The 72,089-nt window shown below is 38.4% G+C and overlaps 3 protein-coding genes across 3 annotated transcripts; all 3 read left to right on the forward strand.

Moving 5' to 3' along the window:
* The first annotated feature begins 8,301 nt into the window (after positions 1-8,301).
* On the forward strand, positions 8,302-9,261 carry LOC113248223 (olfactory receptor 56A3-like). Its single transcript, XM_026489581.4, has one exon. It carries the CDS (start codon positions 8,302-8,304, stop codon positions 9,259-9,261), a length of 960 nt encoding a protein of 319 aa, XP_026345366.3.
* A 21,748-nt stretch (positions 9,262-31,009) lies between these two features.
* On the forward strand, positions 31,010-31,960 carry LOC125282503 (olfactory receptor 56A3-like). The gene has a single exon (XM_048217437.2). It carries the CDS (start codon positions 31,010-31,012, stop codon positions 31,958-31,960), a length of 951 nt encoding a protein of 316 aa, XP_048073394.2.
* Positions 31,961-49,133: 17,173 nt separating this feature from the next.
* Positions 49,134-50,084, forward strand: LOC125282502 (olfactory receptor 56A3-like). Its single transcript, XM_048217436.2, has one exon. The coding sequence runs from the start codon at positions 49,134-49,136 to the stop codon at positions 50,082-50,084; it is 951 nt and encodes a 316-aa protein (XP_048073393.2).
* Positions 50,085-72,089: the final 22,005 nt, after the last annotated feature.

The raw sequence follows: 72,089 nt of genomic DNA on the forward strand, positions 1-72,089 counted from the left end.
TGTTTTTTTTTTTTTTTAAAGATTTACTTACTTATTTTAGAGAAAGAGCACAGGAGACAGAGTTGGGGGAGGGATGGGGAAGGGAGAAGAGAGAAAGAATCTCAAGCAGACTCCCTGCTGAGTGCAGAGCCTGACATGGGACTTGAACCCATGACCATGAGATCATGACCTGAGCTGAAATCAAGGGTTGGACGCTTAACCAACGGAGCCACCCAGGTGCCCTAAAAAGTGTTTTTCTAAAAACCAATATACTCAATGTATTTTTATTTGAGAACTCTTTTTTCACACTGGATGGAATTCACTGGGAAGCCATAGCAGGCAGTAAACACAAACAACACATAATTTTTCTACTAATGTGTGTGTACTCTGCGAGCAACTGGACACGAATTCTGACATTTATTTATACTCATAACATTGTCCTTCATAAGTTTTTGCACATTTTTCAAACAAATATTTATGGGTTTGTATTAATAGTAGCAAAATGTTTGAATGCATAGGTCTTGCTCCCACTAGCAGTGTTTGAGGATCTGATACATGAAGTGAAATTGAGTCTATACCTACATTCTCTCGTTGACTCTCCCAAGATGCTTGGAGTATGACATTATATATATTATCCCATTTCATAGCTGATGGATTTAATATTAAGAAAGAATAGGTATCTTGCTCAATATTACACAAGAAAATGAGTGACAGAATCCATATTTAAACTCAGCCTATCTGACAGTTTTCCTTTGCAAGATGGGCTGTCATCTCGATCTCTCATTCTTGCTATGGGTACTTTGTCCAGTACCTGCTGAGATCGCATAAAACTCTAACTCAGCCACTTTCTTACACTCTATTTTCTGCTGCAGTGGTAGGCTGCTTATAGATCCCAGCATAACTACTGTGCTTCCTTGACCCAGGGTTTTGCTTTACTGCTCATAATTCTGAAAGTTTCTTTTTAGCCTCCAGTCTCTTTGGCTTCTACTCATTTTTAGCTGTGGTCCAGCAACCTCCAGAAAGCCTTCCCTGGAGTAACACTTCCACCACTCTGAGGCTGACTCAGGGGCACCGAATCTGTCTAGAGTTCGCACGTATACATTATCATTGAACTCACCACATCAATTGGAGTTATAGCTTTACTTTTTGACACAACACCAATTTCCATTCATTTCTTTTTTTTTTTTTTTAAGATTTTATTTATTTATGTGACAGAGAGACAGCCAGCGAGAGAGGGAACACAAGCAGGGGGAGTGGGAGAGGAAGAAGCAGGCTCCCAGTGGAGTAGCCCGATGTGGGACTTGATCCCAGAACACCGGGATCACGCCCTGAGCCGAAGGCAGATGCTTAACAACTGCGCTACCCAGGCGCCCCTCCATTCATTTCTGTATCACCAGCACCCACCACTATGTCTGATACATATTACATACTCAAATATTTTTTTATTAAATGAATGAATGTATAACCAGAAATAGTAAAATATAGCCCAGTGCATTGTTTGAAAATTGGAATAGACATTAAAACTATTAGGACTGCCATACAGCAAAAGGTAAGGTTAGTCCAATATGTGGTGTACATATATTTCAAGAACAAGCAAGACTTACTGTTTTTGAATTCTGCTATTTGGACCTTAGATTGGTGATTCTTAACTAGTGTGGGGTCTGTAACTTTAAATTTATGGGTTTAGTTTCATAACATTTATCTTTAAAATGTATTTTAGAGAATGTCCACATGTACACATTTTATTAAAGTAAATTTAATTTAAAAAAAAAGCCTTGGGGTTCCTGGGTGGCTCACCAAACTGAAGAATTTGCACATCAGAATTCTAGAAGATAAAGAAGATGTGGTACACACACACACACACACACACACACACACACACACACACACACACAGAGGAACATTACTCAGCCATCAGAAAGGATGAATACCTACCATTCACATTGACATGGATGGAACTGGCAGGTATTATGCTGAGCGAAATAAGTCAAAGAGAGAAAGACAATTATCATATGATCTCACTCATATGTGGAATATAAGAAACAGTGTAGAGGATCATAGGGTTAGGGAGGGAAAACTGAAGGGGAAGTCATAAGAGAGCGAGAAAAACTGTGAGAGACTCCTAACTATAGGAAACAAACTGAGGGTTGCTAGAAGGGAGGTGGGTGGGGGGATGGGGTAATTGAGTGATAGGCATTAAGGAGGGGATGTGATGTTATACACAAATGATAAATTATTGAACACTACATCTGAAACTAATGATGCACTATATGTTGGCTCATTATATTTAAATTAAAAAAAAATCTAGAGGAATTTGTTAGTTGTGTGAAGGCCAGGCCCCCTCTATTGTTGAAGGGAAGTCACCAGCTCACTATTCGAGTTTGATTCAATACTGTGTCCCCAATGACAAGTCTGTGTTGGATGGGTTGTTGGCCACATGTGGAAGACAGAACTCTGGTGCTGAAATGAGTTCTGCAAAAAGCAGAATATGGAAGGGATCACTTAGCAGCCCCTTGAGCCTCACTTTCCAACATTAAGATCTCCTGTGGGGTATGGCAAGGTTAATGTATAGTTTTTATGCTGAGAATAAACTCTCAGAAGGCATTCAATGGAGCTTGTTTTTATAAGAAAGTATCATAATATGATACTTGATTAAAAAATATGGTATGATAACTGTTTGGATTACAGAAAATTTGGGGCGCCTGGGTAGCGCAGTCATTAAGCGTCTGCCTTCGGCTCAGGGCGTGATCCCGGCGTTATGGGATCGAGCCCCACATCAGGCTCCTCCGCTATGAGCCTGCTTCTTCCTCTCTCACTCCCCTGCTGTGTTCCCTCTCTCGCTGGCTGTCTCTCTGTCACATAAATAAATAAAATCTTTAAAAAAAAAGATTACAGAAAATCTGTGACTGAATTCGTATTAGAAAGAGCACGGAAGAAAAAATGGTGATTATGCAGAGGTTCTAGGGCCCCAGGTATTCATTTGTTGTCCTGAGACTGACCTTGTTAGAAAGTTACGGGCATGAAAAGTGCTCCATCTCTCAACCACCCAACATGAACCAATTCAACAAGATAAAAAGAAAGACTATGTAACTTAAATTTTATTAAATTAAGTTTATCTTGGTTACTGACCAAATGAAAACAGCTGTACAGGCTTTGGGACGTCTGACTTAAAGAAGGCGCTATCCGGCATGTACAGAATTGACTTTGGAGGGTGGTGCGTGGGAGGGTCGCCTCCAAGAGGTGGGTAGTAATACAGAAGGAATGAACGTGAGGTGAGCTACCTCTGAGGGGCATGTGACCGCTGGCCCCGGAAAAACCACGTCTAGTAAGACGCTGTGAGCAAAGAAAGTTATAGAAAGAAAATAAGCACAAAACCAACAATCGTAAATAAAGGTGCTCCAAATGTTTGAGATCAAACAACTTCTGACAGGAGCAATTCTATGTAAAAGGCTCCAAGCGAAATAGCAACAGGTATGGAATCGTTCATTGTTGACTAATGATTTTCTACACAGAGGCACCAAAAAAAATGCTGGGAAACCAAATTTTATAGTAATAGTAACAATCATAACAATTTAATAACCACCACCTGTTTTGCTAACACGATCTCATTTACTCCTCATGACAAATAACAAATTGGGAATATGAGACAGAGAATTTAAGCAGCTTGTCAGTGGCACAGCTGAGGGTTGAATTCCGTGCTGTCTAATCTCCAGCCTTGGCTCATTGGCCACAGGGATAGAGAACAGTTAGAAAAAATCATTACCACAACATCAACCATACCTTTGACCTGCCAGGCACGAATGGGGTGTATCATGAAGGAAGCAGTTAGATATAAGCAACCCTCTTGGATTTTTGTATTAAAAGCATCACTAGAAAAGGGCTCTTGAAAACGTTTCTCAGAACTACTGGTCACAGAGGACAAATTAGGGAGGGGATCTGAGTGTTTCATAGTTACTACAAAGTATCAGTATAGAAATACACATGATTGGTTTCATGTCCATTTTGTATATTTTCTAACAATACGTTTCCGAACTTGGTGCACTGACTGGTGAAAATCAGAACTTGGTGCACTGACATTTGGCCTTGACCTTTTTTGCCCTAAGGTTTTGCTTTTGTGTAATTAATCACACTTTTTATTCCTAAGGATCACATTCTACCCATTCAACTGGTGCAGGGTAATTAACTCCGAGCCTCTGCTTCTGTCTTCAGGGGCAGTCTTGCCTCCGGAGGATAGGGATCACAGCCTGTGAAGAGCTGAGAGAAAAGCTTTTTTTCCCTAAAGGATAAGAAAAGGCTGGGCTCCTGATTCTCCGGCTCCTGCAAGGCCAGCAAGGCAGTCTTTCCCTGGGGAAGCAGAGGAAGCTGAAGCCCAGGCATAAACTCTCCTTTTTGAAAGCCAGAGTATTAGAGATTCGGACAGAGCCAGAAACATCCTTCCAAAGAGGAGCTCACTGTCTCCATCAAGTAAGTTTGGCTCCACCAGAAACTGAAGGCACCGAGCCAGCACTGTGATATTAGACCCCTGGCCAGAGCAGGGGTTGTGGTGGGACTAAAGCTGGGCCTGCAATCTTCAAGCTACAGGGTTAAAATGTGAGGATAGGAGCTTGAAGGGAAGTGGAAGCGAGGAATGGCACAGGGCCAGATGGAGATGACTGTGCCAATGCTGAGCCAGACTTTTCTGTGTGCTCTGGGGAGAGGTTTGGACCAGACAGTGGTTCAAGGATCTGCAGCAGAGTATCATGGGGGATCAGAAATCTTGAACATCCTTCATTGAACTCTATGGAAACACAAGGCAGAACGCAGGTTTGAAAGGGAAAGAAAGTTTCCGATCACACTTCCTGGATTGCCATTACTTAGAAATCTCTGATCTGCCTTGTACTGCCTTTCTCATTTCCTAAAGTACTGCTCCTCTTTCTGCTCTGTCCTTTATTTCTTTTGCTTCCTTTGTGTTCTCCATCCAATCCCCATCCAATCTCTTCTGTTTTAATTTCACTTTTTTTCTGTTTCCATCTTCTCTCCACCATCTATTTTCTGGGCATGTATGCTTCTGTTCCCCAGACCCCCTACACTTTCTCTCAGTCTATCCTCCACCTGTATCTCACTGTACGTAGCTTCCTCCGGATCAACAGACTCCCCAAAGGAAGCAACGTTAGAGCACCATTTTCTACTCAATGGCTTTCTCTGCTCTCCTCATCATTATTTATCACTCCTTACCCCTCTCTCCTCTTGCTTCCAGGCCCTAAAAACAACTTTGGCATCAGACCCAATAATTTTCAAGATTAACACAGATTTTTTATCCACCTTCTATATACTCCAATTTAGTAACCAAAAAGATTATTTAGAAAAGTCTCTGCACAGGTGTGTCTCCTCTAGACACCAAGAACAACAATCTTACAGATTGAGTCACTGAGAAGGGTCCCTTGTGCAATGTTCCCTTAGAGGTCATAATTGCTGCCCCAAGAAGGCTGTCTGAAAACTACCTGGAGCAGTGCACAAAGTGGCATAGAGATCTTATTAACCTGGGTAAGGAAACCTAACAATTGCAGAAACGAGTGCAGAATGATATATGATGGTGGAAAATCATGATGGTGCTGTGAGAGCAAGAGCACTCTTCATAAAAGAGGCCAAGAATCCTGTGGCGACTTTGCAACACTTAACCTGGAATTCTAGCACCAGTGGCTCTGCCCACACCCATTCTTCTTCTTCTTCTTCTTCTTCTTCTTCTTCTCCTTCTCCTTCTCCTTCTCCTTCTCCTTCTCCTTCTTCTTTTTTTTAAGTAAACTCCATGCCCAGTGTGGAGCCCAGTGCCACACTCAAACTCACAACCCTGAAATCAAGACCTGAGTTGAGATCGAGAGTCACACTTAACCAACTGAGCCACCCAGGGACCTCCCCACACCCATTCTTCTGATTGTAATAGTCATAGTGATCTTTAAGATTGTGTCTTTGTCTTGGTACCTGAAGTTAGACCATGATACCTAGGTGTATATATCTAGGTATACATTTATTTTTATTTATTCCACTTTGGATTTATTGAAATGCTTGAATCTGGTTATTGATGGATTTCATCTCTACTGAAAAGTTCAGATGTCTCTGCCTCATTCTCTTTCTTCTTCAACCTGGAGCTCTGATTCTGCGTTAGACAGTCCCATTCCACCTACTATTTCTCTTACATATTCTTCAGTATTTTCCATCTGTTTTTATTTTCCTCCCATCTTCATTCTCAGTAGATTCTTCTGACCACCTTCTGACAGTTACTGACTCTCCCACTAGCTGGCCCTAATCTATTGTTTAATTCGCCGCTGAGTCCATCGTCTCTCATGGACTCTGGGAAACAAACTGAGGGCTTCAGAGGGGAGGGGGGTGGGGGAATGGGATAGACCGGTGATGGGTAGTAAGGAGGGCACGTATTGCATGGTGCACTTGGTGTTATACGCAAGTAATGAATCATCGAACTTTACATCGAAAACCAGGGATCTACTGTATGGTGACTAACATAATATAATAAAAAATATTATTATAAAAAAAATAACTCGCCACTGCATTCTTCTTGTTGATATTCTATTTTTTAAATATACCTCGTTCTTTCTCAAATCTGCTTTGTTACTCTATAGAGACTCCAGTGCCCTGAACAAAATATTAATTCTGTACTTCATCTTCTTAATTCCAGGAAAATAAAAAGATGGAGCAACTCTATCTAATCAGAGTCCCATGTCCTTGCTCCTAACTACACATTTGCATTTTCTATGTATCCATTGGCGCTTCATTCTAAAAAATTTCTCAAGTTCTATCTTCCAGCTCACTAATTATATTTCCAAGTGCGGCTAATCTACCCTTAAATCTACTTCTTGCAATGTTAATCTTCGTTACCATATTTTTTTCATTTCCAGGAGATGTGACTGATTCTTCTTTTGTGTGTGTTATTTTGTTGTGTATCTTTTCAAGCTTTTTTAACTTAAAACCTAGGAAAGGTAATGTTTTTCAATATCTTTTATCAAATAACTCCACTATTTTAAGTTTTTGTAGCTTATATTTGGCTGTCATTCATGTGGGTGTTTACTCACAATTTTCTTACTTTAAAAAATTGTCTTTTTACCACAAGCAACTCAATTTCTTCAGAAGTTTCTGCGTTGAAATTCTTTGAGGTCTGAGATGAATGTTTCTTCCTCAAGAAAGGACTTGGGTTTGTTTCTGTTATTTTCTGAAACCACTACCAATCCAGGATAACTTCAAATTCCTTTCTGAGACAAACAGTTGGTGTGAACTCAGGCTGCAAAGTCACATGAGGACTAGCCCGTTGTTCAGTATTTATGGGGAAGATTTTTCCCATATAACAAGCTTTGAGGTAATCAGTTTTATAGGTAGTCCCAGGTGGGAGTAAGGGATAAAGATGAACAAATGGGTTTATTTCTAGTGCACACATTTTATTCAGAATGATGTTTCGTAAAGCCCTATCTAAATGGGAGATCCCCTACTACACTCTCCACCTGCTTGAGCCTAGATTTATCTTCTGTCCCTGCATTTTAGATTTCGAGCTCTCCTAGGTGATGGAGATGGGTGCTTAAGTTCATGGAGTGCTACAAGTGCCCTCAGGTTGACAGCCAACACCAATATTTGATTTTAATGTTTCGATTTCATTAAATCCTTAGCCTGATTATTCTTTCTTTTTGACCTGCTCATGGGTGTCTTCAAGACATTTGAGTATAAATATAGGCATAGGAACAGGTATAAGTTAGGTATGGATTTAGATATGAATATGGAGCTAGATATTAATAAAGAGAGATTAGATGTAGACATAATCATAGAAATGAATTCTATATATTTTCAATGGGAGATTTGCTCTGAGTACCCCAGTTCATCATGCCACAGGATACTATCATCATTTACTTCCTTAGACTCTTGATAGTGGATCCCGTCTAGCTTTGGAATGCATTTCTGTACATTTTAAAATTTAAACTGAAATGTTTTCTGAGCCTTTGATTTTATGCATTTCATTTAAATAACAATGGATACTTAAATAATTTTTGATTCATTAAATATTAACCAAACAAATTGAAAAGATACATTCATGCAAGAGAAAATGTAAGATGAAATACAGATGAAACAACAAAGATGAGGAAACATTATATTATATATTTAACAAATGTCTATTAGCCACCTCTTATGTGTCAAAACAACGTGCTAGGCTCAAGGGTGGTGGGGTAGATGTTACCCTCATGGATTTTACAATCTACAGACATAGTCATCAGAGTCCATGATAGATTAACTCCTTCTCTCTTCTTCAGCTACTCAAAGACATCTGCCTCACTAAAATCACCGCCAATGCTACCTTATAACAGCAGCTCCCTCTCTACTGAAGTCTCAGACTTCATCCTGAATTGCTTTGTCAGGTCCCCCAGCTGGCAGCACTGGCTGTCCCTGCCCCTCAGCCTGCTTTTCCTCCTGGCCATGGGGGCCAACGCCACCCTGCTGATCACCATCAGGCTGGAGGCCTCTCTGCATGAGCCCGTGTACTACCTGCTCAGCCTCCTCTCCCTGCTGGACATGGTGCTCTGCCTGACCGTCATCCCCAAGGTCCTGGCCATCTTCTGGTTTGACCTCAGGTCCATCAGCTTCTCAGCCTGCTTCCTCCAGATGTTCATCATGAATAACTTCCTGCCCACGGAATCATGCACCTTCCTGGCCATGGCCTATGACCGCTATGTGGCCATCTGCAAGCCTCTGTACTACCCATCTATCATCACTGACCAGTTTGTGGCAAAGGCTATTCTCTTCATCTTGGCCCGGAACACTTTTCTTACTGCACCTATTCCCATCCTCTCTGCCTGGCTCCATTATTGTGGAAAAAATATAATTGAGAACTGCATCTGTGCCAACCTCTCTGTGTCCAAGCTCTCCTGTGATAACATTGCCCTTAACAGAATTTACCAGTTAATTGTGGCCTGGACTCTTCTGGGCTCCGACCTCATCCTCATCTTCCTCTCCTATACCTTCATCCTAAGAGCCGTTCTTAGACTCAAGGCAAAAGGGGCAGCTGCCAAAGCTCTGAGCACATGTGGCTCTCACTTCATTCTCATCCTCTTCTTCAGCACCATCCTGCTGGTTTTTGTTTTTACCCACATTGCCAAGAAGAAAGTTTCCCCCGATATCCCCATCTTACTTAATGTCCTACACCATGTAATTCCTGCAGCTCTCAACCCCATTGTCTATGGGGTACGAACCCAGGAGATTAAAGTGGGGATTAGGAAATTACTGAGGAGGGTGGGAGAGAGCAGCAACTAATCGTGTTCTAGCTTGACTTTTCTCAACCATGAACACAAATCACAGTCGAAAGGCAGGGACATGGGGATAAAATTATAGTCCTAATCCTCTCTCTGGACATGCCTGAAGATATGAACTGCATGGTTTCCCTCTTACCCACAGTCATAACACACCTTTTACCTTCCATCAATTTCAGGAAGCGACTAAGGATACAGACGTAAAATTCTCGTCATGGTAACCAGACCAGGGGCTATGAAAGTTCATGAGCCGAGCATCACACTTCATTGTCTGCCCCTGATTAAATCCCTTTTAGAGTCAGTGTGATGGAAAATCCATACTCACTTAAAGATGTGTGGCTGATGGGAAGTATCAGAACTTAAAGACAGTGCATGACTTTGGAGAAGTAAAACGAGATGAAAAAGCAACTGCTAAAAACTGTTGAAAATGACCATTGCGCTTTAATCTTTCCCTCAGGCACTCAAACATATTTATTGAAAGTTATTTTATGTCCGGCACAGAGCTAGAAAATGGGACTCTAACATACATAAATCTTGATCCCATTACTCTAAAGCCTAGGGGAAAAGCCAAAAACATGTAAAAATCAACGTAAGAAGAGTTAGATTAAAACACATAAAGAAGCCCAGAAGAGAGAGGAATTTGTTTCTGTCGGTGGGACTCCTTAACGTATCTGACCTCCTCCTTCAGTCCCTCAGTCAGAACTGCCTCCCTCACAGCTTCTCAAAAACACAAATCACATTCCTGTGTCTGGGAATTTTGGCTTGTTGTTCCTCTGGCCACATAGCTCCTTCCCTCAGGTCCATGGTGTCTCCCTGACCACAGTATTTACAAATAGTACCCAACAATATTCCCCCAAAGCACAGATGATGTCCTAACACCTTGTCTGTTTCCCTGTTGTGCACATTAATCCCTATCTACTGACTGTACATTTTGCTTTTATTTGTTTAGTCAGCCCTACCTTTACTAAAATTTAAGCAGTAGAAGGGCAAGAACTTTTGCCTGATGTGTTCACTGTTGTATTTGCAGTGCCCAAACAGTGCTAGTGGTATGGTAGAGACCACAAATGTTTAGAAATTAATGACTGAATACACGTTGAATAAATGATTGAATGTATGGTATTTTCTAGGCATATAATTCAGGCATGGTCCTTGTCCCCTGGGTTTTCATACTACTTATCAAGAGTGAGGGAGACCATATTTCATACAATATTCCATGGTCTGAGGATTGTATGGAATATTGCCAGGGGACAAATGGAGGCTTTGAGGTAAGACCAAAAGTACATTTTTAGTTACTGAGTTTGAATACGCATGAGAAACACAAGTAGAAGTGCATAGTAAGCCCTTTGCCTTACTTAGAGGTCTAGCACTCAAATAAGATGTATGCTTGGGAATTGACTACAGGTCATCTTTAAGCAATGGGAGTAGACAGAATGGCCTAATGAAATAACGAAGAATAGAAAGAGCAGGAAGCCCACCAGAAAGCCCTGAGGAGCCTCTATATCATCCTTTTTGCTAGTGTGGGGAGATTAGCATGGAGATTACAAAAAGATGTAGTGGTCAGGGGAAAGGAAGCAAAAATAGGAGAGTCACAGGAAGAAAGCACCTCAAGGGGCACCTGGGTGACTCGGTTAACCATCTGCCTTCAGCTCAGGTCATGATCTTAGGATCCTGGGATCAAGCCCTGCACTGGGTTTCCTGCTCAGCGGGGAGCCTACTTCTCCCTCTCCCCTTCCCTCTGCCCCTCCCTCTGCCCTTGTTGCTTCTCTCACTCTCTAATAAATAAATATTTTTTTTTTAAAAATCACCTCAATATGGACTGTGATCACGTAAGAGGCTCTGGTCACCTTCATTCAAGGCCTCCTGTAGATTCTGTGGGGCCCTGTCTACATAAGTAACTTAATGTTTAAAGGCATTGAAAAAATAGATGGGCCCATGTGGCCCATTATAAAACATATACTCATATAAATGAATATTATAAACAGGTGAAAAGAAATTCTTACATATATATTTATTGTCCTCTCCGTGCACATAAGGATTCTTTGTTGTGTCAAAGCATCATCTCTTGATAAAAGAGAGAACATGGAATATATTTGAAAAACTAATGGTTGCAAGTTTCCAAATCTGATAAAACTTATAAACCCAGAGTTCCAAGAAGCTCAATGAAACCCAAGAGTAAGAAACATGAAGAATACACTAAGGTCCATCATAATCCAATTGTTCAGACGTAATGCTAAAGAAAAAAATTGTAAAAGCCAGAAAAAAAGATATATTACATACAAAGGGATTAAATTAATCACAAAATCAGATTTCAGAAACAATGCAAGTGAAAAGACAGTAGGGGAATATTTGCAATAAACTGGGAAAAATGTATACAAAAACTGAAATAACTTGTCACCAGTAGGCTTACACTCAGTGTTTACAAAGATTCTTTAGAGAGAGGGAAATTATCAGATGTAACTATGATCTACACAAAGGATTAAAGAGCATCAGAATATGTTACAACATGGTAAATATGTAACTTTTTCATTGTTTGAATGTATTCTTTTTCTTATGGACGGAAAACTCTTTTTTACTAATGAGTAAATAAGCATAGAGAAATAGTGCTGAAAGAACAAAATTTAAACGAGAATAAAGATGATGCAAAATAATGGGAAATCCATTTATAGTATGTTTAAAAATTAACTTCTTAGGATTAAATACAATTGGTAAAATTTCAAAGCCATAGTTTATAAATTCTTGAAAAATAATTGCCTACACTGTAATTTTACCATCTCCTGGAAGGCAGATGAGGGAGGGGGTGAGTCAATAGGGGAGTGTACTAAAATTATTTACTCCAGTTTCAAGTTTCACTATGCTATTCTGTTGTGTTGAATTCACATTTTGAAAAGAACAATTAGAAAGAGGTTTTTTTTTTTTGTTTTTTTAATGTAGCAAACACTGGATATGAAAGTGAATATAGGCAGTTGGTTTTTATAGTAGTTTCTTTGCCTAGTCCTCTCTGCTCTAATGAGCAAGCCCATTCTTTCCTGTAGGCTTCAGGGTTTATATTTTAAAGAAGGTTCTTACAGTCTTTTTTTTTTTAATGTTCCATTAGCCAGCATATTATTAGTTGCATATAACACCCACTGCTCATCACAACACATGCCCTCCTTAACACCCATCACCTAGTTACCCCATCCCCCACTCCCTTCCCTTCTGAAACCCCCAGTCTGTTTTCCAGTATCCATAGTCTCTCATGGTTCATCTCCCTCTCTGATTTCTCCCCCTTCAGATTCCCCTCCCTTCCCCTGCTGGAGTAGTGCTGGAGCTGGGGTAATGGAAGGTTACTTTAAGGGGCTGGTTTGCCTAGGGTGTGAGAAACATGAAATATTAAAGCCCAGACCTCAATAAACTTGCCCTAGGGTGACGATCACAAAACTCACCTAGAGGATTTGCAGCCTAGACCTTGCTCTTCCTTCTTCCCTTACCCCCATGTATGTTCTCCATAGGACTAAATTGTCCCGGAACACATGCATACAGGATATAATATTTAAAAAATAGTAATACTATGGAAAAAAGACCACGAACTGAACAACCATATCATAACAAGCAGAATTAATGGGCTAGAAAGAATAACAGTTAAGGATAAATTAACAATGCTTAGCATATAAGCACAAAGTATTTATTAGATAAATAAAAGTATTAATGTGCTCAAAGACTTAATAAGAATATTGGAAATATGAAGTTGGGCATTCAGTTAATAAAAAAAAAAAAAAGAAACAAATGGTTTAAAAAATAAAACAGTTGTGGGGAGAGGAGTTAATATGTTGGAGGAGTAGAGGGACCCTAACCTTATCTCCTCCTTCAAACACAGCTAAATAGTTACCAAATCACTCAGAACACCCAAGAAATCAACCAGAGGTCAGAGAGAACAATAACTGAAAGTCTACAGTAGAAAAACACCTTTTGGAAGGTAGGAGGTGCACAGAGTTGAATTAGGGGAGATACAGCTGTGGATATGGCAGCAGGGAGGGGGCCTGCCTACAGAGCTTCCCACAAAGTATTACAAGCAGTGGGGCACAAAGTCTGATCATTTAAAAGTCCAGTACCATGAGGGATGTGCTTGGCTTAAAGGTGCTCAGGTGGTGAAGCAGGACAGTATCCCAGGAACGAAAGCATGGTCTGAGGATCCCCTGGATCACAAGAAGATCAGGGGCACCAACTTGTTGCACTGTTTCCAGGCATAGGAGCAGGAAAGCTGGCTAGTAGCAGGGGGGCTTGGTGCCAGTTTTCTGTTCCGTGTTGCCGTAAACTGTGAACCACTGTTCAGTTGTGCAACCACTTTCCTGGGACCAGCCAGCAAATTGCAAAATCACAGGGAGACCCTTCCCCAGAGGAACAGCATGGGTCCAAGCCATGGGAGTCCCTAAAATTTGGAGTTTTGAACCTCAGTCACACACCTGAGATAAAAAAGCTGAGTCACAGGCAGGGTGAACATGCAGTGTTCAGACTGAAACTGTGGACACAAGAGGGGTGACTGATTGCTCTTCTGTGAGTGCTTACTGAAGAGTTGGGGGGGTGGTGAAAACTTTCAGCTCCAGGGCTAGAGAGCAGGGTGCTGCCATATTCATCCTGCCAATCAGAGATGAAAGCCCACAGGGAGCAAAACAGCTCCACGCAGTGGAGGCCAAGCCACGTACACCAAGCCTCATCCCCCTGTACCCTGGAGGCCTATTTACACTGAAACAAGTCAACCTGAAAATCAACACACCAGGCCCCTCCACCCAAAGACCAGCACAAACAACTCACTCATAACAAGTCTACTGAACACAGTACAGCAAAGCTTCAGCTCTAGGGGAAATAGGATACAGCTTCCTTTTTACATTTATTCATTTTTTATTATTATTTTTTCATTTATTTTCTTATTTTCAATTCCTGTTTTACTTTTATTATTATTATTTTTTCACATGATCTTTCATTTTCCCCTATGGAAATTTTAATCTTATTCTTCTGATTCCCTTGGGACAGAATGACTACCACTCAGTAATAGTTCTTTCTTTTTCTTTTTTTATTATGTTCTAATGAATCATTGAACACTACATCAAAAACTAATTATGTACTATACAGCAGGTAACAACATATTATTAATTTTTTAAATTTTTATGTTTATACATTTTTATATATTTTTTGGTTTATTTTCATTATATACATATATCATTTCATTATATATATTGGTATTTTGGGATCTAGATTATTTTAACAAGCAGATGAAAACATACCCAAGACCTACTTTTTTTGTTGTTGTTTTTGGGTGTTTTTTTTGTTTTGCTTTTTTTGTTGTTTGTTTTTTAATTTCTTGTTTTCTTTTCTGGACAAAATGGCAAGACAGAGAAATTCACCCCAAAAGAAAGAATGGGAAGTAGAACTCAAGGCCAAGGAATTAATTAATACAGATATAAGTGACATGTCTCAACTAGAATTTAAAACAATTATAAGGATACAAGCTGGACTTGAAAACAGCATACAAGACACAAGAGAATCCCTTACTGCAGAGATAAAAGAACAAAAATCTAGTCAGGCCAAAATTTAAAATGCTACAACCAAGATGCAAACCCAAATGGAAGCCATAAAAACAAGGATAGATGGAGCGGAGGAGTGAATCAGTAGTATAGAAGATAAAATTATAGAAAATAATGAAGCTGAAAAGAAGAGGGAAAGAAAAGTAATGGATCATAAAGGTAGATTTAGGGAACTCAGCGACTTATAAAGATAAAATAACATTTGTATCATGGGAATCCCAGAAGATGAAGAGAGAGAAAAGGGGGCAGGTTTCTTCAAACAAACTATAGCTGAAAACTTCTCTAGTCTGGGGAAGGACACAGACATCAAAATCCAAGAAGCACAGAGAACTCCCATTAAATTCAACAAAAACCTGACCATCTCATAGTCAAATTCACAAACTACACAGAAAAGGGAATGAATCCTGAAAGCAGTAAGGGAAAAAAAAAATTCTTAACCTACAGGGGAAGACAGATTAGGCTTCCAGCAGATCTGTCCACAGACACATGGCAGGCCAAAAGGGAAGGGAGGGAAATATACAACATACCGACTGGGAAAAATACGCAGCCAAGGATTCTTTATCCACCAAGGCTATTATTCAGAATAGAAGAGATAAAGAGTTTTCCAGACAAGTAAAAACTAAAGGAGTTCATGACCACTAAACCAGCCCTGCAAGAAATTTTAAGAGGGACACTTTGAGTGGAGAAAAAAAGACAAAAAGCATGAAAGACTAAAAAAAGGACCAGAGATGGGCACCTGGGTGGCTCAGTCAGGTAAGCATCTGCCTTCGGCTCAGGTCATGATCTCAGAATCCTGCGATAGAGCCCTGCATCAGATTACCTGCTCAGCAGGGAGTCTGCTTCTCCCTCTCCCTCTGTGATCTCTTTCACTCTCACTCTCAAATAAATAAAATCTTTAAAAAAGTAAAATAAATAAAAAGGACCAGAGAACATCACCAGAAATACCAATGCTACAGGAATATAATGGAACTAAATTCATATCTTTCAATAATCACTCTAAATGCAAATGGACTAAATGCTCCAACCAAAAGACATAGGGTTTCAGAATCAGGAATAAAAAACCAATATTCATCTATATGCTACCTAGAAGAGACTCATTTTAGACCTAAAGACACTGCAGATTGAAAGTGAGGGGATGGAGAACCATCTATTATGCAAATTGATGTAAAAAAAAAAAAAAAGCCAAAGTAGCCATACTTAGACAAACTAGATTTCAAAACAAAGACTGTAGCAAGAGATGAAGAAGTACATTATCTCATAATTAAGGGGCCTATCCATCAAGAAGATCTAACAATTGTAAATGCTTATGCATCCAACATGGGAACATCCAAATACATTAAAAAATTAATAGTAAACATAACAAAGCTCAGGGATAATAATACAATAATAGTAGGGAACTTTAATACCCCTTTACATCTATGGGCAAATAATCTAAACAGAAAATCAACAAGGAAACATTAGATTTGAATGATACAATGGATGCGATGGACTTAAAAGATATATTCAGAACATTTCATCCTTAGGCAGCAAAATACACATTCTTTTTAAGTGCACATGAAACATTCTCCAGAATAGATCACATACTGGGTCACAAATCAGCCCTCAACAAGCATAAAAAGATCAAGATCATACCATGCATATTTTCGACCATAATGCTATGAAGCTTGAAGGCAACTACAAGAAAAGAATTGGGAAGACCTCAAATACATGGAGGTTAAAAAACATCCTACTAAAGAATGAATGGGTCAACCAGGAAATTAAAGAAGAATTTTAAAAATTGATAGAAACTAATGAAAATGAAAATACAACTGTTCAAAGTTTTGGGATATAGCAAAGGTGGTCCTAAGAGGGAAGTACATTGCAATACAAGCCTTTCTCAAAAATGAGAAAAATCTCAAATACACGAGCTAATCTTCCACCTAAAGGAGTTGGAGAAAGAACAGCAAATAAAACCTAAACTAAGCAGAAGAGAACTAATAAAGATTAGAGCAGAAATCAATGAAATAGAAACTAGAACAGTAGAATAAATCAACGAAACTAGAAGCTGGTTCTTTGAAATAAGATCGATAAACCCCTAGCCAGACTTCTCAAAAAGAAAAGAGAAAGGACCCACATTAATGAAATCATGAATAAAAGGAAGTGATCATGACCAACACTAAGGAAATACAGACAACTGTAAGAACATATTATGAGCAACTATATGCCAACAAAATTAGGCAATCTGGAAGAAATGGATGCATTCCTGGAAACTTATAAATTACCAAGACTGAATCAGGAAGAGGTAGAAAATCTGAACAGACCCATAACCAGCAAGGAAACTGAAGCAGTCATCAAAAACCTCCCAAAAACTAGAGTCCAGAGCCAGAAGGCTTCCCAGGGGAATTTTATCAAACACTTAAAGAAGAAATAATACCTATTCTTCTGAAGCTATTTCAAAAACAGAAATGGAAGGAAAACTTCCAAACTTGTTCTATGACACTGGAATTGCCTTAATCCCAAAACCAGACTAAGACCCCCCTCAAAAACCATAAGATAGCTAAGAAAAAAACTTAACCAAAAAGGTAAAAGATCTGTACTCTTAAAATTATGGAATACTTATGAAAGAAATTGAAGAGGACACAAAGAAATGGAAAAGCATTCCATGATCATAGATTGGAAGAACAAACATCATTAAAATGTCCATACTACCTAGAGCAATCTACACATTTAATGCAATCCTTATCAAAATACCACCAGCATTTTTCACAGAGCTAGAACAAACAAAATTTATGTGGAACCACAAAAGATCCCGAATAGCCAAAGCAATCCTGAAAAAAGAAAAGCAATGTGGGAGGCATCATGATTCTGCACTTCAAGCCATATTAAAGAAAGCTGTAGACATCGAGATACTATGGTACTGGCACAAAAACAGACAAATAGATCAATGGAACAAAATAGAGAACCCAGAGATGGAGACACAACTCTATGGTCAATTAATCTTCAGCAAAGCAGGAATGAATATCCAGTGGAAAAAAGACAGTCTCTTCAACAAATGGTGCTGTAAAACTGAACAGCAACATGCAGAAGAATGAAACTGGACCATTTTCTTACACCATACACAAAAATAAATTCAAAATGGATGAAAGACCTAAATGTGAGAAAGGAAATCATCAAAATCCTAAGGAGAACACAGGCAGAAACCTCTTTGACCTCAGTAGTAGAAAGTTCTTACTAGACATGTCTCCAAAGGGAAGGGAAACAAAAGCAAAAATGAACTATTGGGACTGCATCATGATAAAAGCTTCTGCACAGCAAAGGAAACAATCAACAAACTATATTTGCAAATGACATACCTGATAAAGGGTTAGTAACCAAAATCCATAAAGAATTTATCAAACTCAACATTCAAAAAACAAATAATCCAGTCAAGAAATGGGCAGAAGATATGAATAGACACCTTTCAAAAAAGATACCCAGATGGCTAACAGACACATGAAAAGATGTGTCTTTTCATCACTCGTCATCAGGGGAATACAAATTAAAACCATGATGAAATTCCACCTGACACCAGTCAGAATGGCTAAAATTAACAATACAAGAAACAACAGGTGTTGGCTAGGATGCAGAGAAAAAAGAATCCTCTTGCACTGTTGGGAATGCAAACTGGTGCAGCCACTCTGGAAAACAAAATGGAGGTTCCTGAAAAGGTTAAAAATAGAACTACCCTACAACCCTGCAATTGCACTACTAGGTATTTACCAAAGGACACAAAAATACTGATTTGAAGGGGTACATGCACCTCAATGTTTATAGCAGCATTATCAACAATAGCCAAATTATGGAAAGAACCCAAATGGCCATCAACTGATGAATGGATAAAGAAGATGTGGTGTATATGTATACACTGGATTGTTACTCAGCCATCAAAAAGTATGAAATCTTGCCATTTGCAACAACGTGGATGGAACTAGATGGTGTTATGCTAAGCAAAACTAGTCAGTCAAAGAAAGACAAATACCATATTATCCCACTCATATGTGGAATTTAAGAAAGAAAATAGATGAACATACGGGAAAGGAGAAATGAAAAAAGAAAAAAAAGGAGAGAGGAAAACAAACCATTAAAGACTTTTAATGATAGAGAACAAACTGAGGGTTGATGGAGGGAGGTGGCTGGGGGATGGGCTAGATGGTTGATGCATATTAAAGAGGGCACTTGCTGTGGTGAGCCCTGGGTATTGTAAGTGATGAATCACTGAATTCTACTCCAGAAACCAATACTGCGCTGTATGTTAACTAACCAAAATTTAAGTTAAAAAAATAAAATACCAAAAAAAATAAATAAATAAAACAGTTGCTATAAAGCCATCAGTGGATGAGCTGAATAGCTGAATAAATTCATCTGAGTAGCCTATTAATGAGCTGGATCAGGCCAAGGAGATTCATAGTCCTATTAGCTAATGGTCAGAAGATACAGAAAGAAGGAGGAAGAAATGGATAAGAAATCATGTGCAAGGATGTCACAATGTGAATTTGGTCTAATAAGTGCTACATGATGAAATAAATAAATAGACTGGGAACATACTTGAAGAAAGTGAAATGAAGGACTGCTCACAAATTTTTAAAATGTCAGACTAAAGTTTGAAGGTATTGTAAAGAGACACATTAGATGTTAAAAGTAAAACTTTCCAGGTATATTACGGTATCATAGAAAAACAGTCCATTCTAAAGGCTGAGTGCAGGTCACCTCCTACTCTTGGTGGGTTCCTAAACAGACTCTGAGATTCTGATGTATACAGGTGGTATTTTGAGGAGTTAAAGTAGAAAATAAAACGATGGAGTAGAAACAAAAGTAAATCAGAAATAAAGTAATTTTAGTAATAAACAAAAAATGCTTAAAAAAATGAAAATTAGCAGTTGACAGTGAAGGTTTTAATATAGCCACAGAGTCTTTAACACTCCTCGCATAAAGAAGCCAAGTCCAGTGAATCTGGGCTGCTTGCAAGGACTCTCTTATCACCAACAGAATGTGGCACAAGTATGCTGATTACAAACTCCATGTAGAAAATAATAATCCACAAAATTTTTGTAAAAAAACCCTAAAAATGTTTGGATAGATTCAAATGGGAACTCACCCTGCCATATAATAGTATGTATTACAAAGCAATACTAACACAAATAATGTGGCATTGCTGTAGTAAGGTCAAACACATGAATGATGGAACAGAAACACAGCCGTGTGTGCACGAAACTTGGTATACAATACAGCTGACATCTCAAGTCAGTGGGGAAAAGTTCAAATATTTATCTTTGTATAGAGATAGAAAGCTACAAATAAGATAGAGATAAAGATAAGATAGATAAAAATAAAATTACTTAACACTATAAGCAGGAGTGGTATTCAAAAATACTTAGTACACCCAGGGGGAGGAAAGGAGAAGGGTAGTAAGAATAGGACGACCCTAGGTTCATCCAGTCCCACAAACACAACTAGGTAACTATCAAATCATCCTAAATACCCCTGAAATCAACCTGAAGACTGACAGAACAACTCCGTAACTAAAGGGAGAGTAGAAGGCACATCAAGGAAGGTAGGAAGTGCAGAGAGATGGTTCAAGGGAGAAATGGGTCAGAGGTGCTGTGGAGGGGAGGGAGCTGTGGTCACAGAGAAGGGTGAGAAAGCGAAAAGCTCACAGGAATTACACAGAGAGATCATTCCCCCAAAGCCATTGGCTTGGAAAATGAAAGAGTCTGAATTTCATGAGTTCTTCCAACCAGTGGGGCTTAAAGCCTGGAGTTTTAAAGGTCTGCAGGCTTGGCTGGGATAGAGCCAGGAGGGCACTACATTGCTCCTGGAAAGAAGGCAGGCAAACAACCCAGGGGAAGGCAGCTTGGAAACAGCAATCTGAAAAATGTTTGGGGCACACTGAGGGGAGATTATTTGCTCTTCTCAGAATGCATCACTAGGGGGAGGAATTCACAGACTCCTCTCTGGGAACCAAGGAGCTGGCTGGCACCATTTCCCTCCCTCGCCTCTAAAAATAAACACAGAAACACCCGAGAGAAGCCCCTCAGACCCTACACTGACTGCTTAACTCCCATACACCAAGCCCTGCCCTCCCTGTGCTCTGGCGGACTGCCCTTCTCGGTCAAGCTTGCCTCAGTCCTAACACATCAGGCCCCTCCCCCAGAAGACCAGCACATACCCCTGCCCACACCACTTTTTCTGACCAGAGAGTTCTGCAGGGACAAAGTTCTGGTGGACTTGGGGTCAGGTCTCATTTAACAAGCAGACCACAGAACACCTTGTTAAAATTCTCCACATTCTAGACCTAAACACATCTGTGGATAGAAAGTGAGGAATTGGAGAAACTTCTATCACGCAAATGGATGTCAAAAGAAAGCTGGAGAAGCAATAATTATATCTGACAAACTAGACTTTAAAACAAAGACTAAAAAGAGACAAAGAGGACATTATATAATCATAAAGGAGACAATCCAACACCAAGATATAATAATTATAAATATTTATGCAGCCAAAATGGGAACACCCAATATATAAAACAATTAATTAATAACAACATACAGGATCTAAGTGATAACAATGCAACAATAGTAGGGGCTCTAACACCACACTTACATCAATGGACAATCATCTAAGCAGAAAATTAATGAACAATGGCTTTGATTAACCCACTAAACCAGATAGATTTAACAAATACATTCAGAACATTGCATCCTAAAACAGCACAATACCCACCCCTTTCATTTCCAAATGGAACATTCTCCAGAAGAGAATACATAGTAGGTCACAAAAAAGGCCTCAACAAAAATAAAAATATTGAAATCATACCATGCACCTTTTAGGACACAACACTATGAAACTAGAAGTCAACCACAAGAAAAAATTTAGAAAGACCACAAATACATAGAGGTTAAAGAACACCTTACTAAAGAATAAATGGGTTAACCAGGAAATCAAAAGAAATAAAAAAATACATGGAAACAAATGAAAATGAAAACACAACATTCCAAAACATTTGGGATGCAACAAAAGCAATCCTAAGGATGTGGATAGCAATAAAGGCCTCCCTCAAGTAGCAAGAAAACCCTCAAATTAACAACCTAACCTCACACCTAAATGAGCTAGAAAAAGAACCAACAAAGAAACTTAAAGCCAGCAAAAGGAAGGAAATAATAAAGATTAGAGCAGAAATAAATGATACAGAAACTAAAAAAAAAAAAAAAAAAAAAAAGAACAGATCAGTAAAACCAGGAGTTCTTTGAAAAAAATCAATAAAATTGATAATCCTCTAGCCAGACTTATCAAAAAGAAAAGAGAAAGAACCCAAATAAACAAAATCACAAATGAGAGAAGAGAAATAACAACCAATACCACAGAAATACAAAACATTATGAGAGAATATTATGAAAAACTATATGCCAACAAACTGAAAGAAATAGATAAATTCAAGTAACATATAAACTAACAAAAAAGGAGAAAGAGAAAACTTGAACAGACTGATAACCAGCAAAGAAACTGAAATAAATAGGGGCGCCTGGGTGGCACAGCAGTTAAGCGTCTGCCTTCGGCTCAGGGCGTGATCCCGGCGTTCTGGGATCGAGTCCCACATCAGGCTCCTCTGATATGAGCCTGCTTCTTCCTCTCCCACTCCCCCTGCTTGTGTTCCCTCTCTCGCTGGCTGTCTCTATCTCTGTCGAATAAATAAATAAAATCTTTAAAAAAAAAAAAGAAATTGAAATAAATAATCAAAGAATAGAAACAATAATCAAAAAACTTCCAACAAACAAAAGTCCAGGGCCAAATGGCTTCACAGGTGAATACTACCAAACTCTTTAAAGAAGAGTTGATATCTATTCTTCTCAAAGTATTCAAAAAAATATAAAGAAAAGGAAAACATCCAAATTCATTCTATGAGCCAGCATTATCCTAACACCAAAACCAGATAAAGTCACCACTAAAAAAGAGAAATACAGGCTGGTATATCTCATTAACATAGATGCAAAAATCCTCAATAAAGTACTAGCAAATCGAATCTAACAATGCGTCTTGAAAAAACATTCACAACTATCAAGTAGGATTTATTCATGGGCTGAATGGCTGTTTCAATACCGGCAAACCAATCAATGTGATACACCATATTAATAAAAGCAAAGACATTTTTCCTTCCCTCCCTCTATGTTCATCTGTTTTGTTTCAAGGGAGGCAAACCATAAGAGACTCTTAAATATAGAGAACAAACTGAAGGTTGCTGAATGGGAGAGGGGCTAAAAGGGTGATGGGCATTAAGGAGAGCACTTGTTGGGATGAGCAATGGGTGTTATACCTAAGTGATGAATCACTACATTCTAGTCCTGAAACCAATACTACACTGTATGTTAACTAACTTGAATTTGAATAAAATTCACATTTGAACAAAAAAAGAAAAGATCATTTCAACAGATGCAGAAAAAGCATTTGACAAAGTACAATATCCATTTATGATTTAAAAAGATTTAAAGAAATACCCTCAACAAAGTAGGGTTAGAAGGAACATACCTCAACATAACAAAGTCCACCTATGAAAAATCCACAGCTAATTATCATCCTTAAGGGGGGGGGATGGGGACCGAGAGTTTTTCCTCTAAGGTCAGGAATAAGACGGGGATATCCACTTCCACCATTGTTATTTAACATAGTGCTGGAAGTCATAGCCACTGACAATCGCAAAACAAAGAAATAAAAGGCATCCAGATCAGCAAGGAAGAGGTCAAACTTTCACTATTTACAGATTACATGATACTATACATGGAAAACCTGAAAGACTCCACCAAAAATGGCTAGAACTGATAAACGAATTCGGTAAAGTTACAGGATACAAAATCAATGTACAGAGATCTCTTGCACTTCTACACATCAATAATGAAGCAGCAGAAAGAGAAATCAAGGAATCAATCCTATTCACAATTGCACAAAAAACCATAAGATACCTACGAATGAACCTAACCAAGGAAGTGAAAGATTTATACCCTGAAAACTATAAAACACTGAAAAAAGAAATTGAAGAGGACACAAAGAAATGGAAAAAAAAATTCTCTGCTCATGAATTAGAAGAAAAAATATTGTTAAAATGTCTATACCTCCCAAGGCAATCTACACGTTTAATGTAATCCTTATGAAAATACCAACAGCATTTTTCACAGAGCTAGAACAAACAATTCTAAAATTTTTTTGGAACCACAAAAGACCCCAAATAGCCAAAGCAAATTTGAAAAAAGAAAAGCAAAGCCAGAGACATCACAATCCTGAACTTCAAGTTGTATTACAAAGCTGTAGTGACCAAAACAGTATCTAGATCAGTGTCAAGAAGTGTCAAAAACAGACACAGATCAAAGGAACAGAATAGCGACCCCAGAAATGGACCGTCAACTCTATGATCAACTAATCTTCAACAAAGCAGGAAAGAATATCCAATGGAAAACAGAGAGTCTCTTCAACAAATGATGTTGGGAAAACTGGACAGCAACATGCAGAGGAATGAAACTGGACCACTTTCTTACACTACACACAAAAATAAATTTAAAATGGATGAAAGAGCTAAATGTGAGACCTGAAAGCATAAGAATCCTAGAGGAGAACACAGGCAGTAACCTCACTGACATCAGCTGTACCAACTTCTTACTAGATATGTCTCCTGAGACAAGGGAAACTAAAGCAAAAATGACCTGGTGGGACTTCATCAAAATAAAAAGCTTCTGCACAGCAAAGGAAATAATCAATAAAACTAAAAAGCAACCTACAGAAAGGGAGTAAATATTTGCAAATGACATACCTGATAAAGAGTTAGTAACTAAAATATATAAAGAACTTATAACTCAACACCCCAAAAAACAAAACTCCAATTTAAAAATGTGCATAAAACATAGACATTTTTTTCAAAGAAGACATGCAAATGCCAACAGACACATGAAAAGATGCTCATCATCACTCATCCTCAGGGAAATACAAATCAAAACTACAGTGAGATATCACCTCACACCAGTCAGAATGGCTAAAATCAACAACACAAGAAGCAACAGTAGCCGGTGAGGATGTGGGAAAAGGGGAACACACTTGCATTGTCCGTAGGAATGCAAACTGTGTAGCCACTGTGGAAAACAGTATGGAGATTCCTCAAAAAGTTAAAAATAGAGCTACCCTATGATCCAGGAATTGCACTACTGGGTATTTACCCAAATATTACAAAAATATTAATTCAAAGGGATACATGTATCCTGATATTTATAGCAGCATTATCTACAATAGCCAGATTATGGAAACGGCCCAGGTGTCCAATGACTGATGAATGGATAAAGAAGATGTGAGATATATAGATGATAGATAGACAGTAATAGGTAGTAGATAGATAGATGATAGATGATAGATAAATAGATGATAGATGAGAGATAGATGACAGATGATAGATAGATAGATAGATAGATAGATAGATAGATAGATAGATGATAGATGATAGATAAGGATGGTCGATAGATAATAGATAGATATAATGGGATATTACTCAGCCATACAAAAGAATGGAATCTTGCCATTTGCAATAACCCGGATGGAGCTAGAGAGTATTATGCTAAGTGAAATAAGTCAGTCAGAGAACTCATATATGGAATTTAAGAAACAAAAGATACGAGCAAAAGGGGAACAAAGGCGGAGGGACCAAGAAACAGACTGTGAACTATATAGAGCAACCGATGGCTACCGGAGGGGTGGAAGTGGTGGATGGGTTAAAAAGTTTATGCAGATTAAAGAGCACACTTATTGTGATGAGCACTGGGTAATGTATGGAATTGTTGAATCACTATGTTGTACATCTGAAACTAAGATTACCGTGTATGTTAACTAACTGGAATTTAATTTACAATAAGGTAAAAACAAACAAACAAAAACACATCCAGGACAGTTTACATAGAGCACATAGGTCAACAAGGTGGGTGGATACCTTCAAAGACAAAAGCATAATTAAAACAATTTAGGCAATTGTGTTTAATCTTAGAAAAAACGATTTAGTAACTGCAACACCACCTCTATCACGAAAATGGAAGCTATTCAGACTGGGCAGTGTAGCTGCCACTGATGGGCCCTGTGCTGCTGGCAGTGACCCACAATCATGGCTCATGGGGAGGTCTAGGAGACACCGTGAGAGTGCCCAAAGTAGTGCTGAGGAGTTAGGGGACTCAAAGTAGAGGAAATTTATATAAAACTAGCAACACACTATTTTGTATAGTCACAGATGTTGTGAATATAGCACTGCATACTAACATAATACTACTCCCTACTCTTGACAATATAAACCACAAACATATTTAAATATATCAGTATAAAATATAATGCATTAAGCTTTACAAAAAATTAGAACAAACAAAAACAAACAAAAGCACCTTCACAATCTTTTGGAATGTTCCCTAAATAAGATCCACAGAGAAAAGCTATTCATAGAAAAACAGAATTTGACTTGATCAAATTGAAAGATGTCTATTGAATAATGGACAGCAGACACTAAAATTGAGAGCTTTATAACAGACTAAAGGAGATCTAGCAATATCTAGCCAACAGGGTACTCTAATATTTAAAATATGCATGGAGATTTTGTCAATATACAAGAAAATAAAAATCAATAGTAAAAGTAGGTAAAGGATGTCAACATGTAATTCACAGTATGAAAACCTCAAATGGCTAAACAGTATATGTACAATGCTCACTTACTGGGGGGAAATCAAATTAAAAATAGTAACATACAAAGATCCCTCGGTGGCTCAGTTGGTTAAGTGTCTCCCTTCTGCTCAGGTCATGATCCCAGGGTCCAGGGATCAAATCCTACATCAGTCTCCTTGCTCAATGGGGAGACTCCTTACCCCTCTGCTTGCCCTTCTCCCTGCTGGTGCATGCTCTCTCTCACTTACTCTCTCTCTCACTTACTCTCTCTCTCTCTCTGAGACAAATAAATAAAATACATTAAAAAATTAAAAAATGTAATAGTAACATACTATTTTATATCCTTATGCTGTTTTTTTTTAAAAGGGATAGCAAAAAATGGTGTAAGGAATGTGAAAAAAAGAAACTGTCAGAATTTCTACTGAGATTTTATAAAAATTTTGGAGAGAGGTTTCGCAATTTCTAGTGAAATTAAATAGTTTTATATGCTTTGATTGAATAAAAAATCCTCCACGTATACCTAGTATAAGTCTACAAGGAGAAGTGTACAAGGATATTGACAGCAACAGTATTTTTGGTAACAATTAATTATGAGTCACTGGCGCCAAGATTGCTTACAGAAAGAGGAAAAATGCACATTACAGGAACTGAACAACACTCAAAAAAGAATGAAGTGGACTTGCATGGAGCAACATGGATGGATGATTAAAAATTAGTGTTAAGTGTAAACAAAGAATAACATCAGATTTGTAAACCAGTGACATTTGTACAACTTCAATTTCGAACCTTTTCTACCATAAACAAACACATAATTAATAAGCACACTTAATGATTTTCTATTATAAATTCATCTCCAAATCCTAAGCCAAAAAAAAAAAAGCATACTTAAGATTAATTAGAAACACATATTTTAAGAACACCAGAGTTTTCACTTCCCTGAAGAAAGAAGAAATAGGAGCGATGTTGAGATATACAGAAGAAAGGTAGAAAGTGAGTAAAAGGCGGCCTGGGAAGAGACTGATGGTGATGGCACAGCACAGGGAACATAGTTGACGGCATTGGAGTAGATTTGTACGGTGACAGACAGTTCGTACATCGGTGGGGAGCAAGGATAATGCATAGACTTGTGCAATCACTGTGTTGTACACCAGAAACTAACATTAACAGTGTATATCAACTACATATAATAAAGCAATTAATAAAAACAAATAAATAAAAAATAAAGAAACTGATCATGTGTGCTCCCATTATTGGAGAAGTAAGAATAATTCACATGAAGTTCAAAATGAAATTTTTTAAAAAAAGAAACAAATTACGTTTCCTATTATGTAGTTGTATATACAACCCATTTAAAACACCTTTCACTCCAAAAAATTTTCTATGAGAATTTCTCTCTAAAAACACATTGCATTTTCACAGGAATACTTTTTGAAGGTTCTCTTGCATTATTATCATTATAATGCAGTGATAAGAGCCATGATGAGGTAACATTCAAGAGCATGGTTTGGGAGGGCTTATCGAACAATTATGTGCAGGAAGTCTATGAGAACTTCTGAGTGAGCATATTGGACCCATGCAAGGCACTGAGTGTGCATGTGCACAGGAGTGTGAACATGGATACATGGATGTAACATGCCCACACCCAGGAGACTGACTGCGTACAAAACACTCAGTCATGTAGGACTGGAATAACAGAGCTCCTTACTTTAGAGAGAAAGAAAATCATTTTCTTCTCACAGCTGCCTGCCTGTCTGTCTGTCCCAGGAGGGCATTGTAGGCCCAAGGAGTAGGGATGGAGACGGTCCCAGAGGGCATAGTCCCTCAAGCTCTGGAGTTATAACTACACCAGATCCTTCAGGAGGTAACCAGAACCCCAATAGCAGTGGGGCCAGATGCCCTACTCACATCTTCTGTAGGTGAGTCTGGTTAGAGGGTGTCTGAGAGGCAGCTATACCAAGATTAGCTGGAACATGGGGTAGACATTCCTCTTCAGGACAGATCTTGCTCTGTTCCATTCCCGAGTCAGAATGGATAAAGTAGTCTGAACGTGGGGTAGTAGAGACTGCATCCTGTCTCAGGTCAGGCACATGTAACAACCTGTGCTCTGATACCTTGCCTTTTGCCCTCCTCTTGCCTTTTCTGATGTTTTGCTGGGTGGTGTCAGAGATGCGGAGAAGCAGAAATTTGTCCTCAGGAGATTACTGAGCAGAGGGGGTTGGGGAAGTGCATCATCTGGAGCTCACATCAGAAAATTTGAGGGCTTCATCTGTGAATATGAACATTTAGGAGCTTTAAGGCAGAGAATCTGCCCACAAATGCTTGAATCATGGCATACGAAAATTCCTATTTATCTACACAATTTCAGAGATGGAAGACACAGACCACAGTTGGAGGGTCCCCAAGACTCAGAGGGTAGTTCCTCAGATTTCAACCAAATGAAGAATTTCTGAAAGCTACTGCTGCCAAAAGCAGAAAATTATGCACAGATCATAGAGGTATGTGTCACTGGTTGGTTCAACCAATAATGCCTGAAACGATACTTGGGAGAGATGTTTCACAATTGTCTGTACCTATGGAGTTAGGTGGTCCTTAACAACCCCTCCTCTTCTTCAAACAGGGTTTCCATAGTGCTATACTGGTGTCCTGCAGCCTGGGAGAAAGCTTGTCCAGCAGGGTCTCTGCTTTTGTCACTGCCCTTCAATTTCACTGGCTTCTACATCCAGTCCCCACCTGGAACCAGCAGACATTAGCTCTAGTCCTTAGGTCCACTACTGTCATTGGTTACCTCTGATTGCAATCCAAGAGTGAGAGGAGAGCGGAGGAAGGACATATGTGATTTCAGATGCTCTACTTCTAGGGCTGAGTAGATTCTTCAATGCTTGTTGAATAAATTATGGATTGAAAAGCATGTAGGAACATCCAGATAAATGAGGAGAAAGGAAGAGTTAGTGAGTGGAAAGAACAGATTAAAAATCCTCCTATGATACCCTCAGAAAGTTCATCCTAGTGCTAGAAATAATGATCCCAAACATCTTTGGGAGACAAAGAGAACATCCTCCTTCCTCTATGGATACTCAATGAACAATCAAGTCTGAATTGCCATTTCTTCCATTTGGCTGTACCCTCCAAAGTTCATTTCAAGATTTTCTCACCTTCTATGCGATGAACTCTTCTTCCTCCCAGGAAAACTATGAAATGCCTGATGAAGAGGAGATGCTTGGACTTGGTGAGATTGGGGCTCTGACTTTTAAGAATTAAATGTCAGAATTTTGCAGAGAATAGGATTAGAAGGTGCAATGTCCAAGATCAAAAGACAAAATGTAAATGATGAAAGTGGGGATTAGAGGGAGTATTTCAAATCTAGGACCACATGGTTTTACATGCTGCAGGCCACTGTGGCAAGGTCTGGGCTAAGCAGATGATATCTCAGACATTCAAATGAATGTATCCAACAAGAAAAATTGAAAGAAAGGAAGAGTTTAATGAACATAGTACCCAAGACAAGAGAAGGTCCTTTGGTCACCAACCCAAGACTGGATGTTATTTTTCTATGGGTTTTTATCTTCATGGCTTACAGCACATGCAGCAACTCCCAGGTCTTGTGAGCCACTCCACAAAAGCAAAGCATAATCACTAGACAAGAGGACCTGGATCATTATATCGAAGACAGAAAGGGAAATAGAAACGGGATGAAAGGACTTTAGAGGTGGACTTCATCACTCTCACACTATTGCAATGAGTATAATCTACTTTCAATTTGTCAATGACATGTATGGCTCCCACATATCTATGTGCATTTTCACATTCTACTTCCAGGTTTTTCCTTTCCTGAAGTTAAGAATCCTACATGTATGAAGATGTATTGGCAATCATTTGGCAGGATCCCTACCTACCAAATTAAAGTGACTTTTTAGACAAATGAAAATTAATTAATGTTAAAGCCTGGGTACATAATTTTTAACCTGTGATTAAAACCAACTATAGCTGAAAACTCAGAACAGGGGAGCATGGAGAACTAGGAACATGTACCTGAGTTCTTACTTTGTGCCACACTCTGCTACTCATTTCTGCATGTTGTTATAGTTAAATTATCATGTGTTAGTCAAGGTGGTCATTAAAGAACAAAATACAAAAAAAAAAAGAAACTTATAAGTACAAATTCAGAGACTCATCGGTCACAAAGCAGTTTTCCAAGTAATTTTCCCCTTCTCTTTAGTTGCTGCAAAGACATCACAATTCTCTTAAAAATAGAACTTGAACAAATAAAAAACGTATCAATGAACCATATCATCTCACTCCTCTATACTGCTTAGTGATAGGACTTTCTGAGCAGGATGGCACAAGGGATAAACACATGAATTCACATGGCTCTAGAGGACCTGCTAGGACTAATGGGTTTCACCCAAGGGAAGCAAATTCTTCTAAATTCATGTGTCTTGAGTCAGTAGCTAAGTTTTACCTTAATTTTACAGACCACTAAAAGAAAACTGTAGAAATATAGGACAAAAGATGACAACAAACCAAAATGGCAACATCTCCACTGACGTTTCAGACTTCCTCCTGAATTGTTTTGCCAGGTCCCCCAGCTGGCAGCTTTCTATCTCCCTGCCCCTCAGCCTCCTCTTCCTCCTGGCCATGGGGGCCAATGGTATTCTTCTGATCACCATCAGGCTGGAAGCCTCTCTGCATGAGCCCATGTACTACCTGCTCAGCATCCTCTCCCTGTTGGACATGGTGCTCTGCCTCACTGTCATTCCCAAGGTCCTGGCCATCTTTTGGTTCGACCTCAAGTCCATCGGCTTCTATGCCTGCTTCCTTCAGATGTTCATCATGAACTGCTTCCATGCCATGGAGTCCTGCACATTCATGGTCATGGCCTTTGACCGCTATGTGGCCATTTGCCACCCGCTGAGGTACCCATCCATCATCACAGACCAATTTGTGGTAAAGGCTGCTATTTTTATTTTGGCCAGGAATGTTATTTCTACAGTGCCTATCCCCATTCTATCCTCACGACTCCATTATTGTGGGAGAAATGTCATTGAGAACTGCATCTGCGCCAATATGTCTGTCTCCAGCCTTTCCTGTGATGATGTCACCATCAATGGCCTCTACCAGTTTGCTGGAGGCTGGACACTGCTAGGATCCGATCTCATCCTCATCTTCCTCTCCTACAGCCTCATCCTTCAAGCTGTGCTGAGACTCAAGGCAGAGGGTGCCATGGCCAAGGCCCTGAGCACATGTGGTTCTCACTTCATCCTAATCCTCTTCTTCAGCACCATCCTTCTGGTTTTTGTGCTCACTCATGTGGTGAAGAAGAAGGTCTCCCCTGATGTGCCAGTCTTGCTCAATGTCCTCCACCATGTCATCCCTGCAGCCCTCAACCCCATTGTCTATGGAGTGCGAACTCAGGAGATCAAGCAAGGAATCGGGAGATTGCTGGACAGAGCGTGGTACTGAGGACAAGGAGGTATCTGCAGTCCTAATATAGGATGATTTTTGTGTCAAAAATGGGTGAATCGTCTGAAATTCATTTCTATGAGTTACAATCTCAAACTATGTAAACTGGATATTGTTCTTCTTTAATAAAATGTGTCATTTTAGGTGTCCCTTTCTCTCACTTCTCCTTTAACAATATCCTTAACCTCTTTTGCTTTTCCTATATATATATATATATATATATATATCCAATTGGACAAAATACTGGCATTCTATAAGCAGGTTCTAAAGTAAGAAATTTATGTTCCTAAGTATATAGTTGCTTATATGTCATGTCTTTACATTAGTGAATATAAAATTGGATATTTTTGGGTAGAGCTGTATCATATGTACCACATTCTTATTTTTATTTCCCCAGAAGGGAACATATTGGAAACAAATAAGGGAAAAATTTCAGTCCTGAATGATGGAAGGTTGTTACTGGTTTATAACTGGGTCTGCAATTGGGTGGTCATTAGGAAATGTGCACAACAAGAGAAATGGGGTTTTGCATGTATTTCTCATTTGTGCAAAACTTAGCAATGGGTTTGATTAGATTCAAGAGACTCCTAAATTCTCCTTCCCAGTGGGTTTGAGGTTTGGTCATTTATCTTTGGATGCAGGCTGTCACACTTTCTGGTATGCACATACGCTCTGCTAATGAGCTTAAGATTGTTTAAGGTTATATTCTATGATCCAGTAATAATAATTGAAAACATTGAAACGTAATATCTAAACATTGCTTTCATATTGATTAGACTGTTTCTTAGCACACTTTCTCCTGGGAATTCTTTTAGCTATTTAGAAACAAAAGTAGAATATAGTTGCTGTTAGGAGTTCAAATGAGAATAAGGAAGGAACAAGGTACCTACAGGCAGTAAGGTCCCTGGCAATATAAGAAAGCACTGTATAGAGAGTTAAAGGTCTGAATTGTGAGAATTGCACAACAACCACAAAAAGGTATTCTTCTTGGAAAAGAGCTAAAGAAAAATTCTTTCATTATGGCTGTAATTTTTATCTTTTTTATCATTTCCACATGCAGTAAAGGAAGGCAGTGTTTTAGAGTATGAATCATAATGTCTTTCTCCTAAAATGCTACATTATGAGTGCTTATGTTCTAGACACCAACGTGTGAAGAGTACAATAAGAGTAAACTCATTTTCTGTCTTCTTACAGCTCATAAACCCCAAATCTTGCAGGAGCAGATTTGAAATACAGCCATGTATAAACCTTGGCAGTCACAGAACCTAAGGGAAGATGTAAATAGAAAATTTACTCATGATAAGGCAGGAATATTAGTGCTAGGGGAAGCACTAGCTGTTAGTGTCAAAAGCTTCTCAACATGAAGATGATAATAATCATACTTTGTAAATCTTTAAACTTTTATTAACACTACATGTACATATAAATATTTTAAGTTAGATTTGTGCTCTATTATTTTAATAAATTATATATTATGTGGAATGTTTAATAGTGAAAGTGTTATAATTAGTAAAACACAAGAGTAGGAAATCAGTCTCTTCAAACTAAATAGCCATTTCCAGAAAATGTTAAAGCTCAGATTTTCTCGGGGAGACTCTTCAGTTTATTCACACATTACCCATATTTGGATCCTTCCTTCAATGACCTGAGAAAGTGAGACAGATATCTGAGACACAACTGACACTGGATACTGGGCCCAGAAAACAAAGCAGAGCACATATGAGAATGGTCATGACCCTTTAGGCCCACAATTAACATCATATTATCTGCAAAATATGCATTTATACCTGATACAGACAAATCCTTGCTATGGTGCTAGGGTTGCAGTAGAGCAAGATAGGCAAGGTCCATGTGTATAAGTGCAAAGGGTCTGTGCCTGGGTGAGACAGGGGTCCAAGAAGCAAGGGGAAATCTCAATATGTAGGAAGAACATAGCGAAGGAGAAGCCAAGGTCGAGTTCTAAGAAAGTGTCCACTTGGCAGAAAGTCAGGACCCAAAGCTAGAATAGGATTTCAAAGCCTAGACAGAATATTGCAATAGGAACTTCAGTCTGAGCCAAAGAAGTAACACGATTGTATAAACCGAAGATATTGGGGCTGAAAAACAGCAGGCCCTTCATTAAAAACAGGCACAATCCAGAGGAAATGTATCACAGTGTAATCTAATAGAAAGGATAGCTCAATACGAAGCCCTCGCATTCCAAAATATTAATCAAATAATTACTTTATTACTCCAGCATGCCTAGATTAGGTGTCAAATGGGGAAAACTGAGACAATTCACAGAACTGTGAATCTTTCTGCATCTGGTAGAACCCAGGACAAGAGTAGCAATCTAACTCCAGGACTCGGGACACACTGTCCTTTGTCAGAGTTTTCAAACTTTCTGGATATTAATGAAATATTTGTTTACATTTTTGTAGCATTTTACATCTCTTTACATTTTCGTTCTATGTAATTGTAAATCTTGCTCTAATGTTCTGAGTTTCATTTTGGATACATGAATCTTTATTTTATATATATTTACATATACATATTTTGTATATATGAAGTCTCATATGAAGGTTACTGGCAATGCTCTATCATTTTAGTGAATGCTTTCATTCTTAAAAAAGATGTACGGCCTATGCATGGGCTTTTATAGCAGATTTCACTGTGTGGGGCGGGGAGGGGAATGAAAGGCATAGACATGGAATCTCTTTAAACTAAGAAACGGAAATAAAGAATGCTGAAAACAATGAAGAAGTGACCTGATGACTGATGAGATAATGTTACCTAATCTAGTATTTGTGTACTTGGTAATTGAAGGCAGAGACAGAGACAAAGTACAGGAGCAAAACATACTGCCAATGTTTATAAAATATACAGAAATAAAATGCATGGTAAAAATGGAAGATTGATAAGAAGGGGTGAAATAGAAGCAAATTTGTATGAATTTGTATTTTATACATGGAATAGAATATTATTAGAAGATTGATTGTGATAATAGAAAGATGCATTTTTTAAACACTACTGCTTGTAACAGCAGAAATTTTCATTAAAAAGCCAAGCTTTTTAATGTCATATGGTCTCTGTTGCAACTGCTCTGACATATAGAGTAAAAGAAGCCATAAGTGGGTATTAATCACATCAACTTAGCAAATGCATATGGTTAAATCAGTGGCTCAGGAAGGGGTGGCAATTTTGGCTCCCAGGACACATTTGGCAATGTCTAGAGACATTTTTGCTCATTACAACTGTGGGGATAGAGGTAAGTTAGGGTGTATGGTGTTACTGACAACTAGTGACGGGGGAGCCAGGAATGCAGTTAAATATCCCACAATATATAGAACAGAATCACACACAAAAGAAAAATTGTCTGAATCAAACTGTCATTACAAGCTGAGAAACTCTGGTCTAAATAATCCAAATAAAAAGCACCAATAGACATATGGGATTTGGAAAGAGAAAAAAAAAACAACTCTCATCTATATGCTGTTAACAAGAAATTCACTCTCAATATACAAGCACAGGCAGGTCATCAACAAAGAGTGCTGGAATAACTGAACAGCCATCAGTAAAAGATTAAATGAATAGACAGATAAATGAAGACACAGTCCTTGTGCCTTTCACAAAAAAAAAAAAAAAATTAACTCAAAATGGATCGTGGATCTCAATGTAAAAGGCCAAATTATAAATGTCCTAGAAAGTAACATACGAGAAAACCTAGGTGACCTTGGGTATGATGGTGCCTTTTTAGATACAACAACAAAGACAAAAACCACAAAAGAAAGAAGTGAGATGAAAACCTCCTGGATGCCTGGTGGCTCAGTCAGTTAAGCATCCAACTCTTGATTTCAGTTCAGGTCATGGTCTCAGGGTCCTGAGGGAAAGCCTTGGGAGATCGGCAACCTGCACCCACTTTGGCTTCACCTGTCCTGCCTGATAACCCTCTCAACGGAATGCCTTAGCACCATCCAAAACCATATCCATTTCAGCTGTGGCCATTCCACAGTGTAGCTCCAGCATGGTGTCCTCCTCAATTCCCAGTCTTCACTACCAGCCACAGTTCCAGCCAGCCACTGAAAGTAACCAAGCACACATGGGCTACACCAAAGATGACCGTGCCCAGGACTATTCCTTCAAGTTTAAGAGAAGTCACTGTTCCACCTAATTCATAGAAACAAACACCAAAGTCAAAGAAAACTGGGACACAGAGGAAAGAGCTACAGAAGAAAGAACAAGACAAAACCTCAGAAAAATAACTGATTGAAAGAGAGTAAAGCAGTGTGCCTGATAAGGAGTATAAAGTAATGACCATAAAGTTGCACACAGGCCTAGAGAGAAGAGCGGAAGAACTCAGTGCGACCTTCAACACAGAAATAGAAAATCCATTTAAAAAAACCCGAGTTGAAGAATACAATAGCTGAGGTGAAAAATACATGAGGGAATCAACAGCAGATTAGAGGATGTATAAGAAAGGATCAGCAATCTTGAAGACAGGGTAATGGAAAACACCCAAGCTGAAGAGGAATAGAAAAAGAAATTTTATTTTTTATATATTTCTTTAATTTCTTTATTTGAGGGAGAGAGACAGCCAGCGAGAGAGGGAACACAAGCAGGGGGAGTGGGAGAGGAAGAAGCAGTCTCCCAAGAAAGGAGCCTAATGTGGGGCTCGATCCCAGAACACTGAGATCACGCCCTGAGCCAAAGGCAAACGCTTAACCGCTGTGCCACCCAGGCGCCCCAGAAAAAGAAATTTTAAAAAACAAGGTTAGGTTAAGGGATCTCTTGCACAACATCAGGCAAATAAACATTCACATTATAGGGGTCCCAGAATAAGAAGAGAGAAAAAGGGGCCGATAGCTTATTTAGAGAAATGATCCCTGAAATTTACTCCTAAGCTAGGGAAGGTAATAGAGATCCAGGTGCAAGGAAGCACAGAGAGCTCCAAACAAGATGTACCCAAGGAGGTTCACACCACAACACATAATTAAAATATCAACGGTTAATGATGAAGAGAGAATATTAAAAGCAGCAAAAGAGAAACAAAATGTCATGTGCAACAGAAATCCCGTGATTATCAGCTGATTACTCTGCAGAAACATTGCAGACCAGCACAGGGTTATGATATAGTCAAAGTACTCATATATTCAAAGGAAAAAAACTGTGCAGTGAACCATATTCTATCTGACAAGGTTATCAACTTAAGACAGATGGCTATATACTTAGGATATTTTATTTGAACCTTACGGTAACCACAAACCAAAACCTATTAATAAATTGAAGAAAGATAAAAGAAAGAAAAGAAAAGAAAAGAAAAGAAAAGAAAAGAAAAGAAAAGAAAAAGGAAAAGAGAAAGCCAAACATAACACTACAAAAAATCATCAATTAGAAAGGAACAGAGCATGAGACAGAGACAAAAACAAACCAAAACAAACAAACAAACAAAAAATACAAACCAGAGAAGAACCACATAAGCAACAACAAAAAAATTTTAAAAAATGGCACTTAGTACATACCTTTCAATAGTTATTTTAAGTGTGAATGGTCTAAATACGACAATCGAAAGAAATAAAGTGGCAGAATGGATTAAAAGACAAGACCTATATCTATATGCTGCCTACAAGAGACACACTTCAGACCTAAAGACACATGCAGACTGAAAGTCAAGGACTGAAAAACACTTACCATATAAATGGAAGCCAAGAAAAAGCCAGGGTTGCAATACTCATATCAGATAAAATAGACTTTAAAACAAAGACTGCTAACAAGAGACAAAAAAGAGATTACATAATGATAAAGGGATCAATTCAAAAAGAAGATATAACAGTTGTAAATATCTAAAAACTCAACAACAAAGCACCTAAATAAAACAAATATTAATGAACAAAGGGAGATATTGACTGTGATATAATTATAGTATGAGACTTTAGTACCCCACTTAAATCAATGGATAGATCATTCAAGCAGAAAATCAATAAGGAAACAATGTCTTTGAATGACACTTTGGATCAGAGGGACATAAGAGATATATACAGAACATTAAATCCAATAACAACAGAATACACGTTATTTTCTGGTGTACATGCAACGTGCTTTAACCCACAAAACAAGTGTCAATACATTTAAGAGGACTGAAATCATATAATTCCCAACAAAAATGGTATGAACTTAGAAATCCATTACAAGAAAAAACCTGGAAAAATACACAAACACTTAGAGGTTTACTATGCTACTAAACAATCAATGAGTTAACTAACAAGTAAGAAATCAGAAAATACATGGGTCAAATGAAAATGAAACTACAATGGCCAAAAATCTTAGGGACATAATGAAAGCAGTTCTAATAGGGAAATATAGAGCAATACATGCCTACCTCAAGAAACAGAGCTCAAACAATAAAATTTTACTCCTAAAGTAACTGCAAAAAGAACAAAGAGAGCAGAAGATCGTACTAAAAAGAAAATTATAAAGATCAGAACAGAAATAAATGACATAGAGAATTTATAAATCAAAGGTCACTGAAATCAAGGGCTCCGTTCTTGAAAAGATAACCAAAGTTGATAAACTTTCAGCCACATTCATCGGGAAAAAAAAAGAGAAAGTCCCCAAATAAGTAAATCAGAAATGAATGAAAGTGATAACTGACAACACAGAAATACAAAGTATTATAAGATACTAGTACAAAGAATTATATGTCAACATATTGGACGATGTAGAAAAAGGGAGAAATACTACAAAGATCCAAACTTCCAAAACAAAATCAAGAAGTAGAAAATCTGAACAGATTACTACGAATGAAATTGAATTGGTAGTCAAAAAACAACCAAAAAATTAAAGTCTGGGACCAGATGAGTTCACGGGTGAATTCTACTAAACACTTTAAGAAGAGTTAATATGCATTGTTCTCAAACTCTTCCAAAAACTAGAAGAGGAAAGAAAGCTCAAAAGTGCACCTAACAAAGCAGGCATTCTCCTGTTACCAAAACCCCATAAAGACACTACAGAAAAAGAGAACTATAGCCCAATAACACAGGTGCACATAGACATAAGAATCCTCAGCAAAATACTAGCAAACCAAATCCAACAATACATTTTAAAAATCACTCAACACAATCAAGTGTGACTTATTCCCAGGATGCAAAGGTACTTAGGTAATCCCAAATCAATCAATACGATACACCACATCAATTTAAAAAAAGGATAAAAACCACTTGATCATTTCAGTAATGCAGAAAAAGCACTTGACGAAGTGCTTTATCCATTCATGATAAAAACCCTCACAGAGTAGGTTTGGAGGGAACACAACTCAAAATAACAAAGGCCTTATCTGAAAAACCCACAGTGAACATCATACCTAATGGGGACAAACTGAGAGACTTACCCCTGAGGTCTAGAACAAGACTAGGGTGTCCATCCTTGAGACTTCTTTCAACGTAGCAGAGGAAATTCTAGCCTCAGCAATGAAACAAGAAAAAGAAATAAAAGGCACCCAAATTGGTAAGAGAAGTAAGTTTTCACTATTTACAGAGGACATGATACTATGTACAGATAACCAGAAATTCTCCACCAAGAAAACTACAAGAACTGATAAGTGAATTCAGTCAAGTGGCAGGATACAAAATCAATGTACAGAAATCTGTTACATTCCTATGCACTAATAATGAAGCAACAGAAAGTGAAATTAAGAAAACAATCCCATTTATAACTGCACCAAAAACAATAAAATATCTACCAATACACTTAGCCAAAGAAGTGGAAGACCTGTACTCTAAAAACTATAAAACATTGAGGAAAGAAATTCAAGATGACACAAAGAAATGGTAACAAATCCCATGCTCACGGATTGGAAGAACAAATATTGTTAAATTGTCCATTCTCTCCAAGCAATATATATATTTAATACAATCCCTATCAAAATACCAACAGCATTTTTTACAGAGCTAGAACAAACAAACCTAAATTTTATATGGAACAACAAAAGTCCCTGAATAGCCAAATCAACCTTGAAACAGAAAAGCGAACCTGGAGTCCTCACAAATCTGGATTTCAAGTTAACACTACAAGGGTTTAGTGATCAAAACAGTATGGTACTGGCACAAAAAATGGACACATAGAGAACTAGAACAGAATAGAAAACTCAGAAATGAACCTACAAGTATATGGTCATTAATCAACAAAGGAAGAAAGAAAATCCAACGGGAAAACGACAGTCTCTTCAACAAATGATGTTGGGAAAACTGGACAGCAACATTCAGAAGAAAGAAACTGGACCACTTTCTTACAGCACATACAAGAATAAGTTCAAAATGGATGAAAGACCTAAATGTGAGACTGAGGGGCCCCTGGGTGGCTCAGTCAGTTAAGCTGCTGCATTTGGCTCAGGTCATGATCCTGGGGTCCTGGGATCAAGCCTGCATCAGGCTCCCTACTCCATACGGTGTCTGTTTCTCCCTCTCTGTCTTCCCCTCCGCTTGCTCGTGCTCTCTTTCTCTCCTTAGAATAAACAAATAAAATCTTTTTTTTAAAATAAGAAAAATAAAAAATATAAATAATAATATATAATAATAAATAAATGTAAGACCTAAAACCATAAAAATCCTAGATGAGAACACAGGCAGTAACCTCTTTGATATCAGCTGTACCAACTCTTTCTTGAGATCTTTCCTGAGACAAGGGAAACGAAACAAAAATACACTATTGAGATTTCATCAAAATGAAAAGCTTCTACACAGTGAAGAAAACAATCAACAAAACTCAAAGACAACTTAGGAATGGGAGCAAATATTTGCAAAAGAGATATCAGATGAAGGGTTAGTATCTAAAATATATAAAGAACTTATAATACTCAATACCCCAAAAATGAATAATTCGATTAAAAAGTGGGCAGAACACATGAATAGACATTTTTCTGAAGAAGTCATACAGTTGGCCAGCTGACATATAAAAGATGATCAACATCTCTGATTATCAGGGAAATAAGAATCAAACTACAACTCTACTGTATTTATTTTAACATCTCTGTATAAATGGACCCACCCAGTTCAAAACCATGTCATTCAAAATCTACCGTACTTAGAAATATATAGCATTAAAGCCTTTATTAGAAATTCAAATTTTCAAATCAATGATCAAGTTCTACCATTAAAAGAACTAAAAAACAAAACTAATTTAAACTCCAAATAGGGGGAAAAAATCAATATTAGAACAGAAATCATGAAACAGAAAACAGATTATAATACAAAAAATCCTTTAAAATATTTTACTTTGAGAAAAGTGATAAAAATTATATGATGCTCAGATTTACCCCAGGTATGGGGTGGCTAGGTGATGGACATTGGGGAGGGTATGTGCTGTGTTAAGCACTGGGTGTTGTGTAAGACTGATGAATCACAGACCTCTACTCCTGAAACAAATAATACATTATATGTTAATTTAAAAACTTAAAAAAAATAATTCATTAGTATTTAAAAACCTTTTCAAAAAAACCCCAAAACTAAAACATAACAACAATAACAACAACAAAACTCTAGGCCTACCAACTTCACTAGTAAATTCAAAGAAGTATCTAAGGAAGAAAGAAAGAAATACTACTCCACGCAGTTTTCCTAAGAAGTAAACGGGAGGAAATACTTCCCCACTCATATAATGAGGCCAACTTTCTCCTATACCAACGCCAGAAAAACACATTATATGAAAACTCGATGAGATACCCTTCAAAGGCAGATCCAAGAAATTAAACAAAATGTCGGCAAATTAAATTGAACAATACACAGAAAGTTTGCTACATCAAAGTGGGGAAGATCCAGTTTAGTTTAATGCAAGGTTGGTTTAACATCCAAAGAACAATTAGTCTCATTCATCACACTAACAAACAAACAATCAATCAAAAGCCCATGTGATCACCTCAATATACATAGAATAAGAATCTGACAAAATGCAGCCTGCCCACTCCCCCAAACCCTGAGTGTGCTAACAATGTCAGAGACCTTTCTGGATCTCAGAATATAGCACAAACCCACATGAACCTTTGAAGTCAGAATTGGTTTGCTCCCTACCACTTAGACCAGGAGAGGATAAGCAATATAGAAAACTGGGTGAAGAGGAGAGATTTTAGTTGCTCCTTTATTTCTCCAATGCTTTCCCTTGAGAGTATCTTTACCAACCCTGAAGGTACTGAGTAGGAAAAAGAACTGCAGAGCACTTGTCATGGCCAGGTACTTGTAAGCACTGAGAAGGCCCCTTTTTGTCCCAGCTGGGATCCATGCAATCTCACTAATTTCACTGAGTAATTCCTGGACAAGAGTAATGCTGGAGCTGGGATAATGGGAGGTTACCTTGAGGGGCTGGTGTGTGTAGGGTGTAGAAAATAAGAAATAATAAAGCCCAGATAGTAACAAACTTTCTCTGAAGTGATGATCACAAAACCTACCTGGAGGATTTGCAGCCTAGAACTTACTCTTTCCCCTTTTCCTACCCCCACAAATATTTTATATAGCAGCTACTAATTGTCCTAGGCACATATGCATACAGGATATAAAATAAGAAAATACTAACACTATGGAAAACAGGGCAGTGAACTGAACAACCATATCACAACAATCAGAATTAATGGGCTAGAAAGAATAACAACTAAGGATAAATTAATAATGCTTAGCATGTAAGCACAAAGTAAGTATTCATTAGATAAACAAAAGCATTAATATCTTCAGAGACTTCAAAAAGGGTATTGCAAATATCAAGTTGGACGTTCAGTTATAAAAAGGAACTAGTTGTTCTAAAATAAAACAGTTGCTATAAAGCAGTCAGCGGATGAGCTGAATAGCTGAATAAATGCAGCTAAGTAGCATATGAATGAGCTGGATCAGGCCACGGAGATTCGTAGTCCTATTAGATAATTTTCAGAAGATACAGAAAGAAGGAGGAAGAAATGGATAGGAGATCATGTGTAAGTATGCCACAATCTAAAGTTAGTCCAATAAGAGTCACATAGGGAAATAAATAACTACATAGAATGGGAATATACTTGAAGAAAGTGAAATGAAGACTACTCATAAATTTAAAAATCATTTAAGACTTTGGATTGAAATGTGTTCAAGAGAGACACACTATTTCTTGAAAATAAAGGCTCCCAGATATAATAGTATCAGAGGAAAACAGTCTATTCTATACACTTCGGTGGATTCCTACACAAACTCTGAGATTCTGATATTTGCTCTGGGTATTTTGAGGAGCTGACGTTGAAAATATAAGGTTGGAGTAAAAACAAAAGTAAATCCCAGTAGCAATTTCAATATAAAAGCCAAACATCATGAAGGATAAAAATTAACAATATTCCTGGAGATCTTATGATGGCCACACATTCATTTAAACTCCTCTTATAAAGAAGCCAAGTCCAGGGTCTCTCCGGCTGAATCAGGGCTGATAACAAAGACTCACCTCTTACCAACAGAATATGGCACAAGTGATGCTGATTATAAAATATATGGTGGGGGGATGGGATAGACTGGTGATGGGTAGTAAGGAGGGCATGTATTGCATGGTGCACTGGATTTTATACACAAGTAATGAATCATGGAACTTTACATCAAGAACTGGGGATGTACTGTATGGTGACTAACATAATATAATAAAAAACTGTTATTAAAAAATAAAATAAAATATATGTAGAAAATAAAAATCCAAATATGAAAAGAAATTTAAAATGTTTGAAATGTAACCGGGTGATAGGTATTAAGAGGGCACGTGTTGTGATGAGCACTGGGTGTTATATGCAACTAATTAATCCTGGAACACTACATCAAAAACTAATGATGTACAATGTGCTGGCTAATTGTACATAAAAATAAAAATAAATGTTTGGATAGAATTCAAATGAAAACTCATCCTGCCACGTAATGGTTACAAATTACAAAGCAATAGTAATAAAATAATGTGGGATTGCTTTAAGGAAAGCCAAATACACCAATGATGGAACAGAAATACAGCCATGTACGCATGATACTTGGTATATACTAAAGCTGACATCTCAAATTAGTGGGAAAAAGGATCAATAACATATCTCCATATGCAGAAAAAAAGTTATTCAACACTATATAAATACTTAGTAACCTCCACCACCAACAAAAAAATTCAGACCATGCCCTGGAACCTGGCACTGATGGGCCCCATGCTGCTGGCAGTACCCACACTGCATGGATCATGGGGAGGTCTAGGAGACACCATGACAGTGCCCAAGGTAGTGCTGAGGAGTTAGGGGACGCAAAATAGAGGGTATTTATAAAAATAGCAACACACTATTTTGTATTTTCAAACTGTGAACAAAGCAATACGTACTCACTTAATATCACTCCCTACTCTTGAAAATATCAACCACAAACAGATCTAAATACATCAGCATGAAAGATAATGCACTAAGTTTTACAAAAAATTAAAACAACAAAAACAAATAAACAAAAGCACCTTTGCAGTCTTTTGGAATGTTCCCTAAATAAGATCCACAGAAAAAAGCTATTCATAGAAAACTAGTTCGACTTATCAAATTAAAAGATGTCCATTGAATAATGGACACCAGACACTATAATTGAGAGTTTTATAACAGACGAGAGGAGATACTAGAAAAATCTAACCAACAAAGGACTCTATCTAATATTTAAAATATGCACGGAGATTTTGTGAATATGCAAGAAAAACAAAAATTAATAGAAAAAGCAGGTAAAGGATGTCAACATGTAATTCACGGCATAAAAATCACAAATGGTAAAACAGTATATGAACACTGCTCACTTACTGTGAGAAAATTAAATTTAAAATAATAACATATGGGCACCACGGTGGTTCAGTTGGTTAAGCATCTGCCTTCGGCTCAGGTCATGACCCCAGGGTCCTGGGATCCAGTCCACATTGGGCTCCCTGCTCAGAGGGAAGTCTGCTTCTCCCTCTCTCTCTCTCCCCTTTCCCCCTTGTCATGTCCTCTCTCTCTCTCAAATAAACTAAAAAATCTTGTAACATATAATAATAATACATACTATTTTACCTCCTTACAGTATTCTTTAAAGAAATAACAACAAATGGTGTAAGGAATGTGAAAAAAAGGAACTATAGGAATTTCTAGTGAGATTTTATAAAAATTTTGGGGAGAGGTTTGGTAATTTCTAGTGAAATTACATATCTTTATGCTTTGATTGAATAAAAAATCCTCCACGTATACCTAGTATAAGTCTACAAGGAGAAGTGTACAAGGATATTGACAGCAACAGTATTTTTGGTAACAATTAATTATGAGTCACTGGCACCAAGATTGCTTACAGAAAGAGGAAAAATGCACATTATGGGAACTGAACAACACACAAAAATGAATGACGTCGACTTGCATGGAGCAACATGGATGGATATTTAAAAATTAGTATTAAGTGTAAACAAAGAATAACATCAGATTTATAAACCAGTGACATCTGTACAACTTCAATTTCGAACCTTTTCTACCATAAACAAACACATAATTAATAAGCACACTTCATGATTTTCTATTAATAATTCATCTCCAAATCCTAAACCCCCCCCAAAATGAGTATACTTAAGATTTATTAGAAAGACGTATTTTAAGAACACCAGAATTTTCACTTCCCTGAAGAAAGAAGAAATAGGAGCGATGTTGAGATATACAGCAGAAAGGTAGAAAGTGAGTAAAAGGCGGCCTTGGAAGAGACTGATGGTGATGGCACAGCACAGGGAACATAGTTGACGGCATTGGAGTAGATTTGTACGGTGACAGACAGTTGGTACATCTGTGGTGAGCAAGGATAATGCACAGACTTGTGCAATCATTACGTTGTACACCAGAAACTAACGTTAACAGTGTATATCAACTACATATAATAATACCATTAATGAAAACAAATAAATAAAAAAATAAACTGATTATGTGTGTTCCCATTAATCAAGAGGTAAGAATAATTCACATGAAGATCAAAATAAAAATTTTTTAAAAGAAACAAATTATGTTTCCTATTATGTAGTTGTATATACAACCCATTTAAAACATCTTTCACTCCAAAAAATTTTCTATGAGAATTTCTCTCTAAAAATGCATTGCATTTTCACAGGAATTATTTTTTGAAGGTTCTCTTGCATTATTATCATTATAATGCAGTGATAAGAGCCATGATGAGGTAACATTCAAGAGCATGGTTTGGGAGGGCTTATCGAACAATTATGTGCAGGAAGTCTATGAGAACTTCTGAGTGAGCATATTGGACCCATGCAAGGCACTGAGTGTGCATGTGCACAGGAGTGTGAACATGGATAGATGGATGTAACATGCCCACACCCAGGAGACTGACTGCGTACAAAACACTCAGTCAATGTAGGACTGGAATAACAAAGCTCCTTAGTTTAGAGAGAAAGAAAATCAATTTCTTCTCACACCTCCCTGCCTGTCTGTCCCAGGAGGGCATTGTAGGCCCAAGGAAGAGGGATGGAGAAGTTCCCAGAGGGCATAGTCCCTGAGGTTCTGGAGTTATAACTATAGCAACTACTTCAGGAGCTAACCAGAACTCCAATAGCAGTGGGGCCAGACGCCCTGCTCACATCCTCTGTAGGTGAGTCTGGTTAGAGGGTGCCTGAGAGGCAGCTATACCAAGATTAGCCGAAACATGGGGTAGACATTCCTCTTCAGGACAGATCTTGCTCTGTTCCATTCCCGAGTCAGTATGGCTAAAGTAGTCTGAACATGGGGTAGTAGAGACTGCATCCTGTCTCAGGTCAGGCACATGTAACAACCTGTGCTCTGATACCTTGCCTTTTGCCCTCCTCTTGCCTTTTCTGATGTTTTGCTGGGTGGTGTCAGAGATGCGGAGAAGCAGAAATTTGTCCTCAGGAGATTACTGAGCAGAGGGGGTTGGGGAAGTGCATCATCTGGAGCTCACATCAGAAAATTTGAGGGCTTCATCTGTGAATATGAACATTTAGGAGCTTTAAGGCAAAGAATCTGCCCACAAATGCTTGCATCATGGCATAGGAAAATTCCTATTTATCTACACAATTTCAGAGACGGAAGACACAGACCACAGTTGGAGGGTCCCCAAGACTCAGAGGGTAGTTCCTCAGATTTCAACCAAATGAAGAATTTCTAAAAGCTACTGCTGCCAAAAGCAGAAAATTATGCACAGATCATAGAGGTATGTGTCACTGGTTGGTTCAACCAATAATGCCTGAAACGATACTTGGAAGAGATGTTTCACAATTGTCCGTACTTATGGAGTTAGGTGGTTCTTAACAACCCCTCCTCTTCTCCAATCAGGATTTCCACAGTACGATGCTGGGGGCCTGTCCCGCAGCCTGGGAGAAAGCTTGTCCAGCAGGGTCTCTGCTTTTGTCACTGCCCTTCAATTTCACTGGCTTCTACATCCAGTCCCCACCTGGAACCAGCAGACATTAGCACTAGTCCTTAGGTCTAGTACTGTCATTGGTTACCTCTGATTGTAATGCAAGAGTGAGAGGAGAGCGGAGGAAGGACATATGTGATTTCAGATGCTCTACTTCTAAGGCTGAGTAGGTTGTTCAGTGATTGTTGAAAATTATGGATTGAAAAGAATGTAGGAACACCCAGATAAATTGGGAGAAAGGAAGAGTCAGTGAGTGGAAAGAAGACATAAAAAAAATCCTCTTATGTTGTCTTCAGAAATTTCATCCTAGTGCTAGAAATAATTATCACAAACATCTTTGGGAGACAAGGAGAACATCCTTCTTCCTCTATGGATACTCGAACAATCAAGTCTGAAATGCCAATTCTTCCATTTGGCTGTACCCTCCAAAGTTCATTTCAAGATTTTCCCTCCTTCCATGCAATGAATTCCTAGTTTTTCCCAGGAATACTCTGAATTGCCTGAAGAAGAGAAGATTCTTGGACATGGTGAGATTTGGGGCTCTGACTTGTAAAAATTAAATGACAGAATTTTGCAGAGAGTAGGATCAGAGGGTGCAATGAGCAAGATCAAAAGACAAAATGTAAATGATGAAAGTGGGGATTAGAGGGAGTATTTCAAATCTAGGAGCATGTGGTTGTACATGCTGAGGGCCACTGTGGCAAGGTCTGGGCTAAGCAGATGATATCTCAGACATTCAAGTGAATGTATCCAACAAGAAAAACTGAAAGAAAGGAAGAGTTTAATGAACATAGTGCCCAAGACAAGAGAAGGTCCTTTGGTCACCAACCCAAGACTGGATGTTATTTTTCTATGGGTTTTTATCTTCATGGCTTCCAGCACATGCAGCATCTCCCAGGCCTTGTGAGCCACTCCACAAAAGCAAAGCATGATCACTAGACAAGAGGACCTGGATAATTATATCGAAGACAGAAAGGGGAATAGAAAGGGGATGAAAGGACTTTAGAGGTGGACTTCATCACTCTCACACTATTGCAATGAGTATAATCAACGTTCAAATTGTCAATGACATGTATGGCTCCCACATATCTATGTGCATTCTCACATTCTACTTCCAGGTTTTTTAATTCCTGAAGTTAAGAATCCTACATGTATGAATATGTATTGGCAAATATTTGGCAGGATCCCTACCCACCAAATTAAAGTGACATTTTAGAAAATGAAAATGAACTAACGTTAAAGCCAGAGTATAATAATTTAACCTGTGATTAAAGCCAACTATAGGTGAAAACTCAGAACAGGGGAGCATGGAGAGCTAGGAACATGTACCTGAGTTCTTACTTTGTGCCACACTCTGCTACTCATTTCTGCATGTTGTTATAGTTAAATTATCATGTTATAGTCTAGGTGGTCATTAAAGAACAACATACAAAAAGGAAGAAACTTATAAGAACAAATTCACAGACTCACCGGTCACAAAGCAGTTTTCCAAGTAATTTTCCCCTTCTCTTTAGTTGCTGCAAAGACATCACAATTCTCTTAAAAAATAGAACTTGAACAAATAAAAAACGTATCAATGAACCACATCATCTCACTCCTCTATACTGCTTAGTGATAGGACTTTCTGAGCAGGATGACACAAGGGATAAACACATGAATTCACATGGCTCTAGAGGACCTGCTAGGACTAATGGGTTTCACCCAAGGGAAGCAAATTCTTCTAAATTCATGTGTCTTGAGTCAGTAGCTAAGTTTTACCTTAATTTTACAGACCACTAAAAGAAAACTGTAGAAATATAGGACAAAAGATGACAACAAACCAAAATGGCAACTTCTCCACTGACGTTTCAGACTTCCTCCTGAATTGTTTTGCCAGGTCCCCCAGCTGGCAACTTTCTATCTCACTGCCCCTCAGCCTCCTCTTCCTCCTGGCCATGGGGGCCAATGGTATTCTTCTGATCACCATCTGGACGGAGGCCTCTCTGCATGAGCCCATGTACTACCTGCTCAGCATCCTCTCCCTGTTGGACATCGTGCTCTGCCTCACTGTCATCCCCAAGGTCCTGGCCATCTTTTGGTTCGACCTCAAGTCCATCGGCTTCTATGCCTGCTTCCTTCAGATGTACATCATGAACTGCTTCCTTGCCATGGAGTCCTGCACATTCATGGTCATGGCCTTTGACCGCTATGTGGCCATTTGCCACCCGCTGAGGTACCCATCCATCATCACGGACCAATTTGTGGCCAAGGCCGCCATTTTTATTTTGGCCAGGAATGTTATTTCTACAGTGCCTATCCCCATTCTATCCTCACGACTCCATTATTGTGGAAGAAATGTTATTGAGAACTGCATCTGTGCCAATATGTCTGTCTCCAGGCTCTCCTGTGATGATGTCACCATCAATCGCCTCTACCAGTTTGCTGTTGGCTGGACCCTGCTAGGATCTGACCTCATCCTCATCTTCCTCTCCTATTTCGTTATATTGCAAGCTGTGCTGAGACTCAAGGCAGAGGGTGCCATGGCCAAGGCCCTGAGCACATGTGGTTCTCACTTCATCCTAATCCTCTTCTTCAGCACCATCCTTCTGGTTTTTGTGCTCACTCATGTGGTGAAGAAGAAGGTCTCCCCTGATGTGCCAGTCTTGCTCAATGTCCTCCACCATGTCATCCCTGCAGCCCTCAATCCCATTGTCTATGGAGTGCGAACTCAGGAGATCAAGCAAGGAATCGGGAGATTGCTGGACAGAGCGTGGTACTGAGGACAAGTGGGTATCTGCAGTGCTAATATAGGATGATTTTTGTGTCAAAAATGGGTGAATGGTCTGAAATTCATTTCTATGAGTTACAATCTCAAACTATGTAAATTGGATATTGTTCTTCTTTAATTAAATGTGTCATTTTACGTTTCTCTTTCTCTCACTTCTCCTTTAACAATATCCTTAACCTCTTTTGCTTTTCCCATATTAATATATCCAATTGGACAAAATACTGGCATTCCATCAAGCAGGTTCTAAAGTGAGAAATTTATGTTCCTAAGTATATAGTTGCTTATATGTCATGTCTTTACATTAGTGAATATAAAATTGGATATTTTGGGGTAGAGCTGTATCATATGTACCACATTCTTATTCTTATTTCCCCCGAAGGGAACATATTGGAGATAAATAAGGGCAAAATTTCAGTCCTGAATGATGGAAGGTTGTTACTGGTTTATAACTGGGTCTGCAATTGGGTGGTCATTAGGAAATGTGCACAGCAAGAGAAATGGGGTTTTGCATGTATTTCTCATTTGTGCAAAACTTAGCAATGGGTTTGATTACATTCAAGAGACTCCTAAATTCTCCTTCCCAATGGGTTTGAGGTTTGGTCATTTATCTTTGGATGCAGGCTGTCACACTTTCTGGTATGCACATACGCTCTGCTAATGAGTTTAAGATTGTTAAAGGATTATATTCTATGATCCAGTAATAATAATTGAAAACATTGAAACGTAATATCTAAACATTGCTTTCATATTGATTAGACTGTCTCTTAGCACACTTTCTCCTGGAAATTCTGTTAGCTATTTAGAAACAAAAATAGAATATTGTTGCTGTGAGGATTTCAAATGAGAATAAGGAAGGAACAAGGTACCTACAGGCAGTAAGGTCCCTGGCAATATAAGAAAGCACTGTATAGAGAGTTAAAGGTCTGAATTGTGAGAATTGCACAACAACCACAAAAAGGTATTCTTCTTGGAAAAGAGCTGAAGCCAAATTCTTTCACTGTGGCTGTAATTTTTCTCTTTTCTATGTTTTCCACATGCAGAAAAGGAAGGCAGTGTTTTAGAGTATGAATCATAATGTCTTTCTCCTAAAATGCTACATTATGAGTGCTTATGTCCTAGACACCAATGTGTGAAGAGTACAATAAGAGAATGCTCATTGTTTGGCTTCTTACAGCTCATAACCCCCAAATCTTGCAGGAGCAGATTTGAAATAGAGCCATGTATAAACCTTGGCAGTCACAGAACCTAAGGAAAGATGTAAATAGAAAATTTACTCATGATAAGGCAGGAATATTAGTGCTAGGGGAAGCACTAGCTGTTAGTGTCAAAAGTTTCTCAACATGAAGATGATAATAATCATACTTTGTAAATCTTTAAACTTTTATTAACACTACATGTACATATGAAGATTTTAAGTTACATTTTGTGCTCTATTATATTAATAAATTATATATTATATGGAATGTTTAATAGTGAAAGTGTTATAATTAGTAAAACATAAGAGTAGGAAATCACTCTCTTCAAACTAAATAGCCATATCCAGAAAATGTTAAAGCTCAGATTTTCTCGGGGAGACTTTTCAGTCTATTCACACATTACCCATATTTGGACCCTTCCTTCAATGACCTGAGAAAGTGAGACAGATATCTGAGACACAACTGACACTGGATACTGGGCCAAGAGAACAAAGCAGAGCACATATGAGAATGGTCATGACCCTTTAGGCCCACAATTAACATCATATTATCCGCAAAAGACGCATTTACTCCTTTTTTTTTTTTTTTTTTTTTTTTTTTTATTAATAATGATTTTTTATTATATTATGTTAGTCACCATACAGTACATCCCCGGTTTTCGATGTAAGGCTCGATGATTCATTAGTTGTGTATAACACCCAGTGCACCATGCAATATGTGCCCTCCTTACTACCCATCACCGGTCTATCCCATTCCCCCACCCCCCTCCCCTCTGTAGCCCTCAGTTTGTTTCTCATAGTCCATAGTCTCTCATGTTTCATTCCCCCTTCTGATTACCCCCCCTTTCTTTATCCCTTTCTTCCCCTACTGATCATTCTAGTTCTTATGTTCCATAGATGAGAGAAATCATATGATAGTTGTCTTTCTCTGCTTGACTTATTTCACTAAGCATTATCTCCTCCAGTGCCGTCCATGTTGTAGCAAATGTTGAGAACTCATTCTTTCTGATTGCTGAGTAATATTCCATTGTATATATGGACCACAACTTCTTAATCCAGTCATCTGTTGAAGGGCATCTCGGCTCCTTCCACGATTTAGCTATTGTGGACATTGCTGCTATGAACATTGGGGTGCATATGGCCCTTCTCTTCACTACGTCTGTATCTTTGGGGTAAACACCCAGTAGTGCAATGGCTGGATCATAGGGTAGCTCAATTTTTAACTTTTTAAGGGACCTCCACACGGTTTTCCAGAGTGGCTGTACCAACTTGCATTCCCACCAACAATGTAGGAGGGATCCCCTTTCTCCACATCCTCTCCAACAATTGTTGTTTCTTGCCTTGTCTATTTTTGCCATTCTAACTGGCGTAAGGTGGTATCTCAGTGTGGTTTTGATTTGAATTTCCTTGATGGCTAATGATTTTGAACATTTTTTCATGTGTCTGTTAGCCATTTGTATGTCTTCATTGGAAAAGTGTCTGTTCATATCTTCTGCCCATTTTTTGATTTGTTTATTTGTTTCTCATGTATTGAGTTTGAGAAGTTCTTTGTAGATCTTGGATACCAGTCCTTTATCTGTAGTGTCATTTGCAAATATATTCTCCCATTCCGTGGGCTGCCTCTTAGTTTTTCTGACTGTTTCCTTGGATGTGCAGAAACTTTTAATCTTGATGAAGTCCCATAAATTCATTTTATCTTTTGTTTCTTTTGCCTTTGGGGATGTGTCATGAAAAAGGTTGCTTAGGCTGATGTCGTAGAGGTTGCTGCCTATGTTCTCCTCTAGAATTTTGATGGATTCCTGTCTCACATCGAGGTCTTTCATCCATTTGGAGTTTATTTTTGTGTATGGTGTGAGATAGTGGTCAAGTTTCATTCTTTTGCACGTAGCTGTCCAATTTTCCCAGCACCATTTATTGAAGAGACTGTCTTTTTCCCACCGGATGTTTTTTCCTGCTTTATCAAATATTAGTTGCCCAAAGAGCTGAGGGTCCATTTCTGGGCTCTCTATTCTGTTCCATTGGTCTATGTGTCTGTTTTTGTGCCAGTACCATGCTGTCTTTGTGATCACAGCTTTGTAGTACAGCTCGAAATCCGGCATTGTGATGCCCCCAGCTTTGTTTTTCCTTTTCAACAGTTCCTTGGAGATTCGGGGTCTTTTCTGGTTCCATACAAATTTAAGGACTATTTGTTCCAGTTCTTTGAAAAACGTTCTCGGTATTTTGATCGGGATAGCATTGAAAGTGTAGATTGCTCTGGGTAGCATGGACATTTTAACTATGTTAATTCTTCCGATCCATGAGCATGGAATATCTTTCCATCTTTTTATGTCTTCCTCAATGTCTTTTAAGAGTGATTTATAGTTTCTAGAATAAAGGTCCTTTACATCTCTGGTTAAGTTAATTCCAAGGTAACGTATGGTTTTTGGTGCTATTGTAAATGGGATGGATTCCCTGATTTCTCTTTCTTCGTTCTCGTTATTCGTGTACAGAAATGCAACTGATTTCTGAGCATTGATTTTGTATCCCGCCACGTTACTGAATTGCTCTATAACTTCTAATAGTTTGGGAGTGGCTTCTTTTGGGTTTTCCATATAGAGTATCATGTCGTCTGCGAAGAGAGACATTTTGACTTCTTCTTTGCCGATTTGAATACCTTTGATCCCTTTTTGTTGTCTGATTGCTGTTGCAAGGACTTCTAGTACTATGTTGAATAATAGTGGCGAGAGTGGGCATCCTTGTCGTGTTCCTGATCTTAAGGGAAAGGCTTCCAGCTTTTCCCCATTGAGAATAATATTTGCAGTAGGCTTTTCATAGATGGCTTTTATGAGATTGAGAAATGTACCTTCTATTCCTACACTCTGAAGGGTTTTAATCAGGAAAGGATGCTGTATTTTGTCAAATGCTTTTTCGGCATCGATTGAGAGGATCATATGGTTCTTGAGTCTTTTCTTGTTGATATGATGTATCACGCTGATTGATTTGCGAATATTGAACCACGCTTGCATCCCAGGTATGAATCCCACTTGATCGTGGTGGATAATCCTTTTAATGAACTGTTGGATTCTATTAGCAAGTATCTTGTTGAGGATTTTGGCGTCCATATTCATTAGGGAAATCGGTCTGTAATTCTCCTTTTTGAGGGAGTCTTTGCCTGGTTTGGGGATCAATGTAATATTGGCCTCATAGAATGAGTTTGGTAGCTTTCCTTCTGTTTCTACTTTTTGAAAAAGCTTTAGGAGAATAGGTATTATTTCTTCTTTGAATGTTTGGTAGAATTCCCCAGGAAAACCGTCCGGGCCTGGAGTTTTGTTATTTGGAAGGTTGTTTATCACTGACTCAATTTCTTCATAATTAATTGGCCTGTTTAAGAAATCAATTTCTTCCGGTTTCAATCTTGGTAGTTTATAGGTTTCCAGGAAGGATTCCATCTCTTCCAGATTGCTTAGTTTATTGGCATATAGCTGTTGATAAAAATTTCTAATAATCCTTCCAATTTCAATGGTGTTCGTCGTGACCTCTCCTTTTTCATTCATAATTTTAATAATCTGGGTCCTTTCTCTTTTCTTTTGGATAAGTCTTGCCAGTGGTCTGTCAATTTTATTGATTCTCTCCAAGAACCAGCTTCTAGTCCTGTTGATCTGCTCTACTGTACTTCTGGTTTCTGCTTGATTGATTTCAGCTTTAATTTTGGTCAACTGCTTCCTTGTGCGTGGATTAGGCCTGTCCCTCTGTTGCTGTTCCAGCTTCTTGAGGTGAGAATATAAAAACTGCATTTTAGATTTTTCTATTCTTTTGAGTGAGGCTTGGATGGCTATGTATTTCCCCCTTAGGACTGCCTTTGCAGTATCCCATAGGTTTTGGACTGTTGTATTTTCATTCTCATTGGTCTCCATAAATTGTTTAATTTGATTTTTGATTTCCTGGTTTATCGAGTCATTCCTGAGCAGGATGGTTCTTAGTCTCCAAGTGTTTGAGTTTCTTCCAAATTTTTCCTTGTGGTTGAGTTCCAATTTCAGAGCGTTGTGGTCTGAGAATATGCAGGGGATAATTTCAATCTTTTGGTATCGGCTGAGACCTGTTTTGTGTCCCAGAACATGGTCTATTCTTGAAAATGTTCCATGGGCATTAGAATAGAATGAGTATTCTTTGGTTCTGGGGTGTAGTGTTCTATATATATCTAAGAGGTCCAACTCGTCGAGTATGGCATTCAAAGCCTTTGATTCTTTGCTTAGTTTTTGCCAGGGTGTTCTGTCTATTTCTGAGAGTGGAGTGTTGAGGTCCCCTACTATTAATGTATTTTTATCTATATGTCTCTTTATTCTGGTTAAGAGTTGCCTTGTGTATCTTGCTGCTCCCCTGTTGGGGGCATATATATTTATAATTGTCATATCCACTTGTTGAATACTTCCTTTAAGAATAATATAGTGCCCTTCTGCATCTCTAACTATAGTCTGTAGTTTAAAATCCAATTTATCTGATATGAGAATTGCTACCCCAGCTTTCTTTTGAGGTCCATTTGCGTGAAAGATGGTACTCCATCCCCTTACTCTCAGTCTGAATGCATCTTTGGGTTCGAAATGAGTCTCTTGTAGACAGCAAATGGATGGGTCATTTCTTTTTATCCAATCTGCAACCCTGTGGCGTTTGAAACCAGAATTTAAACCATTAATGTTCAGGCTGAGTACTGAGAGATATGCTTTTAATTCTGCCATGTTGTCAGTAAAGTCTTTGTTTGTATTGGCTGTGACTTTCTGTTTTGTATCACTCTTGGGGCCTTTTTACTTTTATAGAACCCCCCGTAATACCTCCTGTAGGGCTGGTTTCGTGGTTACGAAATTGGCTAGTGACTGTCGATTCTGAAATGTCTTTATTTCTCCATCAATTCTGAATGACAGCCTTGCTGGATAAAGGATCCTTGGCTGCATGTTTTTCTCTGAAAGAGCTTTAAAAATGCTCCCCCAACCCTTTCTCTCATTCCAGGTCTGTGTAGACAGGTCTGATGTAATTCTGATGCCTTTGCCTTGGTACGTGAGAAATTTCTTTGCCCTGGCCGCTTTCAATACTGTATCCTTGGATCTCATATTTGCGAGTTGCACTATGACGTGACGTGGTGTAGGTCTGTCATGGTTGAGCTTGGGAGGGGTCCTCTCTGCCTCTTGGACACGAATTTTTGTTTCCCTTGCTAGATTAGGGAAGTTTTCAGCTACAATTTGTTCAAATATCTCTTCTAGACCTCTGTTTTTCTCCACCCCCTCGGGGATGCCGATGATTCTAACATTGGATCGTTTCGTTGAGTCAGTAATCTCCCGTAGCCAACATTCGTGGGCGTGGATTTTTTTAAGACCATCTTCTATTTTTAATTTTTCCTCTATTAACCCATCCTCCAATTCACTAACCCTTTCCTCCGCTTCCGTGACCCTGGCCGTCAGAGCCTCTAGTTTTGCCTGCATTTGGCTCATAGAATTTTTAATTTCTGTCAAATTCGCTCTCATTTCCTCCCTTAGGGATTGTATATTCTCAGTAATATTTTCTTGAATACTTTTTTCAAGTCTACTCATTATCTTGACCATTGTTACTCTGAATTCCATTTCTGATAATTTGGTTACATCCATATCCGTTACTTCTGTGGCAGAGGCCCCTGACTCACTGTCCTTTCTTTGCTGGGGGGGGCTTCTCCTTCTTGTCATTCTGATGAAGAGAGGTTGCGGGGTTTCCAGAGCCCAAAATTATTGACTGGGTCCCAGGCCGTGCCCCTTGTTTTATAGGGATCTTAGAGATGTGGGCTTCTTCTTTAAAGATTTTATTTATTTACTTATCTGAGAGAGGGAGACAGACAGCAAGAACGAAACAGAAGCAGGGGAGTGAGAGAGGAAGAAGCAGGCTCCCAGCGGAGGAGCCCGATGAGGGACTCCTTTCCGGAACGCTGGGATCACGCCCTAAGCTGAAGGCAGGCGCTCAATGACTGCGCCACCCAGGCGCCTGGGTTGTGGGCTTCTTGATTTTTCAGCCTGCCTTCTGTGTTCTGGGGGAGGGGCCTGCCGCGCCGATACTCAGGCAGCCCTGTTTGGGTAGAGTCTCCGTGCCCCTGCGAGGGAGGATGGGGATGGGCACTCTCTGAGCCGGTATTTCCAGGCTTTTGTTCTCTGGCGGCTTTCCCTGGCGGCCGGCTATGCCTCTTCTGAGGGTCAGAGCAGCAGAGGCTGCATTGTCGCAGAACAGAGGGATTGCGGCCCGTTCTCCACTGATGTTCTGGCCACTTTAACTCTGTTACTGTTGGTGCTGCTCAACCCTGCAGCGTCCCGGGATGTGCGCCCCACACCCGGCGTCCCTGCCCTCACTTCCAGGGCCGGCGCGTCTCTGTCCTTTGTGTTTCTAATGCCGCCAGCCACCGGCCTGCGCGTCTCTGTCCTTTGTGTTTCTAATGCCGCCAGCCACCGGCCGCCCCGCGCGCTCCCGGGTCTCCCGGTCTCAGTCTATGCCCGGTGAGCACACCGGAGTTTCGTGAGAAGCCTGGTGGCGCGCGCACCCGGTTCAGGGTCTCAGTCTGCTGTTTCGCGGGTGCCGACCGCGAGTCCGCCCGCTCCCCCGTGCAGGTGGCTCGCCAGCCGCCAGCCGCCCCGCGCGCGCTCCGGGAGTTCCCGGTCTCAGTCTGGATCCCGTGAGCACACCGGGATTCCGGTGTTCCGGGAGATGCCTGGTGGCGCGCGCGTTCACGGCTCACCGGTCTCAGTCCGCTCTCTCGCGGGTACCCTCTGTGTGTCTTCCCGCTCCCCCGTGCAGGTGGCTGCCGCTTCCCGGCGCCCAAACACGGCGGCTCCCTCCCCCTTCCGTTTATCTTCCGATATCTGTGCACGGTTTACAGCTCCCCTCTTGGTACCTCAATACTCAGCGCTGGAGATGTTCATTTGTAGAGATCCAGATGCATCATCCTGCGTCTCAGGCTGATTCCGTGGTTATTTAGGCTGGTCTGGTACCTATCCAGCTCGACTCAGGGGACCGGCTGAAAAAGGGGTCCCCTACTCCTCCGCCATCTTAACTCCCCCTGCTCGACGCATTTACTCCTAATACAGACAAATCCTTGCTATGGTGCTAGGGTTGCAGTAGAGCAAGATAGGCGAGGTTCATGTTTATAAGTGCAAAGGGTCTGTGCCTGGATGAGACAGGGGTCCAAGAAGCAAGGGGAAATCTCAATATGTAGGAAAAACACAGCGAAGGAGAAGCCAAGGTCGAGTTCTAAGAAAGTGTCCACTTGGCAGAAATTCAGGACCCAAAGCTAGAATAGGATTTCAAAGCCTAGACAGAATATTGCAATAGGAACTTCAGTTTGAGCCAAAGAAGTAACACGATTGTATAAACCAAAGATATTGGGGCTGAAAAACAGCAGGCCCTTCATTAAAAACAGGCACAATCCAGAGGAAATGTATCACAGTGTAATCTAATAGATGATAGCTCAATACGAAGCCCTCGCATTCCAAAATATTAATCAAATAATTACGTTATTACTCCAGCATGCCTAGATTAGGTGTCACATGGGGGAAAACTGAGACAATTCACAGAACTGTGAATCTTTCTGCATCTGGTAGAACCAAAGAAAAGAGTAGCAATCTAACTCAGGACTCGGGACACAATGTCCTTTGTCAGAGTTTTCACACTTTCTGGTTATGAATGAAATATTTGTTTACATTTTCTGTAACAGTTTACATCTCTTTACATTTTCTTTCTATGTAATCATAATCTTGCTCAAATATTCTGAGTTTCATTTTGTATATATTAAACTTTATTTTATATATATTTACATATACATATTTTGTATTATGAAGTCTCATATGAAGGTTACTGGCAATACCCTGTCATTCTAGTGAATGCTTTCATTCTTAAAAAAGATGTACGGCCTATACATGAGCTTTTATAGCAGATTTCACTGTGTGGGGCGGGGAGGAGAATGAAAGGCATAGACATGGAAACTCTTTAAACTAAAAAACAGAAAGAAATAATGCTGAAAACAATGAAGAAGTGACCTGATGAGTGATGACATAATGTTACCTAATCTAGTATTTGTGTTCTTGGTAATTGAAGGCAGAGACAGAGACAAAGTACAGGAGCAAAACATACTGCCAATGTTTATAAAATATACAGAAATAAAATGCATGGTAAAAATGGAAGATTATTAAGAAGCGGTGAAATAGAAGCAATGTTTCTATGAATTTGTATTTTACACATGGAATAAAATAATAAAAGAAGATTGACCTTGATAATAGAAAGATGCATTTTTTAAACACTACTGCTTGTAACAGCAGAAATTTTCATTAAAGCCAAGCTTTTTAACGTCATATGGTCTTTGTTGCAACTGCTCTGACATATAGAGTAAAAGAAGCCATGAGTGGGTATTAATTAAATCGACATAGTAAATGTATATGGTTGAATCAGTGGCTCAGGAAGGGGTGGCAATTTTGGCCCCCAGGACACATTTGGCAATGTCTAGAGACATTTTTGCTCATTACAACTGTGGGGATAGAGGTGAGTTAGGGTGTATGGTATTACTGACAACTAGTGACTGGGGGGCCAGGAATGCAGTTAAATATCCCACAATACACAGAACAGAATCACACACAAAAGAAAATTGTCTGAACAAACTGTCATTACAAGCTGAGATACTCTGGTCTAAATAATCCAAATAAAAAGCACCAATAGACATATGGGATTTGGAAAGAGAAAAAAAAACAACTCTCATCTATGTGCTGTTAACAAGAAATTCACTCTCAATATACAAACACAGTCAGGTCATCAACAAAGAGTGCTGGAATAACTGAACAGCCATCAGTAAAAGATTAAATGAATAGACAGATAAATGAAGACACAGTCCTTGTGCCTTTCACAAAAAAAAAAAAAATTAACTCAAAATGGATCGTGGATCTCAATGTAAAAGGCCAAATTATAAATGTCCTAGAAAGTAACATAGGAGAAAACCTAGATGTCCTTGGGTATGATGGTGCCTTTTTAATACAACAACAAAGACAATATTCACACAAGAAAGTACTGAGATGAAAACCTCCTGGATGCCTGGTGGCTCAGTCAGTTAAGCATCCAACTCTTGATTTCAGTTCAGGTCATGATCTCAGGGTCCTGAGAGAAAGGCTTGGGAGATCTGCAGCCTGTATCCACTTTGGCTTCACCTGTCCTGCCTGATAACCCTCTCAACAGAATGCCTTAGCACCATCCCAAACCATGCCCATATCAGCCGTGGCCATTCCACAGTATAGCTCCAGCATGGTGTCCTCCTCAATTCCCAGTCTTCACTACCAGCCACAGTTCCAGCCAGCCACTGAAAGTAACCAAGCACACACGGGCTACACAAAAGATGACCGTGCCCAGGACTATTCCTTCAAGTTTAAGAGAAGTCTCTGTTCCACCTAATTCATAGAAACAAACACCAAAGTCAAAGAAAACTGGGACACAGAGGAAAAAGCTACAGAAGAAAGAACAAGATAAAACTTCAGAAAAATAACTGATTGAAAGAGAGTAAGCAGTGTGCCTGATAAGGAGTATAAAGTAATGACCATAAAGCTGCACACAGGCCTTGAGAGAAGAGCGGAAGAACTCAGTGCGACCTTCAACACAGAAATAGAAAATACATTTAAAAAAAACCCGAGTTGAAGAATACAATAGCTGAGGTGAAAAATACATGAGGGAATCAACAGCAGATTAGAGGATGTATAAGAAAGGATCAGCAATCTTGAAGACAGGGTAATGGAAAACACCCAAGCTGAAGAGGAAAAGAAAAAGAAATTTTGAAAAACAAGGTTAGGTTAAGGGATCTCTTGCACAACATCAGGCAAATAAACATTCACATTATAGGGGTCCCAGAATAAGAAGAGAGAAAAAGGGGCAGATAGCTTATTTAGAGAAATAATCCCTGAAATTTACTCCTAAACTAGGGAAGGTAATAGAGATCCAGGTGGAAGGAAGCACAGAGAGCTCCAAACAAGATGTACCCAAGGAGGTTCACACCACAACACATAATTAAAATATCAATGGTTAAAGATGAAGAGAGAATATTAAAAGCAGCAAAAGAGAAACAAAATGTCATGTGCAGCAGAAATCCTGTGATTATCAGCTGATTACTCTGCAGAAACATTGAAGACCAGCACAGGGTTATGATATAGTCAAAGTACTCATATATTCAAAGGAAAAAAACCGTGCAGTGAACCATATTCTATCTGACAAGGTTATCAACTTAATACAAACGGCTATATACTTAGGATGTTTTATTTGAACCTTATGTTAACCACAAACCCAAAAGCTATTAAAAATTTAAAAAAGAGAGAAAGAAAGAAAGAAAGAAAGAAAGAAAGAAAGAAAGAAAAGAGCCTAACATAACACTACAAAAAATCATCAATTAGAAAGGAACAGACCATGAGACAGAGACAAAAACAAACCAAAACAAACAAACAAACAAAAAATGCAAACCAGGGGGCGCCTGGGTGGCACAGCGGTTAAGCGTCTGCCTTCGGCTCAGGGCGTGATCCCGGCGTTATGGGGTCGAGCCCCGCATCCGGCTCCTCTGCTATGAGCCTGCTTCTTCCTCTCCCACTCCCCCTGCTTGTGTTCCCTCTCTCACTGGCTGTCTCTATCTCTGTCGAATAAATAAATAAAATCTTAAAAAAAAATGCAAACCAGAGAAGAACCACATAAGCAACAACAAAAAAATTAACAAAATGGCACTTAGTACAAACCTTTCAATATTTATTTTTAGAGTGAATGGTCTAAATACTACAATCGAAAGAAACAAGGTGGCAGAATGGATTAAAAAACAAGACCTATATCTATATGCTGCCTACAAGAGACACACTTCAGACCTAAAGACACATGTAGACTGAAAGTCAAGGACTGAAAAACACTTACCATATAAATGGAAGCCAAGAAAAAGCCAGGGTTGCAATACTCATATCAGATAAAATAGACTTTAAAACAAAGACTCTTAACAAGAGACAAAGAAGAGATTACATAATGATAAAGGGATCAATTCAAGAAGAAGATATAACAGTTGTAAATACCTATATACTCAACAACGAAGCACCTAAATACATAAAGCAAATATTAATGAACAAAGGGAGATATTGATTGTGATACAATTATAGTATGCGACTTTAATACCCCACTTAAATCAATGGATAGCAACATGCTTTAACCCACAAAACAAGTGTCAATACATTTAAGAGGACTGAAATCATATAATCGCCAACAAAAATGGTATGAACTTAGAAATACATTACAAGAAAAAACCTGGGAAAATACACAAACTACTAGAGGTTTACTATGCAACTAAACAATCAATGAGTTAACTAACAAGTAAGAAATCAAAAAATACATGGAGTCAAATGAAAATGAAACTACAATGGCCAAAAATCTTTGGGACACAATGAAAGCAGTTTTAATAGGGAAATACAGAGCAATACATGCCTACCTCAAGAAACAGAGCTCAAACAATAAAATTTTACTCCTAAAGGAACTGGAAAAAGAACAAAGAGAGCAGAAGATCAGTACTAAAAAGAAAATAATAAAGATCAGAACAGAAATAAATGATAGAGAATTTATAAATCAAAGATCACTGAAATCAAGAGCTCCGTTCTTGAAAAGATAAGCAAAGTTGATAAACCTTCAGCCACATTCATCAGGAAAAAAAGAGAAAGTACCCAAATAAGTAAATCAGAAATGAATGAAAGTGATAATTGACAACACAGAAATACAAAGTATTACAAGATATTGTACAAAGAATTATATGTCAACATATTGGACAATGTAGAAAAATGCAGAACTACTACAAAGATCCAATCGTCCAAACAAAATCAAGAAGTACAAAATCTGAACAGATTACTATGAATGAACTTGAATTGGTAGTCAAAAAACAACCAAAAAATTAAAGTCTGGGACCAGATGAATTCACGGGTGAATTCTACTAAACACTTTTAAGAAGAGTTATTATGTATTCTTCTCAAACTCTTCCAAAAACTAGAAGAGGAAGGAAAGCTCAAAAGTGCACTTAACAAAGCAGGCATTATCCTGATACCAAAACCCCATAAAGACACTACAGAAAAAGAGAACTATAGGCCAATAATGCTGATGAACATAGACATAAGAATCCTCAGCAAAATACTAGCAAACCAAATCCAACAATACATTTTAAAAATCACTCAACACAATCAAGTGTGACTTATTCCCAGGATGCAAAGGTAGTTACGTAATCCCAAATCAATCAATACGATACACCACATCAGTTTAAAAAAAGGATAAAAACCACTTGATCATTTCAGTAATGCAGAAAAAGCATTTGATGCAGTGTTTTATCCATTCATGATAAAAACCCTCACAGAGTAGGTTTGCAGGGAACGCAACTCAAAATAACAAAGGCCTTATCTGAAATACCCACAGTGAATATCATACCTAATGGGGACAAACTGAGAGACTTACCCCTGAGGTCTAGAACAAGACTAGGGTGTCCATCCTTGAGACTTCTTTCAACATAGCAGAGGAAATTCTAGCCGCAGCAATGAAACAAGAAAAGAAATAAAAGGCACCCAAATTGGTAAGAAAGAAGTAAATTTTTGTTATTTACAGATGACATGATACTATGTACAGATAACCAGAAATACTCCACCAAGAAAACTACAAGAACTGATAAGTGAATTCAGTCAAGTGGCAGGATACAAAATCAATGTACAGAAATCGGTTACATTCCTATGCACTAATAATGAAGCAACAGAAAGTGAAATTAAGAAAACAATCCCATTTATAATTGCACCAAAAACAATAAAATATCTAGCAATAAACTGAGCCAAAGAGGTGAAAGACCTGTACTCTAAAAACTATAAAACTTTGAGGAAAGAAATTCAAGATGACACAAAGAAATGGTAACAAACCCCATGCTCATGGATTGGAAGAAAAAATATTGTAAAAATGTCCATTCTCTCCAAAGCAATATATAGATTTAATGCAATCTCTATCAAAATACCAACAGCATTTTTTACAGAGCTAGAACAAACAAACCTAAATTTTATATGGAACAACAAAAGTCCCTGAATAGCCAAAACAACCTTGAAACAGAAAAGCGAACCTGGAGTCCTCACAAATCTGGATTTCAAGTTACAACAAAGGTTTAGTGATCAAAACAGTATGGTACTGGCACAAAAAATGGACACATAGAGAACTAGAACAGAATAGAAAACTCAGAAATGAACCTACAAGTATATGGTCATTAATCAACAAAGGAAGAAAGAAAATCCAATGGGAAAACGACAGTCTCTTCAACAAATGATGTTGGGAAAACTGGACAGCAACATTCAGAAGAATGAAACTGGACCACTTTCTTACAGCACACACAAGAATAAGTTTAAAATGGATGAAAGACCTAAATGTGAGACTGAGGGGCCCCTGGGTGGCTCAGTCGGTTAAGTGGCTGCATTTGGCTCAGGTCATGATCCTGGGGTCCTGGGATCAAGCTTGCCTCAGGCACCCTACTCCATGCCCTGTCTGCTTCTCCCTCTCTGTCTTCCCCTCCCCTTGCTTGTGCTCTCTCTCTCTCCTTCAAATAAATAAAATCTTTCCTAAAAATAATGAAAACTAAAAATTAAAAAATATAAATATAAATAAATGTGAGACCTAAAACCATAAAAATACTAGACGAGAATATAGGCAGTAACCTCTTTGATATCAGCTGTGCCAACTCTTTCTTGAGATCTTTCCTGAGTCAAGGGAAACAAAACAAAAATAAACTATTGAGACTTCATCAAAATGAAATGCTTCTACACAGTGAAGAAAACAATCAACAAAACTCAAAGACAACTTAGGAATGGGAGCAAATATTTGCAAAAGAGATATCAGATGAAGGGTTACTATCTAAAATATATAAAGAACGTAAAATACTCAACAGCCCCAAAAAGAATAATTCGATTAAAAAGTGGGCAGAACACATGAATAGACATTTTTCTGAAGAAGTCATACAGTTGGCCAGCTGACATATAAAAGATGATCAACATCTCTGATTATCAGGGAAATAAGAATCAAACTACAACTCTACTGTATTTATTTTTACATCTCTGTATAAATGGACCCACCCAGTTCAAAACCATGTCATTCAAAATCTACCGTACTTAGAAATATATAGCATTAAAGCCTTTATTAGAAATACAAATTTTCAAATCAATGATCAAGTTCTACCATTAAAAGAACTAAAAAACAAAACTAATTTAAACTCCAAATAGGGGAAGCAATCAATATCAGAACAGAAATCATGAATCAGAAAACAGATTACAACAGAAAACATCCTTTAAAATATTTTACTTTGAGAAAAGTGATAAAATTTATAAGATGCTCAGATTTACCCAGACAGATTAGGGAAAGACAGAGAGGGAGGGCGAGAGGGAGAGAAAATTCAAATTATCAGCATCAGGAATGAGCTAGGCGAAACCACAAGAGATCCTATACATATTAAAAAGATAGCCATGGGTATTAAGGAGGGCATGTGACGTGATGAGCACTGGGTGTTATACTGAACTGATGAATCATTGAACATTATATCAAAAACCAAGAATGTACTATACCTTGGCTAATTGAATTTAAATAATTTTTAAAAAGATAGCCATGGATTTATTATGCCTAACTCTATTTCAATGAATTTTTCAATTGAGATGAAATAAACACATTCTTTGAAATGCAACTACCAAAGCTCACTAGAGAAGAAATAACCACCTGAATAGACCTACGTCTATTAAAGAATCCATTGAGAGATGAATGGATAAAGAAAATGTGATATATATATAATGGAATATTACAGAGCCATCAAAAAAGTGAAATCTTATCATTTGCAATGACGTGGATGCAACTAGAGGGTATTATGCTACACGAAATAAGTCAATCAGAGAAAGACAATTATCATATGATCTCACTGATATGCAGAACTTTAGAAACAAGGCAGAGGATCATAGGGGAAGAGAGGAAAAAATGAAACAAGACGAAACAAGAGAGGGAGGTGGGCGTATGGGGTGGCTGAGTGATGGACACTGGGGAGGTTATGTGCTGTGGTGAGCACTGGGTGTTGTGTAAGACTGATGAATCACAGACCTCTACTCCTGAAACAAATAATACATTTTTTGTTTATTTAAAAAATTTTTAAAAATTAATTCATTAGTATTAAAAACCATTTCGAAAAAAAACAAAAAAATAAATATAACAAGAACAACAACAACAAAAATCTAGGCCTACCAACTTCACTAGTAAATTCAAAGAAGTATCTAAGGAAGAAAGAAAGAAATACTACTCCACACAGAGTTTTCCACAGAAGTAACGGGAGGAAATACATCCCCACTCATATAATGAGGCCAACTTTCTCCTATACCAACACCAGACAAACACATTATATGAAAACTCGGTGAAGAGATACCCTTCAAAGACAGATCCAAGAAATTAAACAAAATGTCGGCAAATTAAATTGAACAATACACAGAAAGTTTGCTACATCAAAGTGGGGAAGATCCAGTTTAGTTTAATGCAAGGTTGGTTTAACATCCAAAGAACAATTAGTCTCATTCATCACACTAACAAACAAACAATCAATCAAAAGCCCATGTGATCACCTCAATATACATAGAATAAGAATCTGACAAAATGCAGCCTGCCCCCTCCCCCAAACCCTGAGTGTGCTAACAATGTCAGAGACCTTTCTGGATCTCAGAATATAACACAAACCCACATGAATCTTTGAAGTCAGAATTGGTTTGCTCCCTACCACTTAGACCAGGAGAGGATAAGCAATATAGAAAACTGGGTGAAGAGGAGAGATTTTAGTTGCTCCTTTATTCCCCAATGCTTTCCCTTGAGAATATCTTTACCAACCCTGAAGGTACTGAGTAGGAAAAAGAACTGCAGAGCACTTGTCATGGCCAGGTACTTGTAAGCACTGAGAAGGCCCCTTTTTGTCCCAGCTGGGATCCATGCAATCTCACTAATTTCACTGAGTAATTCCTGGACAAGAGTAATGCTGGAGCTGGGATAATGGGAGGTTGCCTTGAGGGGCTGGTGAGTGTAGGGTGTAGGAAACAAGAAATAATAAAGCCCAGATAGTAATAAACTTTCTCTGAGGTGACGATCACGAAACCTACCTGGAGGATTTGCAGCCTAGAACTTACCCTTTCCCCTTTCCCTACCCCCACAAATATTTTATATACCAGCTACTTCTTGTTCTAGGCACATATGCATACAGGATATAAAATAAGAAAATACTAACACTATGGAAAAAAGGGAGGTGAACTGAACAACCATATCACAAGAATCAGAATTAATGGGCTAGAAAGAATAACAACTAACGATAAATTAATAATGCTTAGCATGTAAGCACAAAGTAAGTATTTATTAGATAAACAAAAGCATTAATATCTTCAGAGACTTCATAAAGGGTATTGGAAATATCAAGTTGCACATTCAATTATAAAAAGGAACTAGTTTTTCCAAGAAATAAATGGTTTCTATAAAGCATCAGTGGATGAGCTGAATAGCTGAATAAATGCAGCTAAGTAGTATATGAATGAGCTGGATCAGGCCACGGAGATTCGTAGTCCTATTAGATAATTTTCAGAAGATACAGAAAGAAGGAGGAGGAAATGGATAGGAGATCATGTGTAAGTATGCCACAATCTAAAGTTAGTCCAATAAGAGTCACATAGGGAAATAAATAACTACATAGAATGGGAATATACTTGAAGAAAGTGAAATGAAGACTACTCATAAATTTAAAAATCATTTAAGACTTTGGATTGAAATGTGTTCAAGAGAGACACACTATTTCTTGAAAATAAAGGCTCCCAGATATAATAGTATCAGAGAAAAACAGTCTATTCTATAGACTTCGGTGGATTCCTACACAAACTCTGAGATTCTGATATTTGCTCTGGGTATTTTGAGGAGCTGACATTGAAAATATAAGGTTGGAGTAAAAACAAAAGTAAATCCCAGTAGCAATTTCAGTATAAAAGCCAAACATCATGAAGGATAAAAATTAACAATATGTCTGGAGATCTTATGATGGCCACACATTCATTTAAACTCCTCTCTTAAAGAAGCCAAGTCCAGTGTCTCTCCGGCTGAATCTGGGCTGATAACAGAGACTCACCTCTTACCAACAGAATATGGCATAAGTGATGCTGATTATAAAATATATGGTGGGGGAATGCGATAGGCGGGTGATGGGTAGTAAGGAGGGCACGTATTGCATGGTGCACTGGGTGTTATACGCAAGTAATGAATCATGGAAATTTACATCAAGAACTGGGGATGTACTGTATGGTGACTAACATAATATAATAAAAACCTGTTATTTAAAAAAATAAAATATATGTAGAAAATAAAAATCCAAATATAAAAAAAAAATTTTTGGAACTGTAATCTGGTGATAGGTATTAAGGAGGTCACGTGCCGTGATGAGCACTGGGTGTTATATGCAACTAATTAATACTGGAACACTACATCAAAAACTAATGATGTACAATGTGTTGGCTAATTGAACATAAAAATAAAAATAAATGATTGGATAGAATTCAAATGAAAACTCATCCTGCCACGTAATGGTTACAAATTACAAAGCAATAGTAATAAAATAATGTGGGATTCCTTCAAGAAAAGCCAAATACACCAATGATGGAAAAGAAATGCAGCCATGTATGCATGATACTTGGTATATACTAAAACTGACAACTCAAATTAGTGGGAAAAAAGATCAATAACATATCTCCATATGCAGAAAAAAAGTTATTCAACACTATATAAATACTTAGTAACCTCCACCACCAACAAAAAAATTCAGACCATGCCCTGGAACCTGGCACTGATGGGCCCCATGCTGCTGGCAGTACCCACACTGCATGGATCATGGGGAGGTCTAGGAGACACCATGACAGTGCCCAAGGTAGTGCTGAGGAGTTAGGGGACGCAAAATAGAGGGTATTTATAAAAATAGCAACACACTATTTTGTATTTTCAAACTGTGAACAAAGCAATACGTACTCACTTAATATCACTCCCTACTCTTGAAAATATCAACCACAAACAGATCTAAATACATCAGCATGAAAGATAATGCACTAAGTTTTACAAAAAATTAAAACAACAAAAACAAATAAACAAAAGCACCTTTGCAGTCTTTTGGAATGTTCCCTAAATAAGATCCACAGAAAAAAGCTATTCATAGAAAACTAGTTCGACTTATCAAATTAAAAGATGTCCATTGAATAATGGACACCAGACACTATAATTGAGAGTTTTATAACAGACGAGAGGAGATACTAGAAAAATCTAACCAACAAAGGACTCTAATACTGAAAATATGCACGGAGATTTTGCGAATATGCAAGAAAAACAAAAATTAATAGAAAAAGCAGGTAAAGGATGTCAACATGTAATTCACGTCATAAAAATCACAAATGGCAAAACAGTATATGAACACTGCTCACTTACTGTGAGAAAATTAAATTTAAAATAATAACATATGCGCACCACGGTGGTTCAGTTGGTTAAGCATCTGCCTTCGGCTCAGGTCATGACCCCAGGGTCCTGGGATCCAGTCCACATTGGGCTCCCTGCTCAGAGGGAAGTCTGCTTCTCCCTCTCTCTCTCTCCCCTTTCCCCCTCGTCATGTCCTCTCTCTGTCAAATAAATTTAAAAAATCTTTTAAAATATAATAATAATAATACCTACTATTTTACCTCCTTACAGTATTTTTTAAAGAGATAACATCAAATGGTGTAAGAAATGTGAAAAAAAGAAACTAGGAATTTCTAGTGAGATTTTATAAAAATTTTGGAGAGGTTTGGTAATTTCTAGTGAAATTAAATATTTTTATATGCTTTGATTGAATAAAAAGTCCTCCACATATACCTATTAAGTCTACAAGGAGAAGTGTACAAGGATATTGACAGCAACAGTATTTTTGGTAACAATTAATTATGGGTCACTGGTGCTAAGACTACTTACAGAAAGAGGAAAAATGCACATTATGGGAACTGAACAACACTCAAAAAAGAATGACATCGACTTGCATGGAGCAACATGGATGGATATTTAAAAATTAGTATTAAGTGTAAACAAAGAATAACATCAGATTTATAAACCAGTGACATCTGTACAACTTCAATTTCGAACCTTTTCTACCATAAACAAACACATAATTAATAAGCACACTTAATGGTTTCCTATTATAAATTCATCTCCAAATCCTAAGCCCCCCCCAAGAAATGAGTAGTTAAGATTAATTAGAAAGATGTATTTTAAGAACACCAGAATTTTCACTTCCCTGAAGAAAGAAGAAATAGGAGCGATGTTGAGATATACAGAAGAAAGGTAGAAAGTGAGTAAAAGGCGGCCTTGGAAGAGACTGATGGTGATGGCACAGCACAGGGAACATAGTTGACGGCATTGGAATAGATTTGTATGCTGACAGACAGTTGCTACATCTGTGGTGAGCAAGTATAATCATAGACCTGTCAAATCACTACGTTGTACACCAGAAACTAACATTAACAGTGTATATCAACTACATATAATAATACCATGAATGAAAACAAATAAATAAAAAAGAAACTGATCATGCGTGCTCTCATTATTGGAGAGGTAAGAATAATTCACATGAAGTTCAAAATGAAATTTTTTAAAAGGAACAAATTATGATTCCTATTACATAGTTGTATATACAATCCATTTAAAACATCTTTCACTCCAAAAAATTTTCTATGAGAATTTCTCTCTACAAACACATTGCATTTTCACAGGAATACTTTTTGAAGGTTCTCTTGCATTATTATCATTATAATGCAGTGATAAGAGCCATGATGAGGTAACATTCAAGAGCATGGTTTGGGAGGGCTTATCGAACAATTATGTGCAGGAAGTCTATGAGAACTTCTGAGTGAGCATATTGGACCCATGCAAGGCACTGAGTGTGCATGTGCACAGGAGTGTGAACATGGATAGATGGATGTAACATGCCCACACCCAGGAGACTGACTGCGTACAAAACACTCAGTCAATGTAGGACTGCATTAACAGAGCTTCTTACCTTAGAAAGAAAGTCATTTTCTTCTCACAACTGCCTGCCTGTCTGTCCCAGGAGGGCATTAGGCTCAAGGAGGAGGGATGAAGTTCCCAGAGGGCATAGTCCCTGAGGTTCTGGAGTTATAACTATACCAAATACTTCAAGAGCTAACCAGAACTCCAATAGCAGTGGGGCCAGACGCCCTGCTCACATCATCTGTAGGTGAGTCTGGTTAGAGGGTGCCTGAGAGGCAGCTATACCAAGATTAGTCGGAACACGGGGTAGACATTCCTCTTAGGGCCAGATCTTGCTCTGTTCCATTCCCGAGTCAGTATGGCTAAAGTAGTCCGAACGTGGGGTAGTAGAGACTGCATCCTGTCTCAGGTCAGGCACATGTAACAACCTGTGCTCTGATACCTTGCCTTTTGCCCTCCTCTTGCCTTTTCTGATCTTTTATAGGGAGGTGTCAGAGATACAGAGGAGCAGAAACTTGTCCACAGATTACTGAGCAGAGGGGGTTGGGGAAGTGCATCATCTGGAGCTCACGTCAGAAAATTTGAGGGCTTCATCTGTGAATATGAACATTTAGGAGCTTTAAGGCAAAGAATCTGCCCACAAATGCTTGCATCATGGCATAGGAAAATTCCTATTTATCTATACAACTTCACAGTAGGACAGACCACAGTTGGAGGGTCCCCAAGACTCAGAGGGTAGTTCCTCAGATTTCA

Source organism: Ursus arctos, unplaced genomic scaffold (genome assembly GCF_023065955.2).
Source record: "Ursus arctos isolate Adak ecotype North America unplaced genomic scaffold, UrsArc2.0 scaffold_22, whole genome shotgun sequence".
NCBI lineage: Eukaryota > Metazoa > Chordata > Mammalia > Carnivora > Ursidae > Ursus > Ursus arctos.

Bases quoted from the DNA above. Each gene is read 5' to 3' on its own strand.
- LOC113248223 (XM_026489581.4), top strand. From the start codon at position 8,302: ATGCTACCTTATAACAGCAGCTCCCTCTCTACTGAAGTCTCAGACTTC.
- LOC125282503 (XM_048217437.2), top strand. From the start codon at position 31,010: ATGACAACAAACCAAAATGGCAACATCTCCACTGACGTTTCAGACTTC.
- LOC125282502 (XM_048217436.2), top strand. From the start codon at position 49,134: ATGACAACAAACCAAAATGGCAACTTCTCCACTGACGTTTCAGACTTC.